General features: G+C 39.0%; 1 protein-coding gene across 2 annotated transcripts; it reads right to left on the bottom strand.

Moving 5' to 3' along the window:
• Window positions 1-12,929: 12,929 nt before the first annotated feature.
• On the bottom strand, window positions 12,930-56,975 carry LOC113051900 (teashirt homolog 3-like). 2 transcript variants are annotated; one of them, XM_026216067.1, is made up of 4 exons: window positions 56,709-56,975; window positions 55,993-56,332; window positions 31,801-31,928; window positions 12,930-17,283 (listed from the first exon to the last, which is right to left on the bottom strand). In XM_026216067.1, exon 4 carries the CDS (start codon window positions 17,195-17,197, stop codon window positions 13,895-13,897), a length of 3,303 nt encoding a protein of 1,100 aa, XP_026071852.1. In that variant the 5' UTR covers window positions 17,198-17,283; window positions 31,801-31,928; window positions 55,993-56,332; window positions 56,709-56,975; the 3' UTR covers window positions 12,930-13,894. The 2 variants fall into 2 exon arrangements, with proteins under 2 accessions (XP_026071852.1, XP_026071851.1); XM_026216066.1 differs by lacking the exon at window positions 31,801-31,928 and having other exon boundaries at window positions 56,709-56,973.
• Between the last annotated feature and the right edge of the window lie 15,114 nt (window positions 56,976-72,089).

The raw sequence follows: 72,089 nt of genomic DNA, 5'->3' as shown, positions 1-72,089 counted from the left end.
CAGCATAAAATAGAAACAACTCGATTAAAGCCTTTTATTTTTTTTTATTTTTTTTTTTTGGTTGGTGAAAATACTAGTGGCTTAAGAATTGTGCACAGTAGTTTTTATTTTCAAGAATCTGGCAGTAAGTTTTGCGAGTTCATTTTTAGTTCGCCTCTGCAAGACAGACTTTTCAGGATAAGAGATGGACTAAAAATGAACTCCCAAAACTTACTGCCAGATTCTGGAAGACACATTTTTGAAAGAGTGGTACAAGAGGATGTGATGCTGGCTAATTCTCAACTTATCTGTCCATAAAACCTACACAAAAATAAAAATAAAAATCAGTCTTCATGTGTTTCACAACACTTCAGCATGTTATTCTTATTAAGTGAGGGTCTCTGAGAACCTGACACATTGCACTTCTGGAGATTCCAGGTAGGTTCTATTTTTGGAAATTGCTGGCGCTGGAGATTTAATGGTTCCTGATGGTTTCATACCTAATTCTTAACCTTAATTATTTTGCAGTTAACATGTCTCTTTTCTTCTCCACCTCTTTTTGTCTGACCCTGCTGACCCAGTGAGCATTTTGCTGTCCAATGGTCATGCCTTAAATTCTAGTATTGCATTAGTACTGCATCCTTCTCATGGGCAATTACTAATTTCTGAAAAGAAAACCTGCCTAATGATTATGCACACCTGGATATAAGTAGTTTTTCACTTCCATCCTTCATGGACAATTATATATCACTTCGTCCCCTTGGAATTATAAGGTTCTATCTGCGTTCTGAGTAGTTTTGAGATATTGAGCTTCAAAGTTTTTGTGTTCCATAGACTTCTGTAGATAGAATCTTTTTGTTTTTTTTTTCAATAAAAAAGTCTCAAAATATATACAAAAAAAAAAACACATAATGTAAATAATTTGTCACAGGATAAGAATGTGAAAAACTCAATTTTGACAAAAATGTCAGATAGAACCTTATAATTCTAAGGGGATGACTTATAAATGACCAAATATATCGATTTTAGATAGATTTTATGTAGATATTCTGTGTGAGATCAGAGGCAGGATCCTCATGAGGTCAGCACTTTTCTCTTTTCCCCTGTGTCTCACCACTGCTTTAAGGTGCCTACTCATGCCATGAAGAGACAGTATCTAATAGATTGATACACAGGTTTTGACATGCTATTTGAGCGTGCAGCCGCCCTGTAATTGGCCACGTCATCATGCATTAAATTAACGATATATAGAGAAGTGCCCAGAGACAAGTGTCTTTGGCCGATCCATCAGCCGTCAGGACAAACTGCTTCTGACGGCTCTCTCCATGGGGCTAAGAGCAGTGAGACAGGGATGGAGAGATGAGCACGAAGGGAGGATTTCAGCAGCAGGCCTTTTTATAGTATTGCTTTTGATTATGAGGAAGTGAGATTGTGTGAGAAGGATTTTATTTTTAAACTCTTTCCAGTTTGACAATCTCAATGAATCATCCAGATGATCAACGTGCAGTTCAAGGTTCTTTGTTCTTATTTTTAACACCTTCTGACACCAACTTTATAATATTATTTTATTTAAAATGTCTTATTACTATAAGACATTTTATAAGTACACCCTATAATTAAGTCATTTGTAGTTCCATTCCCTGAAAACATTGGTCAGTGGCATGTGTTTGGGGGTGTTACTATTTATTTATCTGACCAATTATTATTATTTATTTTTTTTTAGAGTGAACTTGTCCTGTAATGATGTTCATCATTTGTCACTATCCTCTCATTGAGAAATTATTTATGTTGATTATATTGATTCTATTGATTATGTTATCACTATTGCAAAACAACTTTAGTTTTCCTGCTGTTGTTGTCTTCACAGAATTGACTGCATGAAGAAAGTAACCCTGTGAGCATCTTACTCCCCCGGATAGCTTTTATACACATCAGACCTTCTCTCTTATTACCTGGAGATCTACAATTTCCACATATGGCATTTAATACAACAGCCATACAATGATTAGCTGGTCTCTGAGTTATGGTGTTAAACTAAAACCAGCGTGAGATGGAAAATATGACATTCTTTTTTTGTACATCTGGATTCAGCCCAGTTTGGAGAAAAAATATTCAGCTGGATATATTCACATAGTGAACAAATTATTAAAAAATATCACCTCATGCTGCTTAAGGGTGCGAGCAAGATGGAGGTGTATAATATGGAAACACTGACAGAAGCCGTTTTGATCTTTAAATTCTCTTAAAAAGAAGAGTGACCTTTACTTAGAAGTTATATAAAGGTGCAATTTAAGCAGCCTCTCTGGAGTTCAGATTTATTAACATGAAATCTGAAGTGGAGCCTACTTTATTGCCCCGTGATCTGCCACAGGACCTACGGGGACCTTTTGCCATTTCAAGCTCTCGATATTACCATATTATTATTTCATTATTTCTTTATACCGATCCCTAAACTCAAACGCGGCCATAAGTGCCGACAACGTCAGTTTAAAAGGGAAAAGTACTTGGGATATATATTGAATTGCAATCATCGCAGTGACTCATATCTACAGGTTCTCACCCATGGTTTTCTTTGGCAGAGGGTAACCTCTACAAATGCTCACTCACCTCAGCCTCTCACATCTTCTCACTTTCTCTCTCACACACACTCCCCACCCTCTATATTCACACAACAGCGTTATAGATCTAGTCAAAGGGCCCAGGTTTATTTTCCTTTGCATTGGGGATGTAAGCATTGAAAACACAAGCTGTGTTTGAGGGAGGAAGTTGGCGAGACAACAGAGGATGCTTTATGTCGCCGACACAATAGGAAGAGGATCACAATGGCATCCTGCCGAGCCAGTGGCACACAACGTGGGATTACAGCAAGTGAGGCTTAAAGCACTGCAGATGGGGCGTGGGGATCCACTGCAATCGGATGCATCACAAGCGGAGCTCAGGAGATGCTTGCTTCACTCCTAGTGGTGACCCAAATGCTTAAGCTGAATAAAGCTTTGAGGGAAGTGTGCCGTGTTGTATAAATACCATACGGGGCTCTTGTTCTTTCCTCCCACCTCATGATTGAACCAAAGTGTGCACTGGAGATCAGTGAGACACATCCAATCAAACATTGTATCTCATAGTCAGCAGTGAAGTGACTGCCACCTTCATTTACAGAGCATCAAGGCAGTCAGTCGTGCAGTTTCTTTTTTCCCATTTTCTCTTGATACCTGCTCAGACTCCAGTTATTAACATGCTCAACCTGGCACTTCCCGCTCATGACTTATCTCCATCCCCCTTGTTGACTTTCACATCCACATTTGAGCCTTTTGTGTGCGTGATTGTTAGACATTATGTACCTCCAGGTGTCCTTACGGAGGACTATCTGCAGCCATTTCAGCAGGTGTGCCGAGGGGCCCTGTCACGGGCCCCGCTGTCAGGCCTGCCCCTGTGACAGGGAGCAGCACGGCTGCTAATAAGGGTATTCGTCACGACAGCCAGGAGTTGTGACAAGAGAGCCTGCGCCATTCGATTGTCCCTCAAATATGAACTTATCATTTAATTACTCTCCTGTGCCTCATGATTGCCTTGTCAAGATGCAGGTTAGTTAAGAAGAGATCTTTCCTTGTTGCCCAGGCCCTGGCCTTCGCCGTGACAACTGCTCATCTCATCAAAACATCAGCTACCCAGGAGATCCTCGAAAATGAGATTCAATTTCATCTACACTAATGCCGACAGTTTTTTTTTTTTTCTTCTCCCTTGCTCAGGATCGGAAGTGGGAAGATCCATGAGTGGGAGAAAATTTGATTGCTACATGGTTAGCAGGATATACAGGATGAGAGAACACAGGGATGGGATTTATTTTAACTTATTTATTTATTGGTTTTGTTTTGTATAGCATATCATACAGTAGTGTGTATAATGAATGTTTATACATTCGTGCTGAAATAAACTGAAAATGACAACGTGCTATGCGCTTAAGTTCACTAAATGCTGAGAAATGGCACTGTGAGGTCATGAAAGTCAAGAGACACTTACCCTTCTGACAGACTCTTTTCTAACTGTGCCATTTTTGGCTGGCAAGTCGTGCAATTCCACAACTCCAATTCTGTTCAACACTCATGTAATAAAATCACTCTCAGTATTAAGAGGGATCTGGCATTTCTTTTTTTATTTCCGTGCAACAGTTTATAGCCCTCTAGGGAAAACAGAACCCAACCTATAAAAGTTCTAACCTGGCATGAACCGAAGCCTTTCAAATGAAGATGTGTGCCATGGAGTCAGAATGAGAGAGAGCTTAAAGATCGAGAGATGGAGAACAGCCAGAGTGAGAGAGGAACAACTTTTTTAGTGTGTGTCATAGATACACTTTTAAACAGAAAGACATTCCACCTTTCTAATGTGATACAAATGAAATTGTGAGCATGCAATGTTGGACATTTCTTTCCCAGATGACTGGAATGAATACTGGGTAGAAGTTTAATATCCCATTATGTGTCTGTTTTACTCCCACTGTGCGTCAGAAAGGTTAATTCTAACCAAGTATGGAATCTTATGGAGGTTTTCTAGCAACTGGGGACAACAATCTTCCTACAGACCAACATGTTCTCATTAAGTTTTTAAAGGACACTTAAGCAAATTCCTCTTTACATATGTAATTAAAATGTAATTAAGTAAATATATTTGAAGTAAAACATTGTGTATCTGTGTATTAATGCAATTTGACATGTATAATATATAGGCTTCACAGTGGTGTTCACAGGAGGAGCACAAACAATCCATCCAGTCCTATCGCAACACAAAGGGACTGAAAATAACTGATCTCTTACCTCACTCCTGTAACATCTCTTTTGGCATCCCTCCACAACCACTAATCCAACTTTCTTTCAATGAACTTTTCACTCAACATTATTAATTAAATAGCTCAGAGGGGAAGTTCGAGCTTGGGTTGCATCCTTATGTTTGTGTTATTCTCAGTTGTAAATAGCTTTAGACAGAAGTGTCAACTAAATTAATAAATGCACAGTACCCTCACCCCCTCCGCTCACACACAAGTGGGTGTATTAACTTATGTTCATCTTCCATTGTTTATAAGATTACTCATAGGCATGTTCTATACACGACATTTGAAACCAGAAAGGGTCCAAATAGTGTCTAATAATTTGCTCTCTTGCCTACAATAGTTTGGATGACTTTAAATTTCTGATATTAAAGTTGTTGTAGTATCATGAATTATTGTAGTTTTGAAGTAGTAACACTTTTGGGAGATGCTTTTATCCAAAGAAACTGACTGCATCCAGGTCCCATTTATTTCAGTATGTCTGTTGCCTGGGAATCAAACTGATGTTGAGCCACTGGAACACTGAAACAAAATAAACTAATGAAACAATAGCACTTGGCTCAGTGTTGTGCAACACTTAACTTCAATCAAAGTACAGAAGGCAACACCACACCATGAGGAAAATGATGCTGCGTTCAGGGCAGGTTTTTTGAGCTCGAAAGTCACGACTTCAAACCACGACTCAGGACTTTGTAGAGTTCCAGACTAGTCACGACAAACTGCTTGAGCGCTAGGAATTGTAGCTAGATTATTAATTTTATTGCAACGTCACGTTGTCCTAAAGTCTATTTCTCACCGTGTACCACTTGCATAAACAACGCATCCATAGGTAATATTATCTGTAGGGGCTGCCATTGTTGTTTCCCGGGCTATGTGACGTCAGAACTGGGAGTACATCGATCTAGTACGAGTTCACGGGTGGGAAGTCACAGGTTTGACTGCCGCTCCAGTGCACTTTCACTGGTAGAAGGTTGGGAAAACATGGGTTATGGGTTGCCTGGAACGCGGCATAACACCGCAAAAAAGATTGCAGAAGTTGAATCAAGAATGTAAACTATCTCACACTATGATGAGCTCACTATTTCAAATATGTTTTTATCCCCTTCATGAGATCAAGGATATAAATCCCACAGCATGCTTTGTTGATATTGCTGGAATAACGTGATAATGGCTCAAATGTGCCCACCCTCCAGACGCTATATGAGGTTTTTAAAGGCCTCACAGCTCTGTGTAAAGAGTTTGACGCACTTTCCTTTAAAAGTGCTCTCTGTAATGATGCTGAAACCCATCTTCTCACAGCTCAAATTGTATCGCTCACAATAAATCCCAAGAATGGCAGATAGGTGCTGCTTAAAGTGATGTGCGTGGAACTTGCAGATGAATTGTGGCAATCAGAATGCTGACTTTGACAAGCATATCAGCACGTCTCTCCAGATCCAGCATCAGAGGCGCAGTTGAAAAACATACTGATATCTACCTGGCCTGTCTCCACCACCGGGACAGAGATAGCGATGATGATGGGCTGAAATCACACTGCACTTCCCCCATCTGTGCCGAATCCTGCAGTGACAAGCATGAAAACCCGTGTAATCAAAGCGTAATTGATTATACTAATTGCCAGGGCATAATTGGATCCGACTCAATTAAAAGGCCTGAGTAATTGAAATGAATTACAAATGATGAATTTATTATCAACATCAAAAAAGAAAAAGAGCAAGCAGGCGAGAGAGAGAAACCAAAAAGCTTGCAGGGTTGGGCTTTGTCTGCAGAGCTTGGGGTCCTGATGCACCTGCAATGCTAAATCATCAGCGCCTCACTAGATAGCGCCGGGCCGGGAATGCTTTGTGCTGTTTTTGCAATTCCTCAATGCGGATTTATATCTTTTGCTTCAGGAAAGGTTGTAATATTTCACGGCACACAGCACAGAGTGCGACTTAGTACTGTGCGGGCGTTCAGAATGAGTGCTGGAGGGGGACGAGGGGGAGGGTTGAAATACAGTATCAGCATATATTGTAATTTTATTTTGATAAGGCCACGCTTAAAAAGCCGAGGAGGCTCCTGTGCGCATGGAGGGCGAGCAGGTTTATTTATTTTACATATACCCAAAGCCTGCAGACGCTTCCACAGCTGTCATTAGCAACCCTATACGACAGCGGATATCGGCAAATGAGTCCATGTGTGCCCCTCCCTCTAGCGAACTACGATTCAACAGTAGACTTGATAACGTAAAGCACTTTGCAGCCACTTCCTGAGATGCAGCATGTGTGTAGTTGGCATCTCTGCGCGCCTGAGTGTGTATGTGCACGAGTGCGCATTTTTTATTCTCCAGCCCTGTCAGAATTTCCTTTCAAACTCGTCTGATCGGGTCAAGTCTCATCACGCTGTCACCCCAGCTCGCTTTTCATTAGTCTGCCTCCCTCACTCTCTCTCTCTCTTAGCCTCCCTCCCGTCCTCTATCTGTCTCTATTCGCCTAGCCAAGCAGAAGAACTCAAACACATGTGCAAATTAAATCGACATCCAAACTCACTCTCATATACAAAGCAATTTAAATGATATTCATTAGAGCGATGACAAGTCCTGATGAGGCTTCCAGGAGGAGAGCACTCCTTCAGCGCTTCCGCCGACTCCGTTTCATGCTCACTGATGCGTGATGCCCGTCGCCATACCATCACTTAAAATACTGAGAGAAGAGAAAGAGAGAAAGAAAAGAAAGAAAACACATATCCCACAACACTGAGGGCTTGTTTCGAAACAGATCCCCCCTCCATCCTATCCTTTTTTTTCCTTCCCTTGAACACTAGCACACATATACTTCCCTAGACCCCTTTCTGAGTGTCTGTCTGGCTGTTTGCATTTTACGCCCTGTCCAAACATCTGACCATTCTGCTGACATTAAATTTCACTCTTTTCCCCCAAAAAACACTTGAAAAGGAAGATGTTTAATGTTACTTCCTGCCTATTTTTGTCTTTATTTTCTGTAATTATTTATGTCTATGGCAATTAGCTGCAGTCAACTGCTCTTAATGTATTTTAAAGCCCATATCTCTCTCTGTTCCTCTCTCTCTCTTTTATTTTTATTTTACCCTTCATCTGAGGAGAGCCAATTAATTTGGGCTTTTCTTTCGGCCCCTTATTAACCCCTTCAGGTATGAGATGATGGCTAATACCACTGATTGAGGCCAAGCCTGAAATTACCCAGAATTACCCAACTGCTGTAACCGAGAAGGGAGATTACCACATGCCCCATTGTTCACAGGGCCGCCATTCATTAGCTTGATTACCCATAATTCATTAGGAGAGAAAAAATGTCATCTTTAAAATTAACACCTAGACAGTGCATGTGTCATTTTTAAAGTCCCCATAGGTTTCAGAGAAAAATAAAGAGAATATTCATTAATAATTTAATTAAAATGTGTAATAAATAAATACATAAAAAAATAAATATTTCACTAAATATATAAAAATAAATATTTCACAAAAAAAAAAAAAAGTATGCATGAATATTGTTCTGTTCAAGCTATTGGCCAGTATAAATAAATAAATAAAACACCCCGGGCTGATCACAGCCCCTGCCATTTCACAAAATAAGACACTCACTATAGTTTGGTCATGCTTAAACCTCTTAATTCTGTTATTAGAGATCTGGATAAAATTTAATTTGTGTGTTTATGTGTATGTGTATGTGTATGTATGGAGAAGTGTGAGGGGTTTTCAGGTTAAATTGTGCTTAGCTCTTTCCCTTATAACCCCAGTTTAGAAGGTTCACCTCTGACCTTTCAGGAGGTCTTCTCCAGTCTGAGCCCTAGGGCAACAAACCCTCAGACATCAGCAAGCCAAACAGACAATCAGCACACATCACTTCTCTCACTGCCCTCGAGCAACACTCAGAGGGATCCTTTCCTTTCCTTTCCTTTCCTTTCCTTTCCTTTCCTTTCCTTTCCTTTCCTTTCCTTTCCTTAATCACATTTAAATTATGCAATTATGTGCCAACCATCCACAACACAGTGGTAAAAGACGATAAAAGTGAAGCAATAAACTAACATTTTAAAACTGTTTCTAAATTATTATTATTATATATTTTTTTTTCATTTTAGTGAACTATTTTCTGCTCTGTTTTACTTGGGAAAAGCTGAGTGGCAGAGATTGTGGATAAATTAAACTTCTAGCCTGCCATTTACCCCTATTATCAGGTTAAAGGTCAGAGGTGAGTGTCAGGACAAGAGAGTCATGTCAGGGCCATGTTTATTTAACCCTTCAACAAATCAAAGGGTAAAAAGACTGCCACATTATTGATAGAGATATGCATACAGATGTAAACTGGCCATTTAAATAAAGGATATATTATCTAGCTAGATTTTTCTTATATAATTTTGCCTGACCTAAACTGTCTAATTTCATTTCATTCTGAACCTCTTAGGTGTATAATTTAATATGCATTGTGTAAAGTATGTGAATCTTTTGTTTTTTTTTTTCTTCAGATTCACACATTTAGCTTACTAACAGCTATATGTAGCATCTATTACCATGAACGCACTGTACTGAGCATGACAACCTTTAACATGCATAATTGTAGTTTGTCTCTAGGGCATAGGTGCAGTACAAACAGAAGTAATGCTGTTTTGAAGGCAAATTAAAATGAATTAGTGAACAAATGAAGTCATGGTGCAGGCATCAGCAACTCCCAACAATCTCAGACAGATTTTATTGTGTTACATGTGCTAAAAGATTTACCCTCAGTGTCTTTTATATGCATTTTATAGTGGCTTTTTTCACTCTTCTGTGTTGGTGGGCTTTAACGTCTGCCGTTTGTGATGAATACTGAGGCATACGTGTGCATCTGTATTGTAGCAACTAACTGCTTTTGCTCTGTAGATAATTCTTCCCCCTGGTATGTTTGTCTCATAAACACGTGGGAATGTGAGCAGGTTGGGAGGGAGCGAGTGTGCACTCACTGAGACCTTATTACCTCTTCCTGCGTAGAGTGTGTTGTGTCTCGAGTGATTGGTGATCACATTTGCAGTGGCACACTGCTGCACAATGCCATTATGCCCTTTGTCATCTTACTGAGCCACTGACAGCCAACTGGGTCTCGGAGACAAGAGGTATAAATGACAAGCACATACACACACGGCCATGTTTGTGTGATGATTCTGAGACTCCAGGTGTGCGTTTAGAGCTTTGAAGTGAGCATTACACTCCTTCTAACTCCTAGTTCCCTAAGACGTGTGGCATATTGATTTCTTGTTGTGCAAAGAACCGTTCAAGCCCATTTTAAGATTTCTCTCCTGCATATAGCCGGGAGCACACCAAAGGCCCCATAAATTAGAGAAATCGCACCTTCATCAAATGCATTATTTTAAGATACTTTGGGAAGGTGACAGCTTGAAGATCTAAGGAGGTGCATTACAAAATGCTACGATGCATCCCGTTATATCTCTCCATTCCTCCTTGGGGTAATGTTGAGGTCACTGGGACAAGCCCATGATTTAAAGGAGTTTTTTTTTTTTGATGATATACACTTTTTCCTCATCCATGTGTGTGTAGATTATCCACGCATGAGCGTGTGATTAGGATAATTTATAAGGTGCTCTAAATTAGCATTTGTAATGGGAGTGCTTCCGAGACTGCAGATGGTGAGTGAATTACAGTGCATGTAAATTACACAGGTTAAGAGAGACAGCTCGCCTCAAAGGGTCCACAGACAAAGTGAAGCCTTGGGTCAGCGCAGCAGTGAATCAATCAGGCTTGATTGTTGAGGAGTGGATGTGCGTCGCCTGCATCATTGTAATTTGCTATGGTGGGATGTGCCAGTGCTCGATGATTGTAAAGGCCTACTGAAAATTCTCTGCGCGTGTTTGTTTGTGATAGCACAAACAGATATGTCTCTGGCGTGCGTAATCCACAATTTTGTTTATCTAAAAAGTCCAGCAATACATAAAGTCCTTCAGTAGTTCAATAGCATTACAACACAGCGTTCGTCTGTGTTGGAGAGGGCTGCTTCCAGAGTTCCCCTGAGCTTTAGACACTGGTCTTTTGTAACAGCGTGATGGAGAAGTCTCCATTCACTTCATTCTGAGCAGATTATGTGTACGGACCAATTACGCTCCTCACATCCTGGGAAATATACTCATTGTTGAGGTATTTAGACACAAAGCAATTATGTAGGCTTTTCTACACAAACATAACTTTGGCTGTGCATGTGTGCACCTGTTTACAATTTGTTTACTCACCGCCATGAAATGGGTCAAATTCAAAAACAACACAATCTCAAGACACGCCGTCCTGCATGCAGATATCATTTAAAGTTCGAGTAGCTTTAAAAAGATGTCATTAGCATCAGGGAGGAGTGGAATATTTTTATTTATTTTTTGCATGTGTGGGAGAGTGTAGGCATTTCTTGATAGTTAAATGTCTCCATGTATAGTTGTTTTCCAACCTTATTAACCCCTAGTTTGGTGGCTCACCAGGATAGGAGAGATGCGAAAATTGGGTTTCTTACACTTCAATTTCACGCACATTTTCTTTGCGACTAATGAGCACCTTAAATATGCTGCCAGACTTCAGGGATGCCTGTGAAGGCTGACATTTTCACATACAGCAGCACCTCGTCACTACATAATGTCCCCTCTACCTGGCTGGCTCCTGATGTCTTTGAGTGTGTGTGTGTTTGTGTGTGTGTGCATGCTAAATGCTCTATGACAGATCTGACAAGGAACATATTTGGTAACTAAACAAAATAAACCATTTTGGAGAGTGTCCCACCATTATGAGATGTATCTTACATATGCCCCTACTTCCACTGATCAGTTCTGATCAGTTTTCTCCCTCCCTCCCTCCCTCTCTCTCTCTTTCTTGCTCACACAAACACCAAGCTGGGGATCAGCATATACAGTTTGTCATTTACATTTTCTCTGAGTGCAGTCTATGCCAAAGCAGAATTTGGTAGTCATACTCTAAATGCGATTCTGTTGTCATCCTGGATGAGGCCCAAACAAAATTGTCCCTGCAAAATGTGGACCTGAGCTAATTACAACAATGAAGATGTTGAAAAAGAGACAGTTAATGCCACAGCAATTATCTGCTACATTCTTTTGTAGAGAGGGAAAAGCGCATTGCTCTTCACTCCGCCTGATGCTTCCCTAGTTAAACCATATTAGGAGACGTTGTGAGTCGATGTGTCACCAGGCAGGGAATTAGATGAGAGGAGTGATGGAATAGATCTGCCAAAAATATATGACACCACTAAAGTCTGCCGCATAAGAGATAAACACTCAATATTTTTCAGACCAGTAGCAGAAGTCTATGCTACTGCACACACACACACACGCACAAACACACATACACACGAACGCACGCACGCACACACACACACACACACACACACACACACACACACACACACACACACCACCACCTGGTGGATTTTAATATGCACATACCTGTCAAGAGATCCGGTGGTCTACCCCTATTGCCATACAAACGTTTATTTACACTTGTCGACCGCTATTTAACTGACAGCAGTTCTCTTTAATCTGCTCATCTCTTATTCCCCGGTGCCCGACAGACTTGTGAGCCATGACACATCAAGTTATTGCTAAAAACCAAAACAATTTCAATTTAATGCTGCAGTAGAAAAAGGTTATATGAAGTCATATAATGTGTTCTTCATTATCAACAACAACAATAATAAAAAATAAACAAAAGAAGCATGGCACAGAATGCATAACAGTGCCTGTGCTGTTAACATGCCAATATTTTACATATAAGATTTCCATTCACTGGCAGCTCTCAGTTACTTTACTAAATTAACTGCCAAAACATAACAGAACTGTCAATTGGAGGTAAGGTAACCATGGTTACCATTCATATTCCCCAAAATGATAAAGCTGAATTGTGGCTTTATGGAGGAATAATTAGACAGAACAACAAAATAAAAGATATCAATCGAAAGGCATTCTACAATGTGAAACAACAACCAAGAGTGTTTATAAATAAAAAGATGACATTGTGGAATTCCTCCTTACATTATAAAGTAGCATTTTTTTTTTTTAAGTGAAATGATGGGAAAAAGTACTGTCAATACGTTTAACCCTTTGAGCACAAGGTGGAAATAAAACTTTAGGGTGATTTTTGTTCTTCTCATTTTCATATCTTCTGATTAAATAATATATTTATAAAACTATTGTGCAAAACAATTTCATTAATGTCTTCATATATTGTGCACCAGTAGATAGTCATACTCATCTTAAATTAAAAAATATAAAATGATGCATAATTTAGACAGAAATTAGTTTACGTTTTTTGTTTGTTTGTTTATTTACATATTTTTACACTGACCTGAATTCATAAAGGCCCCTGATTTGAGCAAACTAAAAACTGCTATTTTGGATTCACATATATTTCTTCACTGCAAGCTGTGTAAGGGGTGATCTATCAGACAATGCAATTTTTAGTGGATAGCTAAAATACCCTTGAATTTAACCCACTCAAATACATGTAAACTTGGTGATATCAAATCTCTTAATTTCTCTCTTTTTATGCATATATATTTTTTAGTTAAGTTTTTGGAGGTGGGGGGTGGGGGGGTTGTAAATATAGAAACATTAAGGCGTACTCAGAGGGTTAAATTATTCTGCTGATACCAGCATACTTAGGTCACATAAAAAAGGGGGGTGTAAAAATAAGAGAGAAGTAAAGAGAGAGATAAAGAAAAGCTCAGATTTAGTTAACAAATATTGAACTAAACCAGTTCAATAATGCATGCAGCTTATTGCATCTCAAGGATGCAAAATAATAATAATAAAAAAAAGAAAAATCAATTTACACAACTTTCAAATACATACAACTTCATTTTAAGTATTTTTATTTACCTTCATATTTTACCAGTGACCTCTTCACTCAGCACTGCACAGTTAGAAAATCATTTGTTATAATTGTCTTTGTTTTTCATTGTGAAATAAAAAAGCAGAAAAGTAATGTCTCTAGGGCCAAATAAGTGTTCCCCAGAGAAAAACTCCAAATGCTGTGCCAAAACTAAACAGTAGTTTGCTGTGAAGTTAGTTCTTCATTAATTACTTTCCTGTCCTTGGCCATCGCTAAGGTCTCTCAAGTTCACTAACATACATAAGATGGTCCTCAGGGGATTTACCATGGGTCTTACTAAGATGGAGCTTGACAGCGTGCTTGCTGGCAAAAGTCCGGTTACACAGTTTACACTGATATGAGGTGCCATTTGCCTCCTCATCTGGGGAAGGGGAGGGGGAATGTGAGTGAGGGCTGGGGTTGGGGATTGAATGTGCTTGGGTTGAAAGCAGTTTCTCACAAAGCCCCTTGTTATGGCGTGAGATCTGGGTAACAAGATGCTCTCCAGACAACTTAGCCAGGTCCCTAAGCCGAAAGCCCAGATGTGACTCAAGATGGCTGATGTAGGTAGAGGGGGAACGAATCTGTGATGCACAGTCACTGCAGAAGAAGACAGGGTGGCCAGAGTCTAGATTTTTCAAGAACTTTGTGCCACCTGTCCGCCTCAGCTGGTATTTGACGTTGGCCAGCCAGTGGCTGATGGTTGTCATTGAGAGGCCAGTGAAGCGGGAAATATGCATGCGCTCCTGTGGACTAAGGTCTGACATAATGTACTTGCCATCACCTGTTTGCCGCAAACTGGAGGCAAACTGTGCCTGCAAGATAAGTAGATGCTGAGGATTCCAGTTGGACTGCCGACCCTTTCGTTTCTGAGCGGGAGAGATCTCCTCTGCTTCCTCTGCCGTCGATCCGTCTATATCTGAGCGCTCTGAAAGACTCGTTGGCGTGGAGGACTTGGAAGCATGATTCTCTGTGAGGTTGCGTAGCATATCTGAGATGTCGGACAGGGCATTTTCGCGCAGAGGCGAGCTGGACATGAAGGAAGCCACAGCAGATGAGGCTTTTGCCATGGTGATGGCTGATGATGGTGAAATTGAGGTGGGAGTGGAGGTAGAGGACAGGGCAGCAGATCCCAGGGAGTTGCTCTTATCGCTCTTGCCTTTGGTCAGGTCAATAGGCTGGTCATTGTTGACGTGGTAGAAGTAACGGTCTAGATGATCGTTGTTTTTTTTGGTCTGAGATGGAGTGGAGGCAGCTATAGCTGCCTTTTCTGCCAGGCTGTTGCTCATCTTGAAGAGCATGCTCATGGGGTCAAGGGATGGCAGGGCAGGTTTGGCAGCTTTTCCTAGGTGAACATTCATGACGGACTGAAGCGCACTTAAAGGGTTGACAAATGGCTGCTCTGGAGGATGGTCGGTTATAATTGCAGTGCTGCTGCATAAGTTAGACACAGGGGTTTTGACAACATGGTCAGTACCATTCTCCGGAAACTCTTTTGTAAGCGCATCACCATTTGAATCTTTGTGAGTGTTTCCACCCCCATTAGTCTCAGGGGTTTTGGCTCCTCTTCTTTCCTTTGGGGACTCCGCTCTGGCAGATTCCCCTGCATCGCTACTGCAAGGGGAGGGTGTAGTACGTCTAAGTGGGGAAGATCTAGCTCCAGGATCCCTCATCTTCTCCTCTACTTTGGCCACTTTTTCTGTGACTTTTTTGACTAGCTCCTCCATGGCGTGGAAGTTGTTTTTGGGCAAAGGGGATGTTTGGCAACTAGGTGGAGAAATTAGAGGCTGGCTTTTGATAGAAGACAGGATCTCTTCTCCTGAAAACATATATTTCAGAGGAGAACTTTTCCCTGAGCTGCGCAGGGACAGTTTCATAATGTTTGGAAGCTGGTAGGCCGCGTGAATACTGGGGTAGCCTCCCCAGCTGGGTGTGCCATTCTGTGCTTTGTTAATGGCAGATGTTACTGTATTCTCGAGAGACTTGAGAATGTCAAACCCCCCCTTAGGGTTTTCTTCAAGATCTTCCTCTGTCAAATATGGATATTTTGATGAGACTTCAAACTTCTCGTCTGTCTCACTGTCTGTTGCCTTCTTGTCTTTGCTATCATTTATCTCCTTGGTACATTCCACTTCCTTCTCCTCCTTTTTAATCTCCATGGGTGTGATGGCAGGGGAGATACAAGGGGGAGGAGGTGCAGGTGGTGGTGGGGAAAATGCGGTGGCAGCCAGTGGCACTGACTGTACCTTTTCTTCATTAGTAGTCATGGTGTTAGGAGCCGTTGTGGACATTGACTCCATGATAGGTTTGCCTTTCTTGATGGCAGAATTAGTAACCTTGATGAAGTGTCCTGTGACCATCATATGGGCTGTCAGCTCCTGTAGTGTGTCATGTGAGCTTCCACACTCCATGCACTTCAGAATCTGGGATTTCCGTGACTCAAACTGCCATGCATAACTAGCACCATTCTGGTGTCCATACCGATTGTTAGATGTGATGTAGGGATTGGGGGTCTTTTGAAGAAAGTCATTGGGGTCAGACAAAGAAGGCTTGGGGGTGCCACCATTGGAATCTGGTGAGCTGGGGAATTCTAGTTCAATGGGGGCTCTTTTACGAGCTGAAGAGATAATCTTGGCTGCCACAGGAGTTACTGGTTCCTTAAGAGGCACTTTTTGGTAGTGTTTTGTCTTTATCATGTGAACACTAAGGTCCTGCAGTGACTCAAATGAATGGCCACAGTACATGCACTTAAGAACTTTCTGGGCATCCTCTTTTCCTTCCATCTCCATCAGGGAACGCTTGCGAGGCTTCGACCAGCGCTTGGTACCTTCACTGTCTGTCTCATGGTTATCATCTCTGTAATGGCCCGTCTCATTCATGTGCACAGTGAGCTCAACCAAAGTGTCATAGGCAGCACTGCAGTCTTTGCAGCGGAACTTGCTTGCACCAGTGAAGATGGAACCATAGAGTTTGGTGCTCTGCCGATAAAGCTGTACAGTACTGAAGAGGTTTGGCTCAGATGCTGGGTGCAGCAGTCTACTCTGGTTCTGTGAAACATTATGCAAGGTCTTAGCCACTGCTGTCTGGTGCCAGTCGTAACCACCACTACCACAGCTACTGCTGCTGCTGCTACTGCTGCTGCTACTACTGTGACTACGTGGGGGCTTTTCTGCTGTTTGCTGAGGCATATTCAAATTCAGCGATGACCAGTAAGAGTTGGTCAGGAAGCTAGTGTAGATAGCTTTCATCTGCTCCAGGCTGTCTGGGCCTAAAGTTGTTGTCTCCTCACTGCTTGGCGTGGCTGTTGTCGTCATCATCACAGATGAAGTTGATGAAAGAGATGTGAGGGGCTCCTTGGCTGAAATATCTTCTTCATTCTTTACTGAGGCACTCTCAAAGTCTGACATGCGGTCACTGGACTCACTCAGGTGTGATTCGCTGTCCATTTCATGGCTAGAGAAATCCGCCGGTGGAGAATCATGGAAGCCTTGCCTGTCTTTAAGGAGTAAGTCCTTGTCCTGGCACACATACTTCATTGCAGGTTCCTCCTCCACAGCTGAATCCTCTCCTTCAACATCTTCATCTAGTAAGGCAGCCTCCTTTAGCTCCTCTGGCACATATGCTGCAGGTAAAACAGAGATAAAAAAAAAAACACGTTGTTACATTGTCCAGTGATGAAGATTTGACACATTGCATTCCTACAATGCTTTGCATGGTGTATAGACAGCTGATAGAAATATCAGGCATCAGTGTTTTTTTTTTTTTTTTTCAGCAGTAAAAAAAAAAAAAACATTCAAAATTTGTTTATAATATAAAGTGTTGCAGTAATTCCTTCTCTGCTTTCCAACTGTATTACATTGACACATGGAATGAAGTTATGGTTCTCTCCTCCTTTGTTCTGAAAAAAAAAAAAAAATGGCAGGGGGTGGGGGTATAAAATAACAGAAAAAAATTACTCTTCAAACCGAAGTTGCCACCTTATTTTTCTCAAGAGGCAACAGCTTGAAATTAAAACTAAATGTGAAATTAATGAAGCACATTCTGGAGGTGGCATTCGTTTCTGAAGTAATAAATTACTTGTATCAACCTCAGAGACAGCAGTTCTTGTCTGTCAATTAATGTGTCTTACGCTGCTTCAGCAGCCCATAATGCATTCCCAAACAGACACACTCGCCATTTAAATTAAGAAAGCATTCCCACTCATTACCCAGCAAAGGCTTGCCTGCTTGTGAATAAAAATTATTGTATGTACATTTCCGACACAAAAATCCCTGCACCAAACACATTTGTGTCAATTATGAAAGATTAGACAGTTATAATTTACAGTAGTGCTCGACCGATATATCGCCAATGCCGATTTTTCAAATATCGATATCGCCCATTAAGTTTTTCTGCTTTGCCGATGGGTCTGCACCGGATTGGTAGGTTAGTGTGAATTGAATGCTTTATACTTTAAATGTGATTTCAAATTATGCTGTGCTTTATGCATTCACCCACTGTCACATTTATGTCATTTTCACTGTGTGCTATATGTAAAATGAGTGTTACCTTGGCTTTATTTGAAAAATATGATTCCCAATGCACACAAACTTCCCAGAATAATGAGTGCCCTGTTGGTTACTTATTTGTGAACAATACTTAATCTACAGTGTACTTATGTTTATTTTACAATTTTTTTTAATCCAATGTCAAATGTAGAGTTGGGGTACTCGAACTTGGACTCGGACTCGAGTCCGGACTCGAGTCCAATTTTGAATGAACTCGGACTTGTCACGCACTCTGGTGAATTTGTACTCGGACTTGACACGGACTTTAACATTTTGGACTCGTAAAATATTCCGAGTACAGTCGAGTCCGCGTCACGTGTAACAATAAAACCAGCATAAAATTGAAATGATAAATTAATGAATGTCTCCCCTTCTGTCATTTTACCGCACCACACCCTGCTTGCAGACGAAAACGCACACGCACCACTCACTGGATATCAATGTGGATTAGTGATGGGAAGTTCGATTCTTTTCCGCGAACCGGTTCTTTCGGACGGTTTGATTCAATAAACCGTTTGAAAAAAAAAAAAAACAGTTCACCGGATACATAATCCATTGCGATGTATTTGTTATTAAATGAACTTACGTTTCGTCAGATTGCCCTTCATTCAAGCCCTCGGTTTACCCGCACTCATTACATTAACACAAAATCAGTTCAGAATCAATCACCAAAAGAATCAGTTCGGTTCAGACGCGCTGTGAGTCATTCGGCTTCATGCTGAATCACGAATGCGCAGTATCATCAGCTCCTCGGTTCTCGAATCGGACGCGTCCGAAAGAAACGGTTTTCGGTTCAGTTTACTGATGATCTGAAAACTGATACAACCGGTTCTTGACTCGAGAACGAGAATCGCTCAAAACCCGGGTAGGAAAATCTGACAGGGTAGGATAAAATGTCAGGACACCTGCACATGCTGCAGTTCAGTATCATCAGCTGCTCTACTCGTGTTCATGTTCTGTTTACTACAAACTCAGTTTGTGAATCTGTCGTCATTAACTATAAATACAGTACAGATATTTCATAAATCATCCCTTATTCATATTAAACATGTCTTTAGAGTCTTAATTATTGTCTAACTTCCCTGAAAACCCCTTTGGCCCATACATAATCTACAATATACAGATTAGAAACATGTAGCCCCTATCTTAAAAAAGAAAACGTATATATATATATATATATATATATATATATATATATATATATATATTTTATATATATATATATATATATATATATATATATATATATATATAGTTTTATCACACTTTCCGATGTTTAACAAAATACTTGAAAAATTACACGCATGCGCAGTATCATCAGTTCGTCGGTTCTCAAATCGGACGCCTCCGAAAGAAACGGTTTTCGGTTCAGTGTACTGGTGATCCGAAAACCGATGCAACCGAGTACCAAAGACAGCAGCAGCAACCAACAGATGCTGCACAGCTCAGCATTGCAGGATTTGCAAGACCAGAACTGACCAAACAAGCAGTGCAACTTTATGATGCAAGTTCTTCAAGACAACAAGAAATTCATAATGTCATCATTAAGGATCTCCTCATTGGCTGCACTTTACCTCTGTCAAATGTGGGGGAGAGGCATTAAATAACTGAAATGTCATCTTTAACTGGAGGACAATATAGTGTGATACAATAATAAAATGGGTTCATTTGTATTTTCATGCACTTGTAATACAATAAAACCTTTGAAAACTTTTTTGAAAGGAAACTAGTTCTGTTGACATAAAATAAAAATGTTCAATGGCAATGACTAGATGTAACAGTTGTATTTTTTTTATTACATTTTTATATTGCCATTGGCTTAATGGGTTGAAAGGTTAAAATATTAATGTAAAAATGTACAATACCAATTTATAATCTTTTTTAATTTAATTACTTTCTGGACTCGGGCGGACTCGACTCGGACTCGGCCTTTAAGAACTCGGACTTGAGTCCAACTCGGCCCCTTTTGGACTCGGACTCGGACTTGGACTCGATGTTTGTGGACTTGGTCTTGACTCGTACTCGACAAAGGTGGACTCGGACCCAACTCTAGTCAAATGATTTCAAATTTCTTATATATATAAATATCGGCATTGGCAAACCGATATCGGCCGACCCCTAATTTAAAATTTAGCCTGGAGAATGCAAACGCTCATGAAAAACATGTTTGAGCTAGCCTGAAGAAATAAGCAACCAAAATATATTATTTTTAACTTCCAGTAGAAGTCATGCAAAAAGAGAAAGGCAGAAAGAGAGAAAGAGACACAGATACATGTAATGCATTGAAATAATTATTTGCATTCCTGACTGTGTCAGTTAATCATGCTTTTGAACAGGTATGTAAACAATGGTGGGAGAGGACATCCATTGGATACACTGGTTTTCTGTGAACACATTCTATCATGTCTAAATACCACAAACGTCAAACTACTTATGCAACAACTTCAACACACAGAATATTAATTTAATTCTAAATACAATATGTCAATTTGTATGCAAGGAACATTCCAGGATTTCCTCAACGAAGACTGTAAAGAATTAGAATTTTATGAATTTGTATCAGCCCCAATCTTTTTAAGTTAGAGATTTAATTTTAGCTTAACAAAACAGCACTGGTGTGATGCAACAATAATGGCTGTGGAAATACAACAAAGAAAAAAGAATGCCATCAACACGAGGACAGTCATTTTGTAGCCCTTGGCAGAATGATGCCAAGGGACTGACAAAGGTGCAGAACCCTTTTTAGTTTGCAGTTGTAATGTGCATGCATCATGGCTTCAGGCATTACGTGCTGTTTCAATAAACTCATTGAATTTCCTTTTTTATGGAGTCAAATTATCTCTTATAATTAATTTACAATCGACTAATTATTAATTGTTAGTATGTTTATCAACATTATTAATTAACAGATTGCATATAAATTAATTAATAAAAGAGTGTGATAGAATGTAGCTATTTTATTTTCAAAATTTTGTATGTATTAGTTGTCCACTGATATTATTATTATTATTATTTTTTTTGACAGCTGATGCCAATATCTTGGAAAGCAGGGGACCGATAGCCGATACAAAGCCAATATATATATATATATATATATATATATATATATATATATATATATATATATATATATATATATATATATATATATTTATATGTTTTTTTATTTTTTATTAATATCTAAGAAATTTTACATAATTTGATAATGGATTAAAAAATGCATTTGTAAAATAAACATACTTACACTTTAGATGACACAGTATTTTTCACAAATAAATAAATATTTAATAAACATATAATTAAAAAGGAAGTAATTTACTACTTAAGTAATTTACGTATAAGTTTGGCACAGATATATTTTCACTCGCCGAACACTCTCTGACTGAGTGCTTCAGATTTTCACTCTCTGTCATACAATTGATCTGTGATATTTCCCAGTTCATCTCAATGGACACGCAGCACACTTGTGTTTGTGTATTTGGCGTACCTTAAACTCTAGTGTGAAGGTGCACGACTCGTGTCCCTTTCTCTCACATCCATGAAGTGGGCGGAACTAATGCACAAATCTCATTGGCTGGTGCTCACTTATTATCGTTCCTGTTTTGATTTCAGCAAATTAGTTCCCGCAAACAGCCACAATCTGATTAATATTCATAAATCCAGCAGCTCATTCATCCTTAGTGTATTTTTTACTGTTCTTATTAGTAGAATTATATATATATATATATATATATATATATATATATATATATATATATATATATATATATATATATATATATATATCAGTGCTTTAAGTGGGCTGGTACACACCGGTACTCAGTACCACCACTTCCAAATATAGCTCTTGAGCGTACCGGAACACTCATTTGGACATCTGTTTTCATGGAGGTTTTAATCCTGCGCTGCCGCTTTTCAGAGTGCCCTTCACAGTGCAAGCTTCCTATTTCATCCTACCGAGAGAACAGACTACATTACCCATACACCCTTGAGTTTTACAAGTGAAAAGGGCATGCTTCGCTTTTGCCGTTGTCAGTGTCAACAACTCAACGTGGCCGGAGAGGGTGTGTGAAATGCGTACACTCGGCTCGTTAAAAATACAAATACAGTGAACAACACTTAATATGCTCTCCTGGTTCCAGACTCTGAGTACTAAAAGAACACGTCCAGAATAAGATATCTCGCTGGCTGACACCCCACCAAGCCAGAATGATATCTCTGCAGGTCAGATGCAAGCTAACGAAGTAATGCAGTAGCTCTTTCTAAGGGTATTTTTTCAAAACCCTTTTTAAGGTGAACCGCGGTCCCAGCGTGTGCCGAACCGTGTGAGGTGAACCAAACGGTTCTGTTTTTTTTCAGCAAACCGTGCCACCCCTAATATATATATATGATTATTAGACAGACTTTTATATGTATTAGACAGAACTGTTAACAACGACAGTAAACAAGAGGGAGAGTGTGAGCACTGTTTGCACTCAGGCGCTGCTGCTCTCAGTGCCCGGAACGCTGTCGAAATAAGTCCCGTCTTGAACACATCGGCCAAGCAGGAAAACTTATTCGGCGATATATGGGATATATTCGGCGATATATTGGTCGACCACTATGCTGTATGTGTGTAAGAATGTTAGTTTTAAGCTGAAATTAAGGGGGCAAAATTAAGCAACTACCGATGTCTCAAAACAAAGAAAAAAAGACAATTCAAGAGAGATTTTTTACAGCATTATTATTAGGATCCATCTTCTCACACACATCACAGCCAGTCTGTGAAATCAAATCGCCCCCTACACAAATCACAACCAACTGTGATCGTGCAGCACACACAAACTCACATGCACACGCTCACACACCAGTGTTAATTTCGTTGACTAAATATTTTCGTCATTATTTTCGTCACGAATATATTTTTGCCGACGAAAACGAAACGAAAACTAAAATAGAAGGCACTGATGGAGACTAAAACTATGACTAAATTGATTGACATTATCGTCAACGAATAAAGGACGAGACGAAAATAGACTGTGACGAAAATCAAATCAGCAGACGGCAGAGATGCGAGGAATGAGCAAAAGAACCGGCAAAACAGAACAGACTGCATGAGAGAAGAGAACCAATCAGAGCCTGACTTATTGAGACGTGAAGCGAAGGTTTTCAGTTTTTATGAGCTCCCGGGAAGTCGGCATTCGAAGAGGTGATAGGGACTTTAAGCAACAGCCTCTGGTGGAACGGCAACGTTCTGGCGTTGTATTGCGCCTGCGCGAATTTAACTGCTACTTTGTGACGTTCTAATTTAACGGTCTACTACGGGAGAACAGCTGATTTGCCGGAGTCGCTACAACGTGAGAGGTTAGGTAAATAAATGTTATGTTTTTAGACTTATTTACATCATACAATATTAAAAACTCCTCTTCTGACAAAAGATTGTCATTTAACGCCAAAAGCAATCCTTCTCTTGCTTTTTTAAATTATATATTTTTTTGGATCTCAATAAATGAATTAATGCTGCGTTGCGCTGTTCTGTTTTACCGTTGCTTAGTGACTTTTACGTTCTTGGCTACAGCGGTGTGACGGCAAACTTCCGGTCGCTGTAGCCGTTCCATTCGCAGCTGTTGCTTAAAGTCCCTACTGTCTAAAAGAGCGACAAAATGTCCACAGCTCACTTCACGTTTGACGACGAACAAAACAAAACAAAGTGTAAAGCACGCAGAGCGCTCATTCGTGGCAAGAACACAACCAATTTGAAAAGACATTTACAGACGAGCCACCCGGACATTTTCTCAAATGTAATTTTACAACGATGTTCTTTTGTTTATTGAGCTAAGCAAAATTGGAATAGTGCAGTGCGTAGATGTTGTAGCATTAAATATTACGAACTGAAAAGTACTGTAAAATAGCCCCTTCTTCAAGTTAGATGCGAGCACAATACTAATACGTAATATCATGATAAATACATTTGATTAATACTAATGTTTAGTATATTTTATAATGTTCTACTTGTTGACAATATCACAAATATTTCTATATTAGTCATGTGAAACATGAATGTTCACATCCTATCATTATACATACAAATCTAGCAATATTGTAGTATTTAAAACATACAATATTGCTAGAAAAATGAATACCTTATAAAATCTTGTTACTTTTTTTATCCACCTAGCTGCCAACTTATTAAATATTTACTTTAAATGTATGCACTTATTGTTCAGCTCAGCTGTAAGCTTTAAGGTCCTGGACCTAACTTTATTTTTCTTTTATTGATGGTCAATTGGCAGCTAGTTATTGTTTACATTATCATGACAGTGTTTGTTGCTGCATGAAAGCTTTTGAATCGAAATAAAGACACAGTTGTGTTGAAATAAAGTTGAATTTGTGTTTTATATATTTTGTTTAAGTTTGTTTCCTATACCAGCTGTAAAAAATTGTCTAGTAAATCTGTTATTGATTTTAGTCTTATTTTAGTCGACTAAAATACCAAGCAATTTTAGTCGACTAAAATACCAAGCAATTTTAGTCGACTAAAATAAGACTAAAATTAAAACAAATCAGATGACTAAAACTTGACTAAAACTAAAAAGAATTATAGTCAAAAGACTAAGACTAAAACTAAATTAAAATTTCGTGTCAAAATTAACACTGTCACACACAGCCATCTGTTCTGAATCAGCCAAAACGACAGCTGTTTAAGAGAACAATGCCTTCGTTCAGGAAGCAGTAAGAAGCCGAGCTTTACATCAAGGCCAAATAGCAATGTAAAAACCTGGTTCCTTCAAATTCATACACTTTAAACCTGTTCACAATGACTACAACACACACACACACACAAGGTGGAGTTTTTAGCATGACATTTTTAGTTCCTGCTAAACCACTACATGTAAAATGTAAGGTCAACCTTGAACATAATTACACAAAATGATTAGTTGGTAATTAAAGTTAAAAGGAAGGTGAGGGTGCCAAATGGGCAAAAAACTAAAGAGTGAGCGAGCAAGAGAGAGAGAGAGAGAGAGAGAGAGAGAGAGAGAGAGAGAGAGAGAGAGAGAGAGAGAGAGAGAGAATAAATGTAAAATAAATTTGTCAATACATTGTAACAACTGTCATGCCAATAAAGCACGTATTGAATTAAATTGTGAGAGATAGAACATTTGCTCTTCACTTCAGGTACAAGCAAACCTGTCTCACTGTAACCTTGATCTAAACTTGAGTGTATGGAGAACACAGAGTAAGTATTGCCAGCGAGTAGGCGTATACCCTACAGCAAATCTAAGGGAGATGTGTGTACATGTTTCTTTGTACGTGTGTTTTGTTCAAAATTCATTTTCCGACACCAAACACAGGATTAGCACTGCTTGACAACACAACAATCGCTCATAACCCCCAATGTAACCTGAGAGGGGTGGAGAAAGACGAGAAGAAAGCAGGGGCAGGGGCTAACAAGACAGATATCCGACAATCTGCAACACACATTTACACGTACCAAGTGTTGGTTCATGTCCTGTCTGTATTCCAGGTTCCCAAGCCCCCAATGCATCTAGAATCTGTGTGTTCTGGCTGGGAACAATATTGAGATTTCATCCCTGGACCTTCTGAAACCAGTGCGCCAGTCCAGTTCTACCCACCACACAGGTGCTGTTTTAATTAGAAAACAGAATGCTTGGATCCAAGACTGGTAGGGTGGGGGTAAAATGAGAACGACCTCCCAATGATTTGGCATTAGCTTGGAAGAAGAGCTTGATCTAATTTACACTCAGACATCCGGGGAGATAACCAGCAGAGAATGCTGTTTTCTAAGCAGTGGAGAGCGTAACCTTACAGACTTAGACTGGGGTATTAGAGCACAGACCATCTTCAAATATATCAGGGTATGTAGAAATCTAAATGCAGATCACAGTGATAAATCTAATCCTCAAGCCCTTTCATCAAGCAAACACGACTGAATGTTAACTAAGTTATGCAAGTACAACTAAACCATTTGTTATTATATTATTTGAATGATTGCAAGAACTAAGGTGCACTTTTTAATAAAAAATGCGGCTGTCAATCACAAGTCAAAATGACTGAATATATATAAATAACATATACATAATGATAAACTAAGTGATAAATTAAATGTACAAAAGCATGAAGTTGCATAAAAAAGCTATTGTATATAAAGTCACTAAAATTGTATCCACTGACAAAGCTAAATTTCTAAAATATTTGACTAATGAAAATAAATAAATAAATAAAAACCTGATATAAGGTATATGATGTTGAAAATTATCATAATATTGTGTCAGATGTGTGTATGGAAAGTTTAGAGTTGGACATATTATTTCATTATTACAACTGTTAAACAGTTAATTTTTTTATTGATATTGTGATTCCTTTTTAAAGGATTTGACATTTAAAAATGCATATAAGCAAAGAACAGCACACATTTCTCAGCCTTCAGCTGTCATGTATTTTTGGTGTGTGTTTCTTCATATACAGTACGTGGACAATGTAGAACTATATACCGTACATGTGAACCAAGTTAACACCCCTCAAGCTGCTGCCATTTGTTCTTGTTTGCAATCGGTCTCACTTACACAGACAGCAGTGGTAGCCGGTAGCCCTGTCCAATACTTCTGGGTGTGCAGATGAGCTGAAGAGAGTGAAAGAGTAAGTAGTTGGTAATTAAAGCTGCTATATATAGCCCCTAAAGCCCACATTTATAATGGGAGGTATCTCTCTCTAATATGCCACTATCTGCAATGTGATATCATTAGGAGGAAAATGGTTTGTAGCCTTAAGCAGACAGGCTGTCTGTGTGCGGCTGGAGAATATGAGATAGCACCAATCCCCTTTTCTTCTCCTCTTTCCTCTCATTCTATGCCCTTACTCCTTTCCTCACGTCCTCTCCATCTCTCCTCGGCTATCAAGACTTGCTTTAATTAAGTTAATTGAATTTGAGATCAATAATGCTTAATTATTGCAATCTGACATGCACAGACAAATTGGTGGGGAGGCCAGACATGTATGTACGAATGTGTAAGTTAAAGGAAATGTGTCCGTATGTGTTTGTCTAGCACCGGGGTGGGCAAGAGGGCACAACTGGACAGCGGAGGCAGAGAGAGAAGGATGGACGAAGCAGACAGGCGTGCCATCGATTCCAGAGAGACGCCCCATCGACCAGGACCACTGACTGATGGAGGCCCTGCTCCAAGGCTAGCTGGAGAGAAGGAGAGAGCGCTCACTGAGACCACTTTCGCCAGCCTGACCTGCCCTGCCTACAGACGGGACATTGAGATGGATTGGATGGATGGAGGAGCATTACGCGGAAAGCAAACAAGAAAGAAAATGATCGAGACAGATTAGAGGGTTCTACCTATGGAACCATTTATGTTTTGTTTATTGAATGCATGTAAGTTACCAAGTGATGGTTACCATGGCTATAACTGTGACAAGTTTTGTTTCCATGCATTGTCTCTGCAGCCAGATGAAGAAATTTTAATTCATGAAAACATTAAAGGAATATTCTGGGTTATTTATAACTTGAATGTCTATGGACAGCATCTGTGGCATCTGGCTTATACTGCCAGTGCACTATAAGCATTTTGTGTTCGTTTAAATCATTGTCTGCAGTAACTAACAGCATGCCACAGATTTAGTACACACACACTTCAAATATAAATAATATTCTTAAAATATTCCAAAATTTAGGACGTGATTTGATTTTATCTATCAATAACTGATTGAATTGTGAAAAGCTTGTTACACACTGTAATGGAGCTAGACTGAATGATAGTTTGACAGATATCAATGATGTCAGCGAAAACAGAAAGTCAAAGTGTGCCGTGTACCATGAATCATTCCCAATAAAACCAAAAATATTAAATTATTTCTGGTCCATTTTATTGATTTCAGGATCAGCTACTCTGCTATGAAAAACCCTAAACAAAAAGAATATCACAGGTAGCCTACTTAAAATCTTTAAACATACTCTCATCTTTTGTTATAATAATGTAAAAATATGAGGTGGTGCAAGAGTGTGAGAGAGAAAGAGAGAGCGAGAGAAAGAACAAGCTGGTGTGGATTAAAGCAAAGAAACGCTGGCAGAACTGAGAGAGAGAGAGCTGGTAAACACAGACGCTAGCACGGCTAATCGCCCGCTCATGCCACTCAGCAGGAGTGCCCCTGACAGTGTGTGTATGTGTGTGTGTGTGTATGTTTACACACCCCCACTCTCCCCCACTGCATGTGCACAGCAACCGGTAACCACGCTGGAGAACAGAACTTCCCCCTGCTGCCATAGCACCTCCACTGGAGTTAACACTCCTACACGACATCAAGATTCGACAGCCTCCAACACACACATGAGCGCTCAGTCATACAAATGATCCTGTGTGCAGCACAATAACGTGCAAACAAAAAGTGGATTTAAATTCAAGAGCAGGCTTGGTGCTGAAGCAGGCGTTTAGAAACCCCTTGCTAAGGAAACGTAGAGGGGGTCTTCAGCCTCTAATGAGCGTTTTAGCACTGCTTATTTCTAAAATAAAAGTAACTGCTCAACTGAAATATTGTTTATTCATCGACTTCAATGATGTATCGCTCTGTGACCTAATACAGTTCTGTTGACAAAATTGTTCTGGAGCCGCATCCTCCCGAGACATCCCAAATAAAAACCTTACATGTGCTTTTTGGATCTAGTCCTTCATATATTTGAACTAAGAGTTTAAAACAGCACAGCATGGATGTTCTCAGGAGTAAAAACACATTCCACCTCTTTCAAAATGTTATTAGGCTCTAATGAACAGCAATGTCTGGCCTGAATGTCCCAAACGATTCTAGCCAACACTTCTTCTGAAGGTTTGACCATATTTGCTCCTAAGAAGGATCACATAATGAGGCCATCTGTCCTACCAGACGACCATTCCCACGTCCTCTACTTAAATAGACACGAGACAAATACTTTTCTGAAAAAAAAAAAATGTAATAATAATAAATAAATAAATATTCTAGTATTAGACACACACCAGAAAGTGAATACATTGATCAATATAATTTTTTTTAATACATTTTACGTAAAAAAATAAAATAAAATAATAATAATATTAATTCATATCACTAGCTAGGACTTCAAATTACAATGTGCTGCAACAAATTGCAGTGAGTACCATGCTCTGTTAAAAAGAGACGGTCCTTTTATGAAAGAAATATCTAGATAAGATTTGAATACTAATCATCGCTCAGCTATTCTGTACAGGACTATCTGTAGAACTAAAAGTGTGTGGATTGAATATACTGTCATTCCTGATTTTTACCGTGAATTAAGTTATATTTTTAGAAATCTGATTATGCACTAAAGCGTTACTTTCTGTTCTGTCCCTGAGGTACTACGATTCAAAAGTTTGGGGTCAGTCAGATTTTTTAAATATTTTTGAAAGAAGTCTCTCATGATCACTAAGGATGCATTTAATATTCAAAACTCCAAAAAAAAAAAAAAAATCAGCAGCCATTACAAAATAAAAATAACAATAACAATAATAATAATAATATTAATATAACCAAGCCAAGCTTGTGTAACTACAATTGACTCCATCACTAATATGATCTGTATTTCAGTATGTCACATTGGAAATCAGCAGAGACTGAGGCTGCCGTTTGAACAATGAGCGAATGTTCTCGAGGACAGACAGAAATCTGTGACTACAGCGGGATGAATGAACTTACAGCTCACCTGTGCAGCCTTTTATTTTTCTTGACTCGTTTTTAATAGTTTATTAAAATTGTATTGATCACAAAGCATGTCTAAAAATGTGACAAATTCCATGACATTCTGTGTTAAACTGTGAATTCCATTTGTATGACTGGATTCCGTGATTCTGTCCACGTTTTCCGCATCACTGAAATCATAGGGCCCTAAAAATTGGGCCCAGATATGAACTGTAGCTAGTTAATAATCAGTCTAGTGTGTGTGTGTGTGTGTGGCTCTGTTGTCTGAATCAGCTCTCAAACAGACACCATAAACAATTATAAAGGAGGGGGAAGATGATCTCCAGCAAATGATCCACCCGCCTGCCTTTCTTATTCAGATGCGCTCCACTCACATTCCTAAAGTACGGGGCAACCAGAGGTCAGACACATCTACACAAACACTGGGAAATCCCAAGAGGCTGAAAGAGAGTGGGAGAGAAGGAGGGGTGATTGTCTTCGAATGAGTTTACATGTGTGCCTTACTGAGATACGCTCAGTTTTGCTTGGTGACTTGTGGTGTTCCTTTTCCTCTTTTAGTAATCCCTCCCATAACGTGTCTTTCCCTCCCTCTCTCTCTTCCCCCTGTCCCACTCAGAATCACAGGAGTGTGTCAGTCTCCTATTAGAGAGGGATGCTGGGTAATGGGAGAGAACAGATCTGCCTTGCTGTGATCCCCAGGGCCTCACTCAGCTTGGCTACCACACACACATTAAACGTATATTAACACCACAATCTAAACATGGTTATATATGTGCACAAAGAAGAAAAATATGTAAAAAAAAAAAAAAAAAAAAAGACAAATATGGAAAACCAATGCATTTTCTAAATCGACTAGACAGTGGCATCCCCGAATGACTAGTTGGCTAGACAGTTCGCCAAAAAAAGAACATTCTGTAATATTTTACTTTCTTCTGTGAAAAAAAAATATTTGAAGAAAAGTCTCTACACCAGTCAATGGTAACCGAAATGGTATATATATATATATTTTAAGTTCAACAGAAGGAAGTAAGTCACAGAGGTTGGGAACAACATGACGGTTAGTGATTGATGAAAACATTTTCATTTTTGCTTGAACTATCCTTTTAAGCAACATGTTTTCAGAGGGCGTTTACATAATACATGTACTTGCCTTTTTAATAGTTTGACTATTTTTAATTTGACATGCCATGACAGGACGCTCAGCACAAGACATGACGCATGGCCAAAGACTATTCCTTATAAAGAATATCCCGATGTAAATGGCAACGCACGGTTAGCGTCTGGACGTAAGACGCAATATGCGTCATTTCCGATTCTACTTCCTGTATCCAAAGACTCAAAAGACCAAGATTCCTTGCGAATAGAACATGCGCAGAACACACATTTTGATGGGGATATGCCGAAACGCGTTTACAAGACCAAATATTCGGGTTAGAAAAGGGGTACCCCAGGTATAATATCCCGGTTTTTAAAAACTTTTTTTAAAAAGGTTTTTGCCGGTGTTTACATGGCCGTGCGCGACCGGGTTATTGCTAATATCCCGGTTTTGAACGGGTTATTGGCTGCATGTAAACGTAGTCACTGAGTTTCTCCCATGTACACAAGCCCTGAACTTGGCAGATACGTTAGGCAGCAAAATAACAGGCATTTTCCATCCCATAATGCAGAGTGTTAGCCAGTGGCAGTCTACTGATTTAGGTACTATGTCGAGACGTCAATCTGAAGGCCTTGGGAGAGAGAGAGAGAGAGAACCTGAAGGAAGGGGGTGTAAATACACAGAGAGAATAGGCCTGCAAAGCAAAGACGAGTGAGAAAGAGAGCGTGAGATGCTCCTAATGGGAGACATGCAGTCATCTAGTCGCTGGCTCTCTCCATTCAGCTTGTCACTGGGTATCCATTACCTGCCACTCTCCTCTGATCTCTTTGGACAGCTCTGATCAAAAGATGTCATTTGACCTACTCGCCCGCTTGTGCCGGCCCGCTGGGGTACGTGGTCTTTGAGTGCGGGGCAGGGAGGGGGCTGCCTCTCCTGTAAATAAAACGACATCATCGCTTCAGCGTCCCGTCATGTTCTCTGGACGATTATGATAATAGTGGATCTGTCAGCATGTAAACGGACAGGGCAGCGGTGGCGCTAATGCGCAGGATATAACCTCTCTGTCTCCGCCGCTTTAGTTCCTGCTCCTCTCCTTATTGTGTCGACTTTTCCCTCGCTCTCATTGGATGGCACCTGAGAACCAAGCCCTACTTGTTGAGGATGTCAGGGTTAATCTGTGAGCATGAGCTTTCAAATAGAAAGAGATCTGCCTTATTCTGATTTGGAGGCAGACAGGGCAGAGGGTGTAGATGAGCTGGGAGGGGACTGATTGGCTATGATATTGCTCATGTTCAAGAGTCCGCAATCGGGCAGACGTGAAAACAGACACATAATCTAAACAAGACCAGACATAGAAACAACACACCGGTGCACGGACACATCATAGAAGATGAAGACAATTACACACAATGCCACACGAGAAGACACACACACACACACACGCGATTAGCCTCTGTGGAGGCAGGACGGTAAGAGGCAGGCGAACAAGCAAGAAAAACGGCACACAATAAAGCGAGAAAACAACACTGCTCCGAGGCAATTTAGACTGCAAAACACAAACCATTAAGTTTGTGCATTATCTTTTAATTTAATCTGGAATGATTTATAATCCATCTCGCAAGGCTTCAACCATATCCAATTATTCTCTGTGCCTTGATTGACAACAAAGGTGATTTATTAAGCTAATAAAAAGTGATGTGCACCCAGCCCCCCCTCCTTCCCCCTTCGACACCCCCACCCCCCTGTGAAAACAGCCATCGAGAGACTCTCTGCTTACACCGTGTAGCCGATTTCAGCCGCACCGCCCTTGGTCTGTGGCTGTGGTCAGGTTTATCGTTCTGGAGCTGTAGTTAGAAAACTGATCAGAGATCTGTTTTACCCCAAGACAAAACATGAACAGCTTCATTTTTTTTTATATATATATATATCCAAAGAAATAGACTAGTGCAGTACCGCTCTCCAACTACTGATGCATGAAAGGGAAAATTAACAGTAGTTTGATTCTTGCGAAGTTAACACACTATTTGTTTATCCCCGTTGACCAGAAAGTTGCAGAAATGCATATTCAGAGGAAGTGAAGGATGCTCTCTTGAGTTTCGACAGAGAAAAATGACATTTCGTCTTGGGTTTGTTCATTCTGAGTATGTATGTGTCATCTTGTCACAGCTGCTTTGGGCTAATGTTCTGCTCTGGATATTTTTTGTGATTATTAATGAAAAGCAGAGGACAGGAATGATGCTTTTCTGCAGGAGGCTCGTAAATAATATTAAAACTGTGCCAACAACAGGCCCGGCCACCTAATGAGCATTTAACCCTGTGAGTCACATATGCCTTGTTTTAATTTTAGGCCTATATGAGGGCAGATGTGTGTTTGTGTGTGTGTGTGTGTGTGTGTGTGTGTGTGTGTGTGGAACCAGAGCAAAGAACCCATACAACACGTTCCACAATTTTTCACTGAACATAAAAGATGTGGCTTTAGGGTACAGTATAGTTCATGTGCAGACTTTACAGTATATCGTCACGTGAACTGTCGATCGCACATGTGTGTGTGGGGGGGTGCACGTGTTCTGAATGGCTCATAAACCACAGGAGGACACATTAATGTCCACAATGTTCAGCCTGCCCTGGTAAACACACAACCCCCTCAACTAATGATGCAATAAGAAAACAAGCCATCGCAGCCCCTCCGCAGAGACACACACACACACACACACACCCGACAACAGATTTAAGATCTTAATATCACATACTTTATAAGGGTGGGGAAATATGTTGGTGGTCTACCAGAGAAGTATTTAATTTCATTTTCATTAAATTCTCAGAAATATCAGAGAATAGCCAGAGAACAACAACAGAAACCCGGAGATAAGATACAGAACGCTGAATCGATGACTTATAATATTGTAAATAGCACATTTCTACAGCATGTGTGAAAGTGAGGCTTGAAACTGTATGAGGGGCCGTACAAGCCATAATTCATTCTGGCACTCTCACACACATACATTCTCCATTCACATACATATATTCTTGCTTTCACACACATACATTCTCCATTCACATACATATATTCTTGCTTTTACACACATACATTCTCCATTCACATACATATATTCTTGCTTTCACACACATACATTCTCCATTCACATACATATATTCTGGCTTTCACACACATGCATTCTCCATTCACATACATATATTCTTGCTTTAACACACTTACATTCTCCTTACACATACATATATTCTTGCTTTCACACACTTACATTCTCCTTACACATACATACATTTCTACTCTCTCTCACGCACATACATTCTCCTTTCACATACATATATTTCTACTCTCACACACATACATTTTCCTTTCACATACATACATTTCTACTCTTTCTCACACACATACATTCTTCTTTCACATACATTTACTTCTATCTTTTTTGGTATCCATTACTTCCTGTTTAAGCAGGAAGTCATTTTCAGACCAGGAAATACATGTGCAAGACCTGATCAGCTCTTCCTCACAATTTTTACAGTTATGCTATTCAAAGTCATCCTTTTTTTCTTTTCAAGTACATATTTTAAGTTTTTAACTTGAGCATATCATTATGCAACCTATGTGTTTTACCAGATCTGTGTACAAGTGTTAAGACACTTATTTTGATTGTATTAACAGGACTTAATGCTAAATAAGTTTTCTACTGGTCCGGTTTGGCCAGTGGTTTAATTTTTACTTGCCCTGGAAAAATGTTCACAGGACTTGCCACAATCAGTCAATCAATCAATCAATAAGACTTATTTAATTGTTGACTGTAACATTGTATTGTAATAAATAATAACCATTTTGCACAAATAGGAACAATAGTTCAAAGATAAAACTAAAATAAACCATTCTTTTTCAGGCCTAACTATTCCCGTTAAGGATGCACTGATTGGGATTTTATTTATTTTACAATCAAATGAGCCGATTCCCATTCCCATTGCCAATTTATTTTGTTCTTATTATTTTTCTCTCTTTATTTTTCATTTTTACATTTATTAAATGTTTATTTTGCTCTGTTACAGGCCAAACTAACCTTGAGCAAACAAACAAACACTATATGCAACATGAAGCAAGTGCACAAAACAAAAACATCAGATGGGCTGAATTAATATTTTATTACTACTATTTATTATTATTAGTTTTATTTCCTTAATTATATGTGTGTGTGTGTCTTCACTATGTTTGTACTTTCTGTACTGGAAGCTCCTGACGAAATTTCTTCTGTGAGTAAACACTTGGCAATAAAGCGCTTTCTGATTCCGATGAAAATGCTAATTCAATCTCTGACAGCAGGTGGTGCTTATAGAACGCTAGTCTAGCACTGAGTAACTGCTGCACGCAGAGCTGTGCAATTGAATAAATAAGTAAATAAAAATAAATAAACCGCAATGAGTCTTGGGTTATTTAAATAATATAAAGATATCGCTGTCCCTAACTTGCTGCCTCCCACTTAATTCACTTCCTAAATTAAAAAAAAAATCCTTGGACGCTTATAATACGTCTATCTGGCAACATGACTGAGGCTAAGCTGGCGTCCTCAATCACAACTCGCTCAAATGACGAGGCCATGCAACCTTTTCACGATGATAATATTTATGCATTTTTTAAAACCCAGATATAGCTCGCTGAAATACCTCTGCGGCTGCATCATCTACCTCAGCCATCCTAATCAAGACCTGTCACTGTGAGTCTGATCGCACCTAACCTGCCTTCCGTTTCCACTACACGCCTTCCGTTTCAACTAAACGCCTTCCATTTCCACTATACTCTCTCTCGCACATACATACATACTCTCTTTCGCACATACATGCATTCTTCTCTTACATCCATACATTCTATATATGTATGGGTGTATATGTATGTGAAAGGAGAATGTATGTGTGTGTGAAAGCAAAAATATATGCATATGAAAGGAGAATGTAAGTGTGTGTAAGAGTAGAAATGCATGCATGTGTAAGAAGAATGTAAGTGTGTGAAAGCAAGAATATATGTATGTGAATGGAGAATGTATGTGTGTGAAAGCAAGAATATATATATGTGAATGGAGAATGTATGTGTGTGCCCGTCATAAAACTGGCTTCTTTTTGTCCGGATAAGCAGACACGGCTCTGGTAGTACATTCTCTCAGCTCATAAAACAGGGGCCCAGGGCAGAGGACCCTGTTCGCTCTCTTTACAGGCTTCCACTTTTAACGAGAGAACGGTTCTCGTTATAGCTGTCTCGGCACTGTTTCGGATCTTTGCTTTGAGACGTTTAAAAATGTCACCCGGCTACGCCAGGTCACTGTGATGCTACAGAGCCATTATTTCACTATCTTTATCTCCTGCCTTTCTCTCTCTTAAATGTGTGGCAATTCTATATATGTACAGATCTACAGAAAATCTATTTTATACACGTATAGAAGCAAGTACAGGGTGGAGGAAACTCGCTTGCGTGCTACGTGCTGAAATGAAACACAATAGGATGTAAACAGGATGTGCAATTAAGACACCACCAATCCAGACAGTTGTGCTGCTGCATAACACACACACACACACACACACACACACACACACACACACACACACACACACAGATACAGATAAACATGCATAATGAAATATAGAAAGTTATTTTAAATAGTGATATTTACATCATCAAATGAAATAAAAAGTTTTTATCAGTCTTATCCTGTTCTAGAGGAAGCATAAGTATGTATTTTTTTCCCTAAAAGCAGAATTGCATGCTTTTAAAATAAATACAAAAATAAATAATAATAATAATTTCTTATAATAAAGGCATTGCAATATTATTGCATTTAAATCAGCCAATTACTGCTTTTCATTAATACAAAGTTATTTATTTCTCAGAATTTCACTTTTAAACAAATTATAATTTTTTACTTTTTTTATTTTTTTTGGAGGGGTATGTTTAGTGTGTATGTTTAGGTATTTTCAGTCAAACATCTAGCTGATTTGACAAAATACAAAATGTATTATATTTTATATTATATATATATATATATATATATATATATATATATATATATATATATATATATATATATATATATATATAATATAATACGTTTCGTTCTTGTTATTATTATTTAAAATGCTGTAATAAATTCTGGGTTCTATTTAAGTGACGAGAAACCAAAGTGCTGCATATCAATAAATTTTCGGTTTGTTCCCATCTGTGTCAGATTGCATCCTGCATACTTTCTGCTTAATTTGATATTTCAAAACCTGAGCTCTTATTTGGAATAAAACTTTGATTATTCTGTTTGCCTTTCTATGATTTATTGCACAACTGAAATTAAAATGCAACTCTAGAACTTTTAAAATGGCATTCGTTCTAAAGGGTCCTTCGTTTACTTTGATATTGCATTACAGACAAGTTATTCCTAAAATCACAGTGAATGATGGATAGCTAGTGCTCCATACCCATCAACACCTCTTAGTGGGGGCTGCGCTCTGATTGGTCGAGTGCCACAGGGCCCTCTCCTCCCCTCCCCGTTGAGTCCTCGGGGCCGCTGATCTGGGCTGGGAACTGATAGAGTATCCATTTCAAAGGCTTGGTCTATTCTACAGCTCCAAAGGGGAGGGTGGATGAAATATAACAGGATGAGAGATGCCACATTTAATTATCTCATAATCACACAACGACTAACAAACATAAATGAAATAGGCCAAAAAGTGATCCGTGAAACTAAGAGTGTTAAAACCGGCCCTTTGTGAATGTATATTTGAGAAAGTGTGTCAAAGCTCAAAGAACTAAAGGCTTGTATTTAGATGTCTAGATGCACAAGCTCTTTTAAACTGCCATTTAAACACACACACACACACACACACACTCACACCCCCTCAGGGCTAATGTTGGGGAAGATCATTAACCTCTCCATACCCAATTAAAGTGAGAGTCTGTGCGAGCGAGTGAGTGTGTGAGAGTAAATGTTTGCTTCCATATGTGTGTGAAATATTGCATCCTTTCCTCTGAGTGTTCTTGATGTTTTGTATATTAATCACACTGTGGATAAAAACGTGCACGCACACACAAAAGCTAATCAGCGTGTCTGTTGTGAATGCAATAAGGATGAGGAAGAGTTACCACCTAGCATTGTGTTTGCAGGATGGAACTCCACAGGGGAGCTCGGAGAACCACGCCATGGCCATGAACCTCACAATAACACAACAGTACAATCAATACCACATACTCTCTGCACACAACTCACGGCTACAAACAAAAAAACAAGGTTCCTGCAATAACCTGCAGCACAGACGCTGCTACACACTATGAAAAGCTACGAAGAACCGCAGCGTCACCTTATAAACACAATCATAAATTCAGTGAATACTGCACTTTTCTGAGGAACAAACTGTACATACACCTCCTTCCTCGCCACCCGAGAGGATGAGCTACTCTAAATCTCACAGATGTTCTGAAACACCTGCTTTGAAAGAAACTTTCAAAAAAAAAAAAAAATGAGAATCCAGACTGTTTAGCTTAAGGACAGTTTTAAGAATTAAGAGCACTTTAGTAATTTTTATTCATTTGAATTTATCTTTTTCATAATGTATATGACTGCAGAGGGAGGATAGAAAGTGCAGGATCAGCATCACACATGCCGGAATCGAACCGGAGTTGCCTGCGTGAGAACGTCTCAGCTTGAGAAGTCAGAACATGTGTGCTTTCTTTTAATTCTTTGATGTTTGAATTAAATATATGTATTCGATTGTATTTTTCGTTGTAATAAATCCAGTGGGCAAGATCACATAATGCATCATTATCATGACAACTTTCAAAACACGTCACCACCCTTCACTCCAATGGAATAAAAAACCTGCGAGACAAAGACAGACAGCATGAACACTCCCTTCTTCCTGAACAAATCTGTGTGTGAGTATGTGTGTGCATCAGGGAAGATAAACACACACAAAAAAAAGACTCTAAAGTTTGCCAATTTTTGCTTGATACCATCTTCTCCCTAGTCCCATGTTTGTTTGTTTTTCCACTACCACTTCTACACTCTCTCCTTTCTTGCAGCACCTCCAAACAATAAATAAAGCATGTGTGTGTGTGTGTGTGTGTGAGCACGGGCTCTGTTGATAATCCTCCAGAGCTGAAGCTTATCTGCATTGTAGAGAGGTGTGAGGCAGACAGTCCCTATCGCAGGTATTAATGTAGCGCAGTTCCCTGTGTCACGATGGAGAGATAAGCAAACACACAGCAGTCCCAAACACTCCAAACACACACACACACACAAACTCAAAACATAGCCAGAGGTATAACAGATTGTTTTCTCCCTCAGCCTACCATAGAAACACTACTAACGGAGGAATAGTGAAAAACTGAGAGCAGCTCTAAAACTGAATCAATATGTCTGCTTTATAAAACATCATATATATATATGATTTTTGACAGAAATAAAAGAAGTGTGTATTCTTTATTATAGTGAAGTCATTTGTAATGGCTGCTGGAAGTGTGTGCGGTCACACATTGGGTCCATGTGTCCATGTGCAGCATGTATGCAATTCAATTACACAGCCAAATATTACTTTGAGTCAGTAAAGTTCCTCTTGCTCAGACATGCATGTGTACTTAACATGTTACGGTAAAGATAAGCGGTCAAGATTGTCAGCGTTACAACATTTGTGGTTTTATGCGCACAGCTGGAAGCACAGAGACATACAAACTTTTCCCCCATTGAATTCCAGGGTTGGGTGACTAGATCGAGCCGGAGGAATTCATAAACAGTGGGGGCCTTATCAGCCGGGAGAGGGACATCCTCTCAAGCGCACAGCAGATGTTATGCGGACCGTGTCATCAAAAAGCGCCACAGACAGCCGCAGGAGAGGGAAGGAGTGAATTACACTCGTTAATTTCGTCATGTTTTCTTAAATAAAACAATATAAGGATGTTAAAGAAGAGCAAGAATGAATGCAATTAGATACTCAAAGTAACTAAGTAAATAAAATATGCATTCATGTATGTTACAAATAAAAGTTGTTTAATAATAAAACTAATCATTTTAGTGCAACAATTTAAAAATAAGTATTATATTTTAGTATTAGTTACGTTTTCATTTTAAATCACTTAGAATTATTATTTTTCTTTTTTTGCTCTTTCTTTTTTTTATCTGTAGCTCACAGATGTGATGGCAGGGGACTTCAAGGCCATGTCTAGATGTATGCAAGCCAATAATACTTAAAATACCGCAGCAGCCCCCGAAGCAATTTCTTATATATATATATATATATATATATATATATATATATATATATATATATATATATATATATATATATATATATATATATATATATAAACAATCCAGCTGTACATGCCTAACCACACTGGAGCTATTTTAACCATTTGGTTTCAGAGGCATTTATTTTTAACATTTACGGGCCCCTTTCAAATTAGGTCTCTGTATTGGAGCGGACAAAACTTGCATCAGCAATCAGTCGTGAGAGTTAATGTAATGTTTGACTTCAGTGCGTAACTAGCAGCTTTAGGGACTGACCCAGGACCAGGTCAATATATAACCTCACAGTGACTCAATAAATCACTTAAACCCATGTTTGACACAAGTGCAACTGCGAACAGAGATTACGCTGATAAGCCATTTAGCTACACATTTACTGAACTTACGATTGATAATGTACCAAGAGGAGAGCACGGATACTAGGAAAACATTTGAAACACTCTGACATGCTTCGTTCTGTGAAAAAAAAAAAAAAAAAAAAAATTATATATATATATATATATATATATATATATATATATATATATATATATATATATATAATGTAGGGGTGTATTATGAATAATGAATAAGTTTACTATGGAATGAGTTAATCCATATCACAAAGACCAAAATATAGTTCTTTTTATTGGAAATCAATTGAAGAAAAAAAGTTTATTTTAATAGCCATGGGTCAATGGCTTTTTTTGGATAACATGTTGTATCCAATAATTTATAACTGAAAGGTGCTTAAAATAATTGATTATTTTCTGTTGTTATTTTGGATCCAAACATAAAAAGTAACCAAAGAACGGAATGTCTCGCACCAGGGAAAAAAACAACTCTGCATTGTGCAACACTTGAGTAGAAAACAAAAGTCATCAGTTCTGTACTGTTTCCATTAAACCCTGTTTTGTGACACAATGCCTTAAGTTATTCTTCATTTAAAATCTCCGGGACATGTCCAGCTCTGTTTCTTCTCTTTTTGTTTTGTGTCGTTCTCATGTAACTAATGTGGGATGCCCACTGAAAGGGACACACATATAACATCCCGGAGTAAATCTGATACAGCAAAATATCTAGCCATTGACACATTTTTATAATATCGAAAGCAAGGCTCATCATATCAGTCAGCAGAGCAATAGTTTCACTATTAACACTAATCAGATATAGCCTGAACAACACCTTTTTAGCAAAAAAGAAAACAAAAAAAAAACCTCTAACACTCTCACAGACACTGAGTTAAAAGCCTTGACATTTTCATCTCTATAATTTGATCAGAAAGGTATGTTGAGGATGTGTGAGAGTAGTATTTGTGGTGCAGGCCGGCTCAGCAAAGCTATTTTCTCTCCACTTACACAAAGGGCAAACTATTTCAATTGTGATGTCTATGAGTGGGTTTTACAGTGTTTTGACTGGACTCTCAGTCTGCACCTGTATGAGAAGATCAGAGTGACTCTTTTATCTGATAATGACTAACCAAACACTACTTCCAACATACAGCACCGGCGCTCCATCATGTTTCAACTAGCATGCCATATTAGTGTTTTAAAAACCCTTTATTACCATTCTGAGCCAAAACATTAAAATGATATGCAGGACAATTGCTGTGTGAATTCTGAAATCTACAATAAACTTTAAGATGAATGCAGTATTTGGGAGAATGCATTGGTTTAGGATGTGAGCGCATTGTTCTGGGTCTTATCTATGTACAGAAATGACGAAGAAAGCAGGCGAGACAGAGACAAAAAGACAGGCCCATGGGAGAGCTGCTGCTAGAGGCAACATGACCTCACATTACCTCAGAGACATGTAGGTGCAGGAGACACTGCTGTCTAACCAAGTGAACAGAGACACAGGCACAAACACTCCACACACCAGCTTACAGCTTACTGCACATTATTACATGGCTCTCCAGAAAACTTGATTCAGATCAGTCAGTGCAGGACGTCTGTGGTCAGATATCTTGGGATAATGACAGCTACACTGTATAATTGACCGTCTGTCTCTACATTATACCAGCTTACACCACACAACCAACAGACATTTACAACATTAAAATGATAAGAAAGAGAAAATAATCTGGTCCAAAAAAAAAAAAAAAAACATTTAACCACCAGTTAAAAAGGATAACATTCTACATACACCTTAATTACATGTGTTCACATCATAGTCATTAATAATAAAAAAACATATATATATATATATATATATATATTAGTGCTGTCAATCGATTAAAAAAAATTAACTAATTAATCGCACAATTTTTTAAAATTAATCGCGATTAATCGCGATTAATCGCAATTAAAAGACTGAAACTTTTTGGATATGTAAATGTAAAATGTAAATAATTAATGTAAACTCAAGACAAAGAAACTATTTAAATTCAAAATATGATTGTTTATTGGAATTTTTGTTTAACTTGTAACACAGATTTTCTCATGTACCTACAACATACCTGCAATAAACCATCAATATCCTCCAAATTAACTGTTGGCTTGAAAGCCATATTTATTACAGAAATAAAAACACAGGCATGTAAGTATCATTTGAATTTCAAAACAATCAATGCCAATAAAAAACAAAAATGATTTCCATGTTGAATTCTAAGTGGACTGCAAAAAAATTCCCAAGTATAGTCATTGCCAGTGCTTTAAGTGGGCCTGTATGCACCAGTACTCAGTACCGCCACTTCCAAATATAGCTCTTGAGTTTACTGCCACCTCTCTGTGCACCCAGAATGTGCTTGTAGCGTACCGGTACGCTCATTTGGACATCTGTTTTAATAGAGGTTTTAATCTTTTACCTGCACTGCCGATTTTTAGAGCGCCCTTCACAATGCAAGCTTCCTAATTCATCCCACCCAGAGCAGAAACTACATTACCCATTCACCCTTAAGTTATACAAGTGAATAGCGCATGTGTCGCTTTTCCCACTGTTAAGTGTCAACAACTCAACGTGGCCGGAGAAGGTGTGTGAAACTCGTTGTGAGTTATACTAAAGCAAAATCTTGAGTATTTATTGTCTGATAAACATTAAAAACTGTCTGCGGAGGTTGAGTCGTCCTGCAGCCCCCGCTGGCGGTTCATTGGCTGCAGCATCTTTTTTCTAAGTTCTAAAAAAATACCGTAGACGGAAAGGCACAAATTTAGATATTCATTTATCTAATTAATCTATAGCCTATGCACAAAGACAATATGATCTTTTTGCCCCCTTTTTGTTTTAAAGCTTGATGAAGAGAGAGAGCGCAAGTTGCTGCAGCTGCGAGGAGTACAGTGATGCACGCGCACAGGAGTGATTGACAGTTCGCGGCACTGTGTACAAAAAATACTCCGCTACACAATTATTTCGTTATTTTCGCTTAAGCTTATTAACGTTAGCGTTACAGAAAGGTCTGATTCACGCACTGTTACAGTCATTGTTTTTTTGTTTTTTTTTTAAACAATGATATTTGAGTTCATGATTTTAATGTTGCTGTTTCTTGTGGCAGACTAAATGAAGAGTAATGTTTCTTGTGGCAGACTGAAGAGTAATCCGGCAGAGTTTTATACTAAAACTTTCCGTCTAAAAGTCCTTCCTTGGTCTTATCCATATTTCTTTGCACGTTGAACACACATAGGCCACAACTGGAAATAAAAAAAACTGCAACCGCGTTAATTGCGTTATTTTTTTTTAACGCGTTAAATATTTCAAATTAATCGAATGCGTTAACGCGCTAATTTTGACAGCACTAATATATATATATATAACATATATATATTTCTTTATAAATACAAGATAAAAAGATAGATAGATAGATAGATAGATAGATAGATAGATAGATAGATAGATAGATAGATAGATAGATAGATAGATTCAAGTGTTAAAGTCACTGTATGCATAAATTGCATGTTAACGTATTTTTAAATTAGTTAATAAGGAGAACAAAAAATGAGCATCATGTCATTGACCCAAACGTTTTCTTTAGTATACGAGTGACTGACCCTGCGTAAGGTGTCGACAAAGCTGTCCTGAGGAACAAAAACACGCGGTCACTCATTATTCGGAACTGCAGGGTTGTCTGTCTCTCATTGCATTTGAATAACATTAGCTGACTATAAGTGTGTGTGCACATGCATTTCAACAGAGACATCTTAAGCTAGAGTTAAAGAAGGCTCACCGTGTAGGCCTGAGGCTTTGTGGGAAAGTCGCATCACATACACACACACACTCAGAGGCACACAGGCGAGCGAGCGACATGGATTTGAAGAGGAACACTTTTAAGTACGCGTTTGTAGCATTTGCTCGTATCAGAGCGAGGTACTCAACCCTTTCATGTGGTTCCTCTCTCTCTCTCTCTCTCTATCTCTCTCTCTCTCTCTCTCACACACTCTCATCTCCGCCAGCCCTTTTGTTATTTCTCTCCCCTCTCTCTTTCTCCTCTGATCTCTTTTTAATTAATTACAACCTGGTGTAGTGACGGAGAGAGTACGCTTTATCTTCCTCTGCTCCACTCCCTTACAGTTTCGAGTGAGTGAGACTGAGTTAAAGAGAGAGAGACAGAGAGAGAGAGAGAGAGAGAGAGGACATGCCACACGCCAGTGCTTTCCTCCTTCTCCACTCTCTTCCTTTCCCTCGTTTTTCCTTCTCAGGCAACCCTGAGCAAGTGCTAGCAAGGGTCATATCTTTTTAATTATCTCTCTTGCCTTTGATTAATTATTCCGTCTGACAATAGCGTGTTTCTAATGCTTTTCACCTGCCCGTCTTGATTGACAGTGCCTCTGTCTGAGTCAAAGCAAACAGCTGCTGCCATGATTGCCTAGCAACCAGGAGGTGATGGATGAGACCCAGAGATGGATGGCCACAATAAATCATGTCTCTTGCTATAAAACTGGAAAAAAGAGAGAGAGGGAGAGAGAGAGGGATACTGGGAAGGGGAAGAAATAGAGCATACAAAAACAAAACAACCTATTCTCTCCATCCTGTTCTTGCTCTCCCTCACGCCCCTATGTTTTTCGCATGTGCTCTCTCTCTCACTGGAATGGGTTTGAAGCTCTCTTAACAGTTTGACCCAAGCTTTCAACCTCTCTGAGATGACCGCTGAAACCCAAACGCTCAAGGAGTTCATCATAGCCTTTTATGAGCTGGGACACGTTCTAGGTGCTGGAAAATTCAAGAACAATGAATCCAAGTACATCCACCACGTCCAACAATGTGTCTGAAAAGCTAAATAATCCATCATACCCATTTCAATGGGGCTGAGACCGTGATGCATCTCAAGTTAATGGTCGCGTAGTCTGCTACCGCAACAATGGACAAATATATCAAGCATTGTTGAGCACTCAACTGCCACCGCCAGAGACGACAGGAATCTGACCAGCCCGTGAACTGCAGGCGCTCAGCGAGACTGCGCCGTTAACCGAATTATCAGATGCTTATAGATACGGTGAAAATATGATTCAGAGAGATCTCATCTTACAGTCACAAAAGGGACGGAGGAAAACAAGAAAGAAATGTTTTCATTAACGCGGGGCTGGGTACGGATGACCACGTGCGATCCCAGCGCTCAGATATGCGTTTCTTTTTCTGCTTTCGTTAAAGGTCGGCTTCGTTTCCTGCTAATGAAGCCCAGCTGTTATCAATCTTTCCGCGTTCATGCCGACAATGGTCACCTCGTTCCTGAGGGGCTGTCGACAAAACTTTACGACCTAGTTGAAAAACAAAGTTTCAGTGTGGGGGGAGGAAAACAAAAAGCTAGGTTACAGGGCCACAGTGATGACAAACAAAAACACTCTGAGTTTTGTTTGCGAGCGCCGCCGCTTCTCGTTTTATTTTTGCCCTTTCAGGCGTTTCAGGGTAGTGAGTGGGTGAATGAGTGAGCAAAGGAGTTCGGCTCCTCTGGTATCTGGTAACGAACAGTGCAAGAGCTCAGCCCATCCATCAGAGGAAGCCCACGTCCTGCTCCGAGCTCTCTCTTGTTCCCTCTCTCTCTCTCTCTCTCTGAGCCCTGCTCAGGTTACAGCTTTACACGGCCAGTCTAAATAATATTCAAAATGATGAATGACATGGCCAGCCTCGTATCCATCATCAATTTCTTTTTTTTAAGGAGCATCCATCTTCAGTAATGCTCCTTTGAATCATGGGAAAGCGAAAGAGCTCCGATGCACTCATGCAGGCCCCTGGAGAGGCAGAAGGAGGGGCATGAGGAGGGAAGAGGGAGGGTAGGGGACGGTGGATTTGGGTTCTGACTGATACCTGACAGTCAGAAGTCTGCATGTACATGCTCTTCACGAGTCGGACACATGTAGGCCAACTTATAAAGCTTCCTGTGACCTCAGTAAATTCAAACTTCTGTAAGTATATATATATATATATATATAAAAAAATGCACAAACATAAACATCTGGGGAAAGATTTGAGTGGCATTGTTAGTGGACCTACTGGAACCATGTCACCCCCTCATCCGCCATCCCCTCCCCTGGCTGTGGAGAACCATTGGTGGCGTATAGAGGCAGTGGCAATCCTCCGAGGGGGGGACAGCCCCTAACACTGGGCTCCTTGGCAAGGGCCTGTTTGATAAATGACACATGTCATTCTGTCAGGAGAGAAGGGTGGGTCCATGATGTATGACCCTGCTGAGGAGCCGGGGAAATCGACTGTTTGGCATGGAGCACCTCTCTCTCTCTCTTTCATTCTCTCAGTCCCACTTTCCGGGTTCAGGACGGCACCAAAAAGGCCAAAGTATTGTATCTTTGTGTGTGGGAGCCAGAAAACAGGCCAGCTTTTCTTTTCTTTTTTCCCTCTCTATAGCTTCATCTCACTTTCTTTCCCTCATACTGTCTTTTAAAGAAAAAAAGGAAAAGGAAACAGGCAAAAGGAGGAAAAAAAGGTGAAAAAATATGTATGAGAAAGAAAACAGACAAGTCCTAAAAAAAACCCTGGCTCCGAGTAGTGCAACAGGGCAAGGGTATCAATCAAAGTCAACTTCGGCAACAATGCGACTACTATTTCAAATAAAAACTACACATGGCAGATGAACGAACTGAGCACAGGAACGAAACCCGAAACGGCCCGCCGACCGAAACTCTCTCCTCATCCCTTCTCGTGTCTCCTCAAAGACGGGTTTCAACTCACCCCGCCTTTACTGTAAAAATTGTCTTCTCTCTTTCCTTCCTCTATCTCGTGCTCTTTTCTTTTTTAACACACTGGCAGTGGGGGCCTGACATCTGCAGAGTGCATTTAAAGAAAAAAATGTGTCAAGGAAGCGTGATCCACCCCCCTCCACCCTCTCTCTCTCTCTCTTTCATTAGCTCACTGGCAGGGTGGCACTTCTCAAGCTCATTACAGACAGAGGATTTATGGTGCCGAACCCAATGGTGGAGAAAAGGCATCTGTCAATAATTGCAGGGAGCAGCGCACACACATCTCGAGAAGCTTTGAAATCTCATTAGGTATGCAGTTATCAGGCATAAAGATCAAAAACATTACTCAACTCAGACAGAATCCTACCAAGAAACATTAATTAGCAACAGGCCCGCAGTATAAAATAAAACAGACTTCCTCTCTCTCTCTCTCTTTGAGCCTCCCTCTCTTACTCTGCCCCTCACACCTGCCTGCCTCTGCCAAGAACCGGAGCAACGAACCCAAGCAGGCGATGCGTTCAAACACATTCAAACTTAGGAACGCACAGGAAGGAAATGCCGGTACTACATTACACACAGGTTAATGTGCATCATTGTGCATTAATCCTCATATATGTGCACAGAGGTTGCACAGATGCACCCAGACGTGGACAAACAAGCGCACTAGGGACTCCGGCAGATTTAGTAATAACCCCAGCCCCTGTGCGGCGCGTTCCCCTCGTCTTCCTCTACATTCATCAAAAAAACACAACGTGGAGGAAGGAGGGATAATTCCCAGCATCTGAGACTGATCAGGACATGAGAAAGCAGGAGACTGTGAGCGTTTGAGGGCCGCCCCCTCTCTCTTTCCTCTCGTTGGGGTAGTGAGGAGAGAAGGAGGAAGAGGCCTGTCAGGCTGGAGAAGGATGTCAGAGCTCAGGCTGGCCCTGATTACTAGGGCCCCTCTCTCGCTCTCGTTCTCTGCTGCTCTGCCTTTCATCACCGGCACAGCCATCAAAAAGCAGCCTGCTTGTCACACACACACACACTGTGATAAAAAAAACGACACAAGACTGATGGCTGTCAGTTTTCAGGCTCGAAGTGAAAGAAGAGGAGGGTGCCGAGACGAGTGGGGCAAGACCCCTGCCATTAAGTGACACTCTGAACCAAACCAACAACCAGCCCCCTGCCAAAATCTTTACTGTCTAGTCCCTGCCCCCTACTAACTCTCCCTCTGTGTTATTTTCTCGGCCTCCCTCGGCACGTCCCCATCGCTCTTCGACATGACAGGGATTACTTCCACGCACCCATATTTCATTGGACTACACTGGAACTCTCAGAGTTGTGTGTAGCTGCCAGAGTGGACCGACCTCATGGACACACACACACAAAGAACTACAGTATCGCTCAGAGTGGGACAGAGCAGGAAGGCGGAGCAACTCAAGCAGATGGAAAGAGTGCGGGCCAGATGATTCATTAGTACTGTGATACTCAGAGCCACCTCTGTGCAAGGCTAAGCTAATATCCCTCACAGTACCGGGCAGGGTAAAAATAACCATCTACCACAACCAGACACACAGATCCCAGAAACCCTGTTCATTTCCTGTCTCCTCCCAGATTCCCCCACCGGAAGAGGTGTAGGCCACAGTAGCAGAAAATCATGCAGCGTGGCCGAGAATCTTGACCAATCGCCAACGTGAAACAACAAAATGATTCGGAGGTGTATGCTGGGTGGCATAGAAAGGGTTCAGTGTTTATTATTGATTGGTCAAATAAACAATATTCTGCAAGATGTGCATACGGATCTGATCAACACTTGCTGCGGAACGTTCTCTCTGTGGGAACTGCTTTGTAAACTATCACGGTGCGTGTAGTCCTAATCTTCTCAACAACAAAGGAAATCGTCAAGAAACTACAGCTCATAACCATTCTGAACTAAAACTATTTCAACTTTTCATCGAACCAAAACACACAGAAACACAGAAGTGGAACATAAACATTTAGACGTGTTTGTTTTTCTAGTCCTTTTTGACGTGTAAATGCCAGATAAGCTACTCAAAATGTTTCGTTTAAATGTCACTAACAACGCTTATTTCAACAGAATGAAAAATATTGTTTGAATTTTAATGTAGAGTTGAAAAAGCACAATTGTAACATAAAATGAATGATAATTAATTATAATGAATGATAATCGGTCAATAAAAAAAACAAACAAAACAAAACAATGATTTTAGTTATCAGTTGGGGATTTGTGTTGTGCACGGAGAGCCTCCATGATCAACAAAGTAACTTTAAATTAGTGAAAAAAAAAACAACAACAACATACAATGTATTGTATTGCAAATGTGCTCCCTTACAATGTAACACAATACGATGTACTAACATTACATTTTATATTATATTCTTACAATGCAAGCATTTTCTGTTTTGCAGTTTGAACTAACAGCAGGAGGCGAGCGATTACCGTCTGCATAAAACTACAAGTGTGTCTGCATTTAGGTCAATCACATTTACTGAAAAATATTCACTTTTAAAACGTACATTTAAGTGAGGCCTTAAATATTAAATAACAGCACATTTTTTTAACATTAATAGTACATTTTACATGAATTACTGAAAAAGAATGAATGCACCATATATTCACGTATTTCATTACAGATAAAATAACATTATTATGTTAAGATTATGGTCAATACGGTCAAAGGAATAAATGTGTTTCTGCTAAAAATTAAATAAAAATAATTTTACCAGTTGATACTTTGAGGATCTTTTTTATTTATTTATGTATTTATTTATTTATTTATATTTTTTTGGTAATTTCAACTTTCCTGCTGCTTTCAAACTGTGAAATCACTTTACACTGTAACCTTTATATTATAAACAATTCTTGCACAAAGTGTCTATCATAACTGCTGGATGACAGCAGTGGCCAAGATGCAGAACATCCGATCAACCGATGAATCTAAAAAAAAAAAATATATATATATATATGTACGTCAAAATAGTTGTCACCTAGAATGTGTGTAAAAGCAAGTCACACAAAAACAACGGAATCGCCCTGAACTCTCATTAACCCTGCTGCAGTCGTCCTTCATCATCATATCTTCACCAAACAATCTCTAGAAAAGAAGGGATGAAAAGAAAAGAAAAGTGAGGGAGAAACAGAGAAGTCAGAGATAGTAAGGGGGTAGAAAGGGGGAAAAATGAGGGAAGGATGCAGCCTTGTGAGCCAATTTAAGAAATAAGTGCTGATGCATCAGCTATTGACTGTGTGAACGCTCCTGATAACGCTCAAGGCGAAACTGGGAGGGAAATGACAGCATCTACTGCCTGCAATAAACTGCAGCCCGCGAGACCAAGGGAGCCCTAATTGACAGCTGTCAAGCTAATGGGAGCCATGACGGAAGATACAGGAAAAAAATTCTGTTTATAACCATCAACCCTGGCGTGGATCCACAGGGAGGAGAACTTGCCCTCCCTCCCTTCTCTTTCTCCATTTCTCTCACTCTGTTTGGCTGTTAGGTTATTCAGCTTTTTCGCTTAACCCCCATCCCTCTTTCCTTCGTTCTTTCTCTCTCTTTCTCTTCATTCTTGTGCTTTTTCCCTGCCTTTTCTGCTGTTAACCCTTCTCATTGTTGCTCACTTCTTGCGGTGAAAAAGGCGGAGGACAGCCATAGCTAATCATAGTGTCAGTTGGCTGCCTGGAAACCCAAGGTTCGGGCCAGAGCAATGTGAGGAGGACGAAGACTCAGGCCCCATAATCCATACACACTCACACACACGCACACACTGCTGAAGGGACACCTACACAGGGCCAAATACAGTCCTCTGTCCAGCCACTGTGTCAACGAAAGGAAAAATCTGCGACAACAGCAATTCATAATTTCAGTGTAACAATATATCTAACAGGCAAAATAACAAACCGCTTCCTCTCCTGCTAAAATGACCATCTAGTAATTACGAAATGTTTCATTCATAATGCTGTCAGATTAGGAAAACTGATACACAAATACTCAAATACCTATTAAAGTGCTGCAGATGATATTTCATTAGATCTCCTGTTAGACTCTAATGCTCATTACATGCAAAACATCAAGGTTAAAATTATATCCGTCTGGATGTGCATTAGTATGCAAACTTTTGATTAGTCATTTTGTGAATAAAATAATTGTATATTTAAAAAATCTGTAATTAGAAATGTAATTCTGGACAGTGGTGTACATGACAATTTTCTTTTTTTTGCTTAATAATACATATGATTATCACAACTAGGTTTTAATACGGATAATTAACATAATCCAGTCACCATGATGTTTAATTATAATTTAAGTAATTAAATTGCAGCAACAAAAAAAAAAAAAAAACCTTGAACCAAAGTGGACAACTCTTAATTTGCAAAGAAATCAAAAGACTTTCCAGATACACCGAATAAAACGAGAATTTCCACACCGCCAACTATTTTAATATTCATTTTGAAACTTTGTCTGTAGTTATCATAACTAACGCAACGTGTTTCATAAAAGCACACATGTGGGTTATGATTATGTTCATGTGACTGTGTTTACGAGCCCACCGGTGCTCCCCACATGATCGCACCTTGAGTTTGATTAATCATTGCTTCCTGTCTGCAATCAATCAAACACACACAAAATCACAGAAATCAGCTCCTTTCCCCGACTGCAATCCATCTCAGTGCAGCCTCCGTTACATTCGTCTCAACCCAAATATTTTAATAAATCATATTTAGCCGCTCTAAACACAATGCTGAGAGTTAGCATTTATTCTAACGCAGATAAACTAACTTTAAACACAATATGCACACTATCATATGATGGCCAATATCAACATTATCTGTCTTCATACATCAAATCCACTCAGTTTAAATGCACGTACTGAGATTACATTTCACCAAACTAAGAGTCGAGACTCGAGACTGTAAATAACAAGGATACTGTAAGTAGTATCAACACTTAGGTATTGAGGGCACGTGGATGTTTCCAACACTGGTGTGCTTTAGCAGCTAACTTTGATATTAAAGAACCTGTGAACAAAAACACGGCGTGTACTCTGCATTGCCTGCATCTGAATAGGTGTTTTTTATTTTTTATCTTGTTTTTTTATTTTTTATTTTTTGGCGAGGGGGGGGGGGGTGAATCACCCACGCTAGACAGAGAGTGTTGTGTCTGTCTGTTAAAAAGAGAGATAGCTAGAGTAGACTGAACAAAGAGAGCAGGCAAGTTTTCGACACCAAAAAATAAAATAAAGTGCGCATGAGCCCATGACGCACAATTTTTATGCGCCTTTTGATTCTGACACCTCGCTGCTCTCGTTGCTATTAAGTCTCTTGACCATTAAAAGCGCTTTATTCCAGCCAACATGATTACCCAGGTACCCCGGCCCATTTGTCACCTGCAGCAGCAAATTGAGTTAGTGCACTAACTAAAGGCATGGAGGACTGTGTAATATCAACTTGATTACATCAAACTAGCTGCAAACCTAATTGGGCTGGATGACAGTGTGCGGAGCTTGTCATCTCCAATCATTAGGCCTGTCAGGAATCCATCAGCTTTACAGCTAATTAGGTGAACACTAATGAAGCTGGCAAAACAACTTTTCTTTTTCTACGGCTGAGCGGGCCTTCCAGACTTGGTGGGAGGAGGGAGGTAGGTAGAGACTGAACGAGGGAGTGAGAGAAAGAGAGACAGAAAATGTGAGGGAGGGCGAAGTTTTCTCATGCAGAGCTCAAGGTTGCAGGGGACTGGATTTCCCAAAGTTCCTAATCAAGGCCCATCATCTGCCATCTTTCCTTTTGCTCTTTCCATCACGACGGCGCAATCAATTTGTCATCACTCTTTGTATGCCACAGTGCAGTCGTCAACCTTATAACTTGCAGCTGTGAGGGCTGCTGGGAGGGAGGGGGGAGAGGGATGGAGTGAGAAGAAGAGGGAGAGACGGAGGGGAGGGGCATTGGTTTGAAGAAAGGAGGGAGTAAAAAAAAAAAAAAAAAAAAACACAGGAAGTTGCCTCATCTAAAGAGAGAAAAAAGGCTCTCAGCCTGCTCTTGTATTTGTCTTCATCCGCTCATCAAAGGCATAAATGCCTGATTTTCTCTCTCTCTTACTCCTCTGAAATGAGAAGCCTCTCAGTCACCCCTCCTCCCTCCTTCCCTCTACCTCTGCACGTCCATTAGGCAAAAGCTATTTGATTAAGTGAAGCACAAGCCTATCGTATTGGGAGAGGAGGAGGAAGAGGAAGAGGAGATGATGAGGAGATGAGTTGAGGAGGAGAGGAGAGGAAGAGCAATAGGTTGAGGAAGAGGAGAGGAGAGGAAGAGGAGAGGATGAGTAGAGGATAGGAGGAGGAGAAGCAGGAGCAGGAGAGGAGAGGAGCAGGAGGAGAGGAGCAGTAGAGGAGGAGGAGAGGAGCAGGAAGCAGGAGAGGAGAGGAGCAGGAGAGGAGCAAGAGCAAGAGAGGAGAGGAGGAGGTGAGGAGAGGAGAGGAGCAGGAGCAGGAGCAAGAGAGGAGAGGAGGAGGAGAGGAGCAGGAGCAAGAGAGGAGAGGAGCAGGAGCAGGAGCAGGAGAGGAGCAGGAGCAAGAGAGGAGAGGAGAGGAGAGGAGCAGGAGCAAGAGAGGAGAGGAGGAGGTGAGGAGAGGAGCAGGAGCAAGAGAGGATAGGATCAGGAGCAAGAGAGGAGAGGAGAGGAGAGGAGGAGGTGAGGAGAGGAGCAGGAGCAAGAGAGGAGAGGATCAGGAGCAAGAGAGGAGAGGAGGAGGTGAGGAGACGAGCAGGAGCAAGAGAGGAGAGGAGGAGGTGAGGAGCAGGAGCAAGAGAGGAGAGGAGCAGGAGCAGGAGCAGGAGCAGGAGAGGAGAGGAGAGGAGAGGAGAGGAGAGGAGAGGAGAGGAGAGGAGAGGAGAGGAGAGGAGGAGGTGAGGAGAGGAGCAGGAGCAAGAGAGGAGAGGAGGTGAGGAGAGGGGGGACAAAATGAGAGCACTCACTCTGCCAACTTCTGATTGACCATTAGAGCTATTGATGAATGTGGCTGTCAAAGGAGAGACAATTAAATCAAATATGAAACAAAGTTGCTTTGACTGGTCAGACTGATGGAGCAAACCATTCTTCTGTCTCCAGATTAGGTTATTAGTGTGTGTGTGTGTGTTATTGGACTGTTCAAGAGTACATCATACTCAAATTATATTTGTATGCATGCAAGAGCTTCAGTGTTGATCAAACTGTATATTTGTTCTTGACAATTCACAGTCTTTATGCATAAATACTTAACTGTCTGCAACTGTTGAATGTGATTGTCAATAGTCTGCCCATTTTAATTTAGATAAGATCTTCAACTGAAAATAAAGTTTATGCAAAAATATTTTGCTGTCTATCATAAACTAACAGTGTTTAATTAATCTACGAATAAACAAAGGCTTTTAGTAGTGTCTCCCAGTAAAGTGTAGGCAAGGATTCAAAAATCACAAGATGTAAGTAATCTATATTGTTTTTTTTTTTTTTTTTTTTTTTTTTTATGACAACAGTAACTGCATAAAAAGAGGCTACAATGAAGATCTAAAAACGCATTAGCAACAGTTAAGCTGACAGATTTATATTTTTGTTTCTATGACTACATAATTTTTCCTTATTACAAATTTGTCAACTAACAATCAAAATGTCATAAGTTATCCCATGACATGTTATTTTTAGACAGTTTATTAAAAAAAAAAAAAAAGTTTTTTTTTTTCTCTCTCTCCATGTTCCTCGTGTTCGTGGTCTTTGATCAGCGGAAGTAAATGTGGCCTTGTATCCGGCCTATGTGAAAAAAAAGAAAAAAAAAAAGAAGCGAAGCAGCAATTAAAGATGTTTAAATGAGCGGTTGTCAGAGCAGACGTGACGTCACGGGGTTGTGCCGTTGCCATGGCGAGTGATTTATTGATGTTTATCAGGAATGATTAGATCAAAGAGCAGCCGGATGACAGGCAATCAATCAGCCGTCAAATCAAAAATGGCAATTGTCCATTAAAGGCTCTTCTTAGACCCCTCGTGTGTCGGCTACAAAATAATCTTTGAGTCTTTCCCAGAAACGGAGATGAAAATAAAAACGAAGGCGAGCATCAAAGAGAGTCATGACAGTCAGCTGACAACACAAGCCCTTTTTTTCCTGCGCTTCTTTATAGATCTCTAATTCATGGAGTCAATATCTCCGCCCTACGAGGAAAGATAGCGGTGTAAAAGAGAGAACAATCAAAAGACTTTCAGCTGCATGGGAACTGACCAAAGTACAAAAACTACGCGAGTTTTATTATTCAGCCAGTCGACTACTGGGACTGAAGGAAATGGCACGTTGTGGCCTCAAACGATCTTCTACACTAGTAAGACAAACTTAATACAAAAGCCTACCTTTCCACACAAAAAAAAAAAAAAAAAAAAAATCCTAATACACGTCATTTCGCAATGGAGCAGTGAATAATTCCAGATCATTCAGACACACACACACACACACACACTCTCTCTCTCTCTCTCTCTCTCTCTCTCTCTCTCTCTCTCTCTCTCTCTCTCTCACACACACACATATGTTCGTTTTGACTACGAAAAAGTGCAAAAAAATAAAATAATAAAGAGAGGTGAAAAAGAGGAGCCGTACCTGCCGAGCGCCGGGGCGCTTGCTGTTTCCTCCGCGGCATGTTTCTCTTTCAGGGTTTTTTTTTTTTTTTTCAGGAGCCCCGAGAAGCTGCTCCGCTTCTGCTCTGATACACGGCACCCGGGGCGCTTTCACACGCCTGACATGTATTGGCAGTTTTCAAACCAAAAAATCAGACGGCAAGATCTGACGAGGATGAAGACGAAGCGGGATTTTCCGTCTCTTCCCGCTTTCTCTCCCCCCCCGCGCGTCTTCTGGATATGACGGAGACTGTGGGGAGGAAAACCGCTCGTGCCTCAGTGCGATCCTCACTCACTCCGCGCTGGAAGCTGCAACAGGCAAGCTTAAAGGAAAACGAAATGATCGCGTCACTCAAAGTCTGCAAACAGAGGCAAACATCAAGCACTGTCATATTAACTCCTTCCATCTCGAATGGGTTAGCCAGCTCATGTCATGTGGGTAGGCATATGTCTCTCTCTGTGTGTGTGTGAGTGTATGTGTCTCTCTCTCTACCGTAGCCAACCCCGATGCACTCTAATGGTAAAAGTAGCAGCTCACAAACACAACACTGTAGATTTGCAATGGCTGACACTTACATATGTGTATATCAAATAAACAACCTGAGTTAATGTTTTTGTTTAAGCATAAAAACGCGTGCAAGGCAGGCAGCAGTCGTCTCATTAATGGTTCACGAAGGCAAAGAGCAGAGCTTTACTTACTCGACCGCTTGAATAAACGTGTTATCCATGAGGAATCCGGTCCGAGTAACGTTTACCGCATACAATTTGAAAAGCCAAAAAAAAAAAAAAAAAACATCTGTCGCCGATAGATTTCTGTGAAAATCCCAAAGACTCCAGGTGCCCACCGTCTTTCAGACGTCCATCTCTTTTATAATAAACAAACCAGGGTAAAGACAAAAATCTTAAAAGAGGAGATGGACGGACTTGTCGCCCGCGCGCTGCCGTTTGCTTATTTTGTCCGCGCGCGTTGGGAAACCGCTGAGAGAATCGATGCGATAGGTGTTTGATTGGGTACTCCTGCTTGTAATAACGCACATCAGAAGGAGGGGATGGACTCGGGCTGCACCTCAGCTGCTGCTGCCGCGAGAGCATGGATCACTGAGCTGTTGCCAAACACTTTCTTGGCCGCTAATAGCACTTTTTAGCCTTCTTTGTGGGGCGCGTAGCAGGTATTTAAAAACAGCACTGGGCGAAGCACACGCGTCTTCCTCTCGCTCGCAGACGCATTTCTCTCCTGAAATGTCACTTTCGAAAATCCGTTGTCATACGTTTTCTTCACAGAATGGACTTTTTAAGACGGTAAGATCAACATTTTCCAGATATGTTGTGGCACCTACTAATAAAATAAATAAATAATAATAAATAAATACATAGCCCATAAAGGTGTTATAAAGAGAGATTTTTTTTTTTTTTTTTTTTTTTTTTGGCAAGCGTAAATTGGAGTCAGGTGTAAACTGGACAAAGGGCGAAGTTGTCCGTATTGGATGAGAGGGGGCGATGGGAACCCTGTTTAGCTGAGGGTGAGTTGTCAGACACTGCCTCTTCCACTAAGCTCCACGTCCCAGCCTCGCGCTCTTGCTGTCTCCTCTCGCATTTAACCGCAAAGGAAATCGCATCGAGCCCTCGGAGAAGGGGGCAACTGAGAGTCGTAGTGTTCAGTAAAACCAGAATGTCCAGAATCTCTTGAATGTCCGCGCGTCGACCTCACAGCTGCATATTGAAAGGGAATAGCAGTCTTTCACGGATCCGGGATGTGTTTACCCGATCTCATTCACTCATGTGTGCATGCCGTTAGATCCGCCCAAGCATCTGTCCGTCTAACCATTGGCGCATCCATCAGTGTCACACACACAGAGACACACACACACGCCGCACGGAGTCGCTTTAACTACAGGTAGCTTCTCTTCTTCATCAAACACCTGATGAAGCAAGATTAGTGTTTAGCGGGGATTGCTTTCGATGTTATAGGCTATCCTAAAAGAATAATTATTTATCAAATTAGCCTACCTATAATGGTGCATCAGAAAGCTACACCGAGTATTGCATGACGATGTATTTTCAAACTTTAGTGAACGAATGTTTTCCCGTTATCCACAAGTTAGTGTGTATTAATGCTACAACTCTTTAATATAGCCACATACGAGTAATTGCAGCGCATCTTCAAAAAATAGCCTATAATATATATATTTTAAGATTTTCTCAAAATAATTCATAAAAAAAAAATGATGCAAATATTTTATTGTTTTGTTAGGCTATTACCCTGTTATTATTTAAGTTGTTTATATTTTTTTGTCTTTTTGGCATGTTGTAAAGTCTGAATGAAGTGAATGTTTTTGTCTTGTACTGATGTGAATTGCTTTGATTTGCTATCATTTAGGTTACCGCGATAATGGTATGGAAAATATATGTTGCCTATAGCCTATAGAAAATTTAAAAGCGGTGTTTATTTCTGGAGCATATTTCTTTGATTGCCTCAGTGTACAAGCATGTTACTACTAGCGAAACTACTTTAATTGCATAATCAAAGTTCCTTGAGAACCGCGAATTTCATATGACTTAGGCTATTTAACGTTATACTATATGCAAAAGTAAAATAAGCACAAAGTAATAAACTGTGCTTATGTGGATGTATTTTAATCTATCTGTTAAACTCGTAGACTTAAAGACGTAAATCTCTCCCTCAAATATGCACTTTGCATTAGTGCAGATAGATGCATATATCTAAATAGAAACAAATTTATAAACAATTAACGGAGATGAGAACATTACATCTTAAATTCTAACTTCAAATCATTTTCTGAGTGCACTGTGTGTGGAACAGAACAGCTGCATGAGTGTATATGAACGTGAGCGCGCAGATGTTTGTAACCGCCCCCTTATGTGCTTATCCTAAAATCAACCCAAAATGTACTATTTTAAATTATGTAGACTTAGTAAGTTTTACAGTGTTATTTCTGTCAGAAATTACAGCACTAACCGTGATTGTGCTCAGTTATCCAAAGAGAAGAAAAGGTACGTCTCTGTCCGTTTTGCTTCATTTTCTGTGGGTTTCTCCATGTGTGTGTATCCTTTATGCGTTTAATAGTATTTGTTTTTTTCTGTATCTGTTTTCTGTTAAACTCTTAAAATATCAAATAACTGTTTTTAATGTCAAAACTAGAGACATCTGTTTAACTAGAATAGGCCTAACAAACAATTACAGCTTAAAAAGTCGTAAAGTAGCCTATGATTTTAAACGTAATTATTTTAAGTAGTAGCCTATTAATAATTCACAATCTTCCAAATTTAGGAATATTCAGGCTTGTGATTTATTGTTGTTGAGGGAAAAGAGAGGGGCATTATCAAACAGAGTTCCTAATAAGACTGTAAATTAACTTGGACATCATTCTTAAAACAGGAGATAAACTTTATACTTTAATGAATCCTTCACTAGTAAAATACGCTTGTCTAAATTTCTGTGAATGTTTGTTTCATTTTGTTTTATAATTAAAGTAGGCATTTCTGCCACTATTTATTGAGAAATAATTTTTGTATCATAAACAAAGAGTTATTCCATTTGGAGACTCATTTTAATTGCCGAATTCGCTGAAGAAAATTTGAATGCTGATGTGTTTTATTTGCCTCAGTAGCATCAGGCTCATGGTGGCTTCGTTAAAAAAAAAAAAAAAAAAAAAAAAAACTTTCCATTAAAATGTCCAGTCGAATATGAACAAATTAATGCAAGTGTAATCTTTTTTTTTTTTTTTTGCCTTCTCATACTAGTGGAGCTCTCACGAATCGCAGAGATTTGAGAGTTCGTTTCTACTTCAAACTGAGAGCAAAGTCTGAAATAGCCCCAGTGGAGACGAGTCAATAAAGCTTTAGCAGCATTACACCAACATGACTTTAATCTTATACGTATATTTATCCTATATGTTTTATAGTTAAAACTAATACTTTATTGGGAACTTTCAGCCTGTTTTAATTACACATATGTCTAAATAAGGGAGATTTATGAATTTAATTGCTCCATGCTAATCCAGATTTTAGCCTCAGCTCTATCATTTCATTCAGTCTGGTTTCCAAAAGTGTCCGATGCAAGCACTTTTTTTTTTTTCAGGCATGTGAATACCTGTTCGTTTTTCTTTTCCCTCATTCGTCTACACATATTTCGTTAGAGAAAAAAATGAAAGATTTACATTTAATTTAAGCAATCGCAATAACTGCATGTAAGTTGCATAGTGAAGACTACGCAGTGTTTCATTTAATTCTATTTGCGCAAAATTTTGCAAGATGTTAACAGCGTACAACTTCAATCAATTTATGACCAACCTAAAGTTACAAAAACAATTAATTAATTATTAATACATTAAGGTAGAACTGCAAGATTTGGGTGTTTCTACAAGTATGAGTAGCAGGTGTATCAGATTAAGGCATGAACAAATAAGACTTAAGGTTAAATAATTTGCACTGTGTGTGTGTGTGTGTATGTGTGTGTTTGCATAAATTAAAAAAAAATATTTGCCATGTTAAGCTATAAGTAAATTGCTTAAATGAATAGTCTTTAGTCTTTATTATTTGTTATTTACCAAGTCAAGTAGAAATACATCATTGAAGAGGACCCTTGATAATACATGTTACTACTGAGGCCTGTGTTACTGATGCTAATGTTGATTATTTATGCTGTTATCATATTGACAAGAGATGGTTTATATGGAGCAGAGGCAGAGCTGGTTGTTGTATGGGATCAATATATAAGTGGAGAGCATTAGTCATCAGTCAGAGGAGGAGACGTGGAGTTAATGTTAAAATTGAAGTTTATTGGCCAAGTAAGACTGCTCTAACAAAGGATTTGCTTTCCTGAGTTACTCCCAAATTTAAACACAATTTTCAGTGTGAGACAATATAAAATGCACCATTGTTATATAACACAGCACAACATACACAGGTTAGACCCAGGGGAGCAGCAGGCACTCATTGTTTCACGTAACATATCTTATGAATAAAGGTTAATATCTGGTGACACCACCCATAAGACTAGAAGACCCAGCTGTGCTAGGCCGGGGTCGGTCTGATCAGGCAAGTCTCACACAGCACAAGTTCTGCTTGGTACCCAGCTCCTTTTTTTCTTTTTATTTTTGTGGTTTGAAGAGGGCAAGTGTCTTTACCGTCATACCTTCTGAAAACAATGGCTAAGAGTAGATCCTAGCCAGCTATAAAAAGCATGTGTTGTAATTAGAACTAGAGGAGATTTCCTGCTTCCTGACAAACACTCTTCTGCACTGTGCATCTTCACGGCACGTTTGTTCTTAGTAGTGTGTGTAAAGCAGCTAGGCATCAGAGAGATCTCCTTAAGAGAGGCAACACATTTACTCCCCACAACAGACATATATATCACTCATCTGTGGTGATAATTTATATTATGCTTACTTTATGTTCTGCTCAACATTTTCATTCAAAATTAACTGTAAAAAAAAAAAAAAAACAGAAATGTACACATTTCTAGTCTCATTCTGCATAATTTCAGTGTATTTTTTAATCATAATTATTAGGGTTTTTTTTTTTTTTTTTTTTATAAAATCTGTTAGTTTACACAATCTTCACAGATTTAAATAATAATGTACCACAATCATAAAGTGATTGATTATTAGTAAATAATAATAATAATACAAAAATTGGAATGAAAAATAAAACAATGTTTTTGATAATTAATTTGCACTATCATTGTAACACCATAAAATGTGTTTTTCTAAATTGCGAGAATGTGTCTCAAGTCTTATCTTACTCAGGGCATCATATAAGTCTTATAACACATGTTTATATACAGTGTGTGTATATGATGTGGTAACTACCCCACATTTAGAACTGGTTCCCCATGCATCTAGTTTGGCTTACAGAGAAAGAAAAGGACTGCTGGCGTCTTCTGAGAGGCACAATATTTCCTCTGCCTCTTACGGCTGATGTGTCTCATACTCTGGTATGTCCTACTTCCTCATAAGAGAAACCTTAAGTGTTTGGGGCTGCTCTTCTCTCTCTCTCTCTTGGCTCCTTCTCTCTCTCTCTTGACTCTTTCTGTCTCTCGGTCTCTCTCGACTCCTTCTCTATCTCTGGTTGTGCTAGCTTGCAGGGTTGAGAGGGCAAGTGCTGACCAGCCCTCTTTCACTGCCTGTTACTAGGTCATTGAGCGCCCTCCTCCTCGCACTCATACCTCTTTCTCCAGTACCTTCCCATCCTCTGCCACCAGGGAGAGGGTAATTTAAGCCCTGCTTGATATATCCAATTCATCACTGTCCCACAGACCCACTTCAAAATTAAAGTCTGATCTACAAAGTTAAAGCAGGTTGAGATAAAAATTGGCATAGGTCAGAGAAGGAGGGAGCAGTCAAAACACGTGGTGCTTTTTCATCTCTTTTGATTCATGTTTTCAAGGAGAGTAGCAGAAAAATTAAAACATTACCCAGTTCTATCAGCTGTAGCTTATGTTGTGGTCATCAAAGCCAAAACTGAAGAATCATGTGAACGTTAGATTGGAAGAAGAGGACTGTTTGGGAGAATTTAGAAATTACTTTAATGTTAGGGTCAATGACAAATAAGAGGATCCACAATGATAATATTAAAATAATAATAATAATAATAATAATAATATATATATATATATATATATATATATATATATATATATATATATATATATATATATATATATATATATATATAGTTTAAAGGGATATTTCACAAAAAAAATAAATAAATAGTAATAATAATTTTAAGCCTTTTTTCTTCTTTTTTGTCCTTTGTGTACTTTCTCTATTTTGAGAAATGTCTCCTTTTCGTCCATACGGTAAAACCTTCTTCAAACTATCTTTTTTTGTGTGTGTTATGCCATAACGGTTTGGATCAGCATCAGGGTGAGTAAATGATGACAACATTATTAATGTTTTGATTAACTTGATTAACTTTAAAACACATGTCAAATTCTTTGGTTTTCAAAATCAATACCATATTTGTGCAAAGTTTCAATTTCATGACTCAAAAAAAAATTACCTGTGGTGCAACCAAGAAGGAAGTAACCTATTTCTCACAAGGAAATTTGTAAATTAATGTTTTAGTGTAAAAAACAAACAAACACCGTAGCTCCAGTGTTAACTGCATGCAGCGTTTTGATTTTGAAAGTATTTTCTGCAGATTATCATTGTCGAAACGGACAGTGATTGAAACTTCTATGTGCGATAAAGATTTGCGATGTCTGCTTGTGCTGAAGATATATGATGGGTGACTGTGATTATAAAATGAATGAGCAAAATGTGGGTGAAGAGCCTGATTATTTAAACCGCGGTGGAAACGCAGAAAGCAACAGGTCTGGGGGGAAATAGTTCCTGGGGAAAAAAGTTCCTGGAACAATTGTTCTGGGTAATTTTGGTGGAAACACGGCATATGATTGAATGTTTGACTTTGATGTAGTGGTGAAAGAATGACTGAGTAAAAGAAAATGGTCCCACTTTATGTCAAGTGGCTTTAACTACTATGTACACACAAAAACAAAAAAATAAATAAATGAGGACAATGTACTTAACGTGTTAGGACAGGTTTGGTGGTATGGGTAGGTTTAAGGGTGGGTTAAGGTGTAAGGGACGAAACAACAGTGTAATTAAAAATGTAATTACAAAGTTGAATTACAGTAATTACATGTAATTACATGCAGAATTTTTTTAAATATATAAGTACTATGTAAAAAGATGTATGCACACAATAAGTGCATTGTAGCACATGCTTAATTTAAATGTAAGTACATAGTAGTCAAGGCCACTAAATATAAAGCAGTACCAAGAAAACAACTTTCAGTTTAATGGGCTCTTGAAACTCTGTCTGATTGGACGGAATGACGTAAAGCAGGCATGAGCCAGTCGTGATTGAAGGAACATATGAGTGTGTGTGTGAAGGAGTGTTTGGGGTGTAGGTACTAGTATCAGCTCACAATAAAGCCTGATTGTTAGTGTGTGAGAGTGTGCAGGATGAGTGTGGGAGAGGAAGCGAGTGTGTCTGTGTGTACACCCGTCCATGTGTCTATTTGACTGTGACCGTAGACGTAAGAATGTCTGTGTGTGTGTGTGTGTGCGCGAAACGGCACGTTTTCATTCATTTTGTGAGTGTGTATAAGCCTGCATGTGATTGCCTTGCATCTCTGTGTGCGGGACCTGATCCACAGCGCTGCATTGTAAACAGGAATGTTTTCCCTGGAAGGGGGAATTTCCCCCAGCAGCCCCCTACAGCAGTAATGGTGGTGGTAATGAGCTGCAGCTGTCAGAGCTCTTTCCGCCTCTCGTCCCTGATTCATGTTCCTGCCGCACAACATCTACAACTGGAACAAATGTTTACCCCAATGAAAACCAGACAAACACGGCCAGACCCGGCTGACAGCTCCTAACGGAATAACTAATAGCCCCGGCTCTGTTTTAGCACTAATAATGATATAAGTGGGCTCTGAAATGCAGCCCTACAAGGTCAACAGAACTGACCATCAAACAAGACCGTCATTATTTAACACTCAGGCATCGCTGAGGTTTAATTGACCAAAATGTTAGATTTTTTTTACCACTTGGTGTAACAGAGGATGTTTCGGGAAGAGGGGGTCTTTGAAGAAATACAGAATGCATTTCTTCACAATGCAACCATATATTGTTAGTGAAATCCAGCCGTTCCAATCAAGGCATATGTGTGTTTTTAATGGAGCAGATGGAGCTTGACTCATTCTGGCTTCCTGACTGGGTTTTCTCCCAGTATTCTTCTCCCATGAGGTTGATAATCCTAGAGAGCCCAATCTATATCCATTGGAATGAGTGTCATGCTTCAGGGATCGGGGTGAGTCACTGATTGTGACTGAGTTGGAGCGAGATAATCCGAAATGTGTTTTCATAACTTTTTATAACTTGCTGTCATTATACTGCCGTCTTTTTACATTCCGCTTGGCCATTTTTCTCCTTTTGTGTATGGCATTCTTACATCGGTTTTTATTGTGGCTGTTTTCCCTTCTTCTATTTATAATAAAGAATCAAATGCATTAAGTGATGTAAAGCGATAAAGTGCCTCAAAATGTGTCTGTGTGTTTACCCCATGTGGCCATTAATGCTACGGCTGTGTGCCAGCGATGACATTAATACATCAATCATTTTTTTATTATAATTTATTTATTTATTTTGTGCAGGCCTGCTATATTAATTAGATGTAATGCTGATACAGCCTCTGCATATCAGAATTCCTTCCTCATTACACACACAAACTCCCATCAACCACCTGTCAAAAGACCCAACGCTGGAAATCAGACTCTGGAAACTGTAACAAAAGACCTGGTGACTGTGACACAAGGAGGAGGGGAGATTAGAAGTTCTGGAACAAACTAATAAGGTTCACGAAGTTGCAAAGAGAGAAAAAAATAAATAAAAATAATGTCAAAAACTCATCTCAGCCACATCAGAGCCACATCTGGCCTAAAAGATCAACCTTTCTTCCTTTTCCCTCTCTCTTTCTGCTGTCTTGTCAGATGTGTGAGAGCCACTTCACTATGCTGGTGTTTGTCTTATGCGGACATGCTCTGCTTCATCTATTTTTCAGCCCTCTAAGCAGAAGCCTCACCACGAAACACTCTAGGAGAGTTTAATAATAGAGGGAGAGAAATAAGTGAAGGAGATAAGATTATTCTAACAAATGGGACTGCTCTAACATTATTGATATAGAAAGAAAACAGTTGCTTCTTAATATTTATATGGAAAGCATGCTTATATTCCCAATCAAAAGTCTTGGATAAGTACGAAAATATAAATTATTCTGCAAGGATTCATTAAATTGTTTTATTCAGTAAGAATGCATTAAATTGTTTAATATATATATATATATATATATATATATATATATATATATATATATATATATATTATAAAACGTATTTATATTTATATATATATATATATATATATATATATATATATATATATATATATATATATATATATATATATATATATATATATAAATAAAACTTGAACTCAAACTTAAACTTTAAATGCTGTTCAGTTAATTTTCTCTTAATCAAAGAATCCCTAAAAAAATAAATAAATAAATAAATGTTTGTAAAAAAAAATATGGCACAACAAAAAAAAAAAAAAAAAAAATCTTGCATTTATAATAGGTCCGTTTTGAGACCTTTGGAGGGGCAGGTGCTCAAAGTATAAAAAGGGGCACATGGAACATGACTTTTAATAGGCCTGCGCTCATTGCTGAGATGTGTATGCTATCGAAACGGATGCTTCTGTATTGATTTATATAAAAATAAAATAGACAAGATCCATAAAGTTACAAAGACTAAAGTCTCAAACACAAAGAGATATTCTTTATATTCTTTATATATATATATATATATATATATATATATATATATATATATATATATATATATATATCGTCCACCTACTCCTAAAATGCCTCATTAAAATGTCACTGTGTAGATTTGCATAACACCACCTAAATGTTTACACAAAAAGTAAGAAGGAATAACTTTGATTCTCGTTGTAGTACTGTTGCTGCTGGCGCCGCCAAGTCGTGGAGACGCTAAGTTTCATTGTCAAAGTTAAACTACTATTGTTGGCCTTCCAAAACAGGACACAACTAGAAATCAGTGGTTAAGTTGTATCTACAAAACTGTTCCAGAACAGTTCAACCCAAATTTCCAGATGTGTGCAGTCAGTGCATTTTACGGAGTACTGTTTCCTGAACCAGGGAGAGTAGCCTACAATGCTGTCTGTGCTCGAAGGTTATTTCTATAAAGTGGGACAATTCCAACTTTGCAAGGAAAGTTTGGCGTTTCGGATTCAAACACTGTAAGTACTTTTTCATATTCAAAGTATTTGTCGCTGACGATTGAAACGCGAGTTTTCAGCAGTATAGAGTATTTGTTTGTCGTTTCTCCATTGACAAATGAAGACATGGTTTTATGATTAGGCAGTGCGATATGCAACACAATGCAGTGGTTATGCCCTTAACTGGATGCAACAAATGCCTTGTTTGTAATGGGTTTTATTAGTTTTGTCTCGTTGCATCATCATCACAGTATGGTGAGAGGCGTAACATTTCTGTCACAAGCTTGAGGTATTCAGCCAATCATAATGCACTGGATAGCTGGCCAATTTAGAGCACACCTCGCTTTTCAGAACGATGAGCTTTGTAAAAATTAATGCGTTTTTTTTTTTTTTACCTTAAACCACATAAACACATTGCATTACACCAAATAAACAAAATAATGTTTTATTTTTATATTATTATTATTATTATTTTTTCTGGAGTAATATGACCCATTTAATAACTGAGCATCTTAGCATATTATAATTATTAATTATTAAGATTGGATTAATGGTTTTAAAGCAAGTTTTCATATTTCTTCCTATATGTGGAAAAGAGAAAAGAACAAGATGTCACTCATTAGAACCAATAGTCACATTACAGCTGAATTTATGTTTTGAATCTTTTGAATATAAATCTAATCAGAGGACAAATTCAAATACCCATATCAGTACACGCACCCACACACACATACAACGTGTCTGGGTTTAGCCACAGCAATGCTAATCATCGAGCTGTAAAGGTGACCCTCTTGGTCTCTCACTGTAAACAAAGGCAGCCAGTGGTCAACCTGAAGACGTCTGATAATGTGTGTACAGTCATAATGTGTGTACTGTCATGTTCATTCACAATTTTTTCAACAAGCATTGGCAGTGACAATCTAGAAACAATGTGAATAAACACAACAACATCTTAAGCAGCAAATGCTGCCTTGGTTTACCATGAGAGACCCAGAGGGTCGGCTTTACAGCTCGGTGATTAACATTGCTGTGGCTAAACCCAGACACTAGAAGATGTGACGCTTGAGAGCTGGCTACTGTATTTTTCCTGCCTTTGTGAATCGGAACTTCCACATTATTCTCCTTACAGCCCTCTGAGAGTTATCTAGGGCATATTTAAAATACACAGGCATAGGATGAATATTAAAGGAGTTTAATTAAAGGTGCAAATATAATATAAAGATGTGATTCCGGCACTTTGTATTTAATTAAAAATAAAATATGCTCAAATTAAACATTTCATTCACACTAGCTATTTTTTGCTGGTATTGCCGGTGATATGAGTCCAAATGCAAACATGTGTAAGTTCTCTGAGGGGGTGTTCCCTTTTGAAATGGGATCCGTATATGGAGGATATGGACATGATTTGGAGGAGCTGTCCTTTCTGTGGCACAAGGAAGGTGACTAATTAAATGTTTACATTAATTACACTTTACACAGAAGACGTGGTGCATGATTTCAATGTGTGCGCATACGCTTTCAACAATTCAAAACCATGAATATAATAGTAATAATACAAAAATAGGCTCACACTGTGTGCAAAGACTAAATGAAATGAAGCCTGCTGGTGTTCCTGGGCTCATTGTGGCCTGTGTCCAGCTGTATACTATAGTGCTGTGTTTCCCAGCCAAATGTCATGCAAAGTGTCTGCAGAATGGTTTGATCTGAGCAAATTAATGTTGGACATAAAAATCTAGCTTTTTCTTGGGCAGAAGCCAGGCTTTTCTGAGAGAGAGGGGAAAAGCACTTAGTTGTAAAAGCGATTTGCACTACATTTTGATTAGGTCGTTTTTCATGATTGTAAAAGATATATGAATAAATAAATATATTATTAAATAAATAAATACAAATTGAAAAGCTTGTGATTTCGGGGGTTAACCTGTGTATTTTTTTCTGTTCGATCATCATATATATTATTGCAATATCTACATTGAGTAACTCAGAAATCGTTTTGCAACTCAATTTCACGTGTTGAACGTGAAAAACTAAATTTTCATGCATGTAAACCTAACCTTGCTTAAACTAACTGTGTAATCATACTAACATATATCTATAAAAAACAGGCGGAAAGAATCAGCCCTTGAATGGTTTGTAATACTCATATCCATAATAACAATGCTTCAGTCTGTAAGTACAAATAAAGGCCTCGAGGATATAATGTCAGTCTCAGATGCTCAGAATTGGATCATGATCAATGAGTGGTCAGCTCTATGGTAACCAGTATTAAGTGGACACTATAATCATATCAGTAATTCAGCTTTGTGACCGCTCTGTCTCTATTTTTAAAAGCAGGTGAGCAGGTAACAGAGCTCCGCACTCTTCTGCAAAACAGCTGTCAGCTCTAACACAGCAGAGAAGTTTTATACTACCGCAGATAATTGGAGAACCAGTGGGAGGTCACTTAATGCCTTCACTGAGAAAATAGAGAGAGAGATTTTTTTTTTTTTTTTTTTTTTTTATGATATGATTAGTAGGTGTGCAGCATGCTGTGACATGACATTTTATATTGTAATAGCGACATTGATTTGCCTCTGTTGCTTTGTTTCTTAAATTGTGTTCTTTATATAAATATGACTACAAAAATATTTGAATAATCCATAATTTTAAAATTGTTTTTTGAAAGAAGCTTGTCATGCTCACCAAGGCTGCATTTATACAGTAATAATAATAATAATAATAATAATAATAATAATAATAATAATAATAATAATAATAATAATAATTAATAAATAAATAAATATAATTTATTTATTCTTTTTTTTTTTAAATGTATACATTTTTCCTGTTTCAGCAACGCTAACATTCAGCAGCCATTATTTCAGTTTTCAGTGTCATATGATCCTTCAGAAATTATTATAATTTGCTGATTTAGTGCTCGAGAAACATTTCTTATTATTAGCAATGGTGAAAACAGGTTTACTGTGTAATTCTTTTGTGGAAACTGTAAAAACACTACCATTCAAAAATCTGTGATAAGAACAACATTAATTAATTGATACATTTCTTCATAAAGGATGCATTAAATTGCTCAAAAGTGACAGTAAAGAAATTAATAATGTTACAAAAGATTTATATTTTAAATAAATCATGGTTACCACAATCTATTAAGCACCAAAAACTGTCAACATTATTTTTATATTAATGCAGTAGTAGTAGTAGTAGTAGTAGTAGTAGTAATAAATGACCATTATTTGTAATTGAACACAAGTAATAATTATTTAATAAATTATTATATAATAATAATAATAATAATTATTATTTTTTTAATAATGTGATACTGAAGATTGGAGTAATGGCTGCAGAAAATTCAGCCATTTTTTTTTCTTTTTTTGCTTGATAGCACTGTGAATCAAAACACAAACTGAATTATTTTTTAAGTTACTTTTAACTGTTCTCTTTTATTTCTTCTCTCTTTTCTCTCAGAGAAGTGGGCATCCTCAGTATTGAAATGGATAACACTTATGATGTGATGTCTTGAATTCAGGTCAGTGCGTCTGTCATACTGTTCACATTCATGCATTATTCACATTCATCCACCTACGCCAAACCAAAGACAAAAATCTGTCTAGTCAGACGTTCACCCAGTAACTTTTGCATAAATGACAAGCTCATCAAAGACATTAAGAGAAACTATACACGAGAAGGACCATATGCACAGAAACGCTGACACACATTCAAAAGCACTGCATGCTTGCATGATACACATAGAAAGATGTGTCCATGTTAATATCATTCTGTCAGCTAAGTGAACCTCTCAGTCACCTCTCATTTCCTTCTCCTCATCATCCTTCTCGCTCTCTTTTTTTACTCTTTCACACACAAGTAGACACATCATCTTCATCATCTCACACATATCACCATCACTGGACATGCACACTCGTGCATATCCAGGAATGGAGAGATGCTCTTTCTGAGTGAAAGATGGAAAGATGACAAGTAAGAGGGGAGAACACAAGAAGCACATTAGATATCGGTCTCTCCCTTTCACATCCCATTAGAGTTACACTCTTCCATCTGCTCCCTCACTCTTCTTCACCTCTAACAGTCTGTCCTGCTGCACTTTACAACAGTGGCCTACCTGACTAAATGCCATTTCACACCACACACACACACACACACACACACACACACACAGAGAGATTACCTTCTGAAATATTTACAAAGCTGAAGGATGGGGAAAAAAGCAGATTGATTGAATAAAAGTGATATATATATATATATATATATATATATATATATATATATATATATATATATATATATATATATATATATATATATATATATATATATAATACAGTCTGAATTTTCAGCAGCCATTAGTCTTCTGTGTAACAAACATGATCTTTCAGAAATCATTCTAATAAAACTTTGTAGAAACCATTATACCCATTATAATTTAATTAACCCTTTCTGTAAGTTGTTGACTTTGGTAAAGCATAAAAATACTATGATATGTTTGCAGACATTTAAGAAATGTGCTAAGTTAACATACTTGTTTATCTGAAAAACAATGCTGCAGTCAGTTAATATCTTTTGAAAATGTGCAATCCATGCCAGAACATCGATCTCTGTTTTGGTTTGTGAAACCCGCCCAATGCCAGATAAGTTTACCCAGTTGTATTTCGGCACTCGGTTGCCAGTTGGTGGAAAACACAGCGTATTTAATTTCATTCATCGTCAAGTGTGCTCGTTCCTGTTGTTGTCTTCAATCTGGCAACCTGTCTGTGCATCAAGTCTGAGGAAGGGGAGCCAGGTGAAAAAAACCCTCTCCAATATTTAGAATTTGGACTCGTTCACCCACTTGGTGTCAGTCCTACATACAGCACCCTTTAATAGACATTACTATATTTCTCTCTCCTTTAAGCAAATGCAAAGCTATTAAACACAATTATCATGAGGTCATCACATATTTACCTCTTTTTCTAAACAATTTATTTTATTATCGCTAAAAGTAAACGTTGCAGCAGAGGGAGAAAGTGCATTGTTGAAAAGCCAAAGTTTTGTTTGTCCCTCTAGACTCTCCATACACACAGAGCTTGAGGGGAACTCGCACAGAAGCTCTTCAGGGGGTTGTTAGCTGTGAGCTTAGCTACCACAAGGGCTCCAGCTCACGCAATAATTATTTTCATAGTCAGCCGGGTGAGCCGAGCTGGCCTGCGAGTTGTGCAAATGCTTATTTAAGCTGTGTAACTGACATCCATGTGGTTTT

This window comes from Carassius auratus, chromosome 32, assembly GCF_003368295.1.
Source record: "Carassius auratus strain Wakin chromosome 32, ASM336829v1, whole genome shotgun sequence".
NCBI lineage: Eukaryota > Metazoa > Chordata > Actinopteri > Cypriniformes > Cyprinidae > Carassius > Carassius auratus.
The sequence above is the reverse complement of the archived record's forward strand: the minus strand, read 5'-3'. Positions and strand labels throughout refer to the sequence as shown.

Bases quoted from the DNA above. Each gene is read 5' to 3' on its own strand.
- LOC113051900 (XM_026216066.1), bottom strand. From the start codon at position 56,032: ATGCCGCGGAGGAAACAGCAAGCGCCCCGGCGCTCGGCAG. The intron at 17,284-55,992 runs GTACGGCTCCTC...TTTTACCTGCAG, and splicing joins AGCGCCCCGGCGCTCGGCAG to CATATGTGCCAGAGGAGCTA.